The following is a 72,089-nucleotide window of genomic DNA, read 5'->3' as shown; positions in this document are numbered from 1 at the left end:
GCACAGGATCCTTAGGCTTAAGGCAAGTGCAGAGCATACTCAATTTAGAAAATTTAGAGGTGAGCGTATCATTATTAACCTAAATAATTGCTTTGATTCCTAGAAGAGAGAGAGAGAGTTTTAGGGAAACATAATGTTTAGAATTGGATTTTTTATTTCTTGATGAGCTCCCTCAACTGAAGCTGAAGGTGCTATTTATAGAAAATCATTGAGAACAAGACCTCTCGAATGATTCTAAAGCAAAGCACACCAACAAAGACATTTACAAAAGTAAAGCACGCCGACAAGGACTTTAACAAAAGTAAAGCATACTGATAAGGACTTGAACAAAAGGAAAGCATACCGACAAGGACTTTAACAAAAGTAAAGCACATTGACAAGGACTTTAACAAAAGTAAAGCACACTGACAAGGACTTTAACAAAAGACAAACGGGAGTCACATGGATAGGTGTATCAAAAGCTTGTTCATAAGTCGTTATCATGGAGTGGATGGATAACGAGATGGTGACACGTCTCCTGTGTCTTTTTCATATTGTCGTTTGTGCCGACGGATTTGTCATTGGTCGAGGTATACTTCAGTTTGCTGGTATTTGGCTTCATCAGCTTCAGTCATGTGCTGAGATGTAGATGCAGCAGAAGAGTCTGGAGTGGTGACAGTATAACGGGGATTTTCAGTATGGAGAAGGGACTGAAAGTCTTCCCATGGGTCCTGAGCATCTTGAAATAAGACATTGGTGTAGTCAGGACGTTGTTCCATGACAAGGATACCTTGAGGGCTTGAACTTGAACCTGGAGTACAGCCTTGTATTTTGGGAATAATTTCAAGAGTGTGTGATGGTCCAATAGAGGTGTGGTGAATGTCTGTGGCCGGGGAAGGAACATTGTTTAGTTCCATAAGGTAGGCTTTGAGAACAAAAGTAACAGATGTGTCATGAATGAGGGTATATGGATGAGGATAAGTTCTCCATTCGTATGCCATGTCTTGTGTCCAGTAGTCCCACGTTTCTGGGTGCTGGAAGTAAGGCTTGTGGACAATGAAGACTGTAGTCCACATGTTAGCTTCTTGTTCTGGCATTTTGTCTAATCCATGAAAAGTAATCAATTGCTGGAGTTGTTTACGCCACCAAGTGAGTGGGGAATACCATTCAATGAGAGTCCATAGGAGGTCTGGTGAGAACTCAGGAGTGGTAAGGTGAGTTAGGATTGGTTTGATGGGAAGAACCAACTTTGTAGCATACAAGGCGGTGAGACACCACATGTGCCAAAGTTCATCTTCACAGATGGATAGAGAAGAGAGAGTGAGTCTTGTGAGAAACATGTGTTCCATGCAAAGATTAGGAAAACGGTTGGGTTTTTTGGTTTGAACATTAAGAAGAAATTGTAAAGGAATTTCTTTGCAAAATCCTGCAGCTGGTAAGCCAATTGGAAAGAAATGTTCATGGGAAAGTTTCTCTGATTGAGAGCTTTGAAAGGAAGTTGGCGATTCATAGTTTATGACTAGAATGGTTTGGATTGAGGAAATTAGTGAGGGTTTATTTATAGCTGGACGTGTGAGGAAGTCTGGAATGAGGTTTTGGTTGCCTTTTATGTGTTGAACAGTGAAGTCATACTTAGCAAACCAGGTTTTGAGATTGAGCAGTTGCTTGTCAGGGAGCAACTTGTTTTTGAAGTTAAAGATTATGGGAAAAAAAGAATTATCCATGTTGATAAGAAATGTGGGGCTGATTAGGTGAAATTTGAATTTTTTAATTCCATACTTGACTGCCAAGATTTCTTTGTAGATCACATGGTAGTTCTTTTCAGAGTCTTTGAATTGTCCGCTTGCATGTGCACATAAATGACGCACGCTATTGATTTCTTCGAGAAGAATAGCACTCCAGTAATCATCACTGGCATCAGTCTGGAGGATGCAGTGTCTATTTGTGGGAATCCTGAGTGGAGGAGGGGATTGTGCGATCACCTTTAGCTGCTTGACAGCTTCTGTCTGAGCAGGGCCCCATGGAGGGCACTGTTTTTTGAGCATCTGTGACAGCTGGCTTGTGTGAATTGTAACTTTTGGGATAAAATCACGAACATAATTAACAATCCCGAGGAATTGTTGGATCTGCTTTTTGTTGAGATGTGTGTCCGGAAACTTTAATAATTCAACTGCAATGTGTGGACTAGGCTGATATTGGCTGTCTTTAATCACCATGCCAAGAAAGTCAATTGATTCCTTGCCTATGCTGCTTTTCTTTTTGGAAAGCATGATGCCATGTACATGCACAATGTGAAAGAAATCCAAAAAGAGCTTCTGGTGGCTCTCATGGTCAGAGGAAAACAACAAAATATCATCAATGTAGACTAATGCATGATGAAGAATAGGACTAAAGATTTTTGTCAGGGCTTTTTGAAATAAGGAGGGAGTGACTTTAAGTCCAAAATGCATAACAGTCCATTGATAATGGGCATCAGGGATGCAGAAGGCAGTTTTGTGACGGTCAATTGGTGAAATACCAAGTTGCCAAAAACCAGCTTTCAAATCGAACTTAAAGAAGATACGAGCCCGTTGAAGATGGACAAACAAGGTCTGGATTTTTGGAAGGGGAAACTTGTCATCTTTAAGAAAAGAATTAAGTGGCTGCTAATCAATAACTAATCTCTTTTTTCCACGAACTAATTCAAATCGTTTTTCAACATAAAAGGCTTGACAAGCCCAATCTGAATCAGTAGACTCAATAAGGCCTTATTGGAGTAACTAAAAGCATTCTTGCTTGGCAAGCAGGAGGTCTGAAGGAGACATACCCGGGTGTGATGCTTTTGTGGGGTTTATGTCTTCATTGAGTTTGAAGGGAAGGTGAATGCAAAATTGTGTATTTTTCCAAAGAGGTGAAGGATGGTGGAACTGTGAATGGTTTTCTAGACAGAACTCTAAGAACTTTTGTGAGATATGACTGTATGGAGATGGTCTTTCTGAAAGGGCATACAAACGAAGAATATCTGTATAGAGTAAGAACATTTGTTTGTAGCGAACTCCAGAACTGGTGAGGAATAAATTTTTAACCAAATGGAGAATGTCAAAACCTATGAGTAAATCTTTATCTGGAAGTTTGGAGGCTATAATCTTTTTCCAAATTATACAATTCGAAAAGAATTGAATACCAATGGGTTTTTTGGTAATCAAAGTTGTTTCAAAAGTTTCAACATTAACTGCTCTGAAAAGTTTGGAATGGTGTTCCCAACAGTCTGATGGAAGAATAGAAGGATCAATCATACTGGTGCTTGCACCAGTGTCAATAAACCCGATAACAGGAACAAGTTTATGGAATTTAGAAGGAATGATGGACATCTTGAGAGAAGGTCTAGGAATGGTGGAAACATGGTTGACAGTTTGAACTGTAGAGATGACGGAAATATCTTCAGTCTGGTCATCTTGAGCTGACTGTTCTGAAAAATTTGATTCGACATCCTCATTCTCAGATAACAGAGAAGAATGTTGAAGATGTTGGATAAGACGAACAACTTTGACAGATTTATGGGGACAATTTCGGGCAAAGTGATCGCGTTTCTTGCAGACTAAACAACGATTGGATTTTTTCTTTCGGTACTGAGAAACATCTTTCTTTTTGAAATACCGAAAAGGTTTTTTAGAGGATGATTTCTTGGGGAAGTGTTTTTGGAAATGTCGTTTCTTTTTGGTTGGACAAACACATTTCTTTTCATCCTTACACTCGATTTTGAGATAAGGTTTGTGACAAGCCTGAGAAAAGGATTTTTTGTCTTCCATGAGATCTTTGAAGAATTCTTTTTGCTCACAGATTTTATCAAGAGATAGCATGACCATTTGAAAAATCTTTCCCAAAGAGATATCAGTTATGCTCAGATTAGTGGCTGTAAGTTTTCTTTGAAGATCTTGTTGTAATTTAGAAGGAAGAGAGGCTATAAAGACATGTTTAAGAGATGGCTCATTGAATCTATTCAGCTTGTAAAATAGAATACTCATGCTTTTGTAATGAGCATCTAGAAGGTGCCTTTTGAGAGAACAACACTTCATCTGGTGATAGTCTTTCCTATCTGCATTAGTGGAAGCAGTTTTTTCACCGATGAATTGTTCATGAATAATATTGAGGGCAGTTCCAATTGGGGATTCCATGAATTGGATCTGTCGGTATTCTCCTAAGCTTTCTAGCCAGTCTCGTAGAGAACCCGTGGATCGGGCCATGAATTCACGAAGAACAGCTTGGGGTTGAGCATTAGGTTTGGTACCTTGGAGATCAATCCATGCGGCAAATTCTTGAAGTCTGGCAGACCATTTGTGACGAGGAATGTCATCAAATATAAACCAAGATGCTGAAGATGGTTTTGTTGGGTATTCATGAACTGGTGGTGGCATTCGGTCTGTTTGAGAAGCTTGATCAAAAGGATGATCTTCAACAATAGGTGTTGAAGTAGAGGCACCTGGATCTGCAGTTTCAGTGGCCATTAATATGCCTGTAATGTCAGCATATTCGGACTCAGAGTCAGTTGAGGTTCCGTCTGAGGTTGTAGAGGAGTTTGAAGAAGATGGGTTGGACTCAGATGGGTTTGATTCAACAACTGTTTCTGGCTCAGAGGAGTCAGAAGATTGGTTCTGGACAGGATGATTCTGGATAGTATGATAATAATACTGATCCATTGGGTTTTTATCTTTCTTAAGAGGCTCTGGAATGTCCTGTGGTAAATCTTCTGGTGGTATGGTGGAAGTAGAGGAAGATGAAGGGACCTTTGGCTGTAGTTATGAAATTTTGACTTTGGATTTTGATTTTTTGGGTGAAGATGGTTGAGGAGTCGGTTGAAGGTGCGAGAACCCAAAAAACTGATTATAAACAGGTTGTTGAGGTCTAGATGGTGTGTAGAAAGGTGTATAGGTTTCAAAGAATAGAGGAAATACTGGTGTTGGTTGTGGTTGAGTAAAAAGGGAAGGTCGAGTCTTTTCAGCATCAATTCTTGTCAATTCGGCTTTGAGTTTTCTAATCTCAGCTTCTTTTTTATTGAACTCTGGACCCCAAATGTGGTTGTTGATCATTCGTCGGAGATCGGTGTCGAGTTCGGAGATCCGATCTTGGAGATGGATAAACATCTGATCAAGACGACTGCTTATGGAATCAACTTTAGTTTCAGTCTGAGAGACATGACTGGCAACACGATCAATTTTCTTACCGAGTTGCTGAAGAGTTTGATTCTGAGCACTGGCATTTTTGGTTTGCCAGTTTAAAACGGCTTCATACTGTTTTGGCTCTTCAGGTTGCCTAGAGGCTGTAATTGGAGTTGACAAAGGGTTTGGAGGTAACTCGGGTTTGTGTGTCTGTCTATTTTTCAAGTGAAGGAAAAGATTCCTCATAGGAGTGGCTTGAAAACATAAGGCAAGATCTGATTGGATGGACATGAGGTTTAGGATCTGGTGGAGGTTGTAGAGGAAAAGATTTGCAAGATGATGGTGGATAAGAAGATTTTTTCTTTTTCTTTTTCTTTCTCCTCTTAACTTCCAAGTCTTCATCAATATCCATATCATCCAAGCAAGGACAATCCGAATTGCACAAATGGGCTTCAGGAACATCCCATATGAAATGACCATTGATTTTATCGAGATATACTGGATACCCTTTGGAGGAAAAACCATGAATAGGAAGTTTCTTTTCTTGACCAGTTTGAACTGCTGTGATCATAGCAGTATAGGAAAGCTGTGGACTGTCTGAAATAGGCTTGGTGTCAGGAGTTTGAAAAGACAGTTTGACTTGACCATTTGGTCATCTGTCAAATGTGGTTTGTATTGGTTCAGAATTTTGGTGAAAGTGCTCATAGTTGGTTAGCCATTCAAGAGGCATGAGTTTGAGCAATTCTTGTTTCTGGATTTGTTTGGAGATTTGAATGATGGTTGGAATTGTGTCTATGTCAGCTAATATCATCAAGGCATCAGAAGTAATGTATGGTGTGGGAAGATCTAGTGCATGATTTTGTAATCAATACACTATTTGGTGCTGGAGGGTTACAATCTTTGATGTGGGCGTTTGTTCTGCTCCTTGGAGCTGGATTTGGACCTTAAGAGTTGTTGGAAGGCTAGGGTCTTTAAGAGAGAGGTTGCAATTTGGGTAAAAGGTTAATAAGACACTGCCAGCATGGAAGGTTGTCAGAACGGTTCCTACAACAGCGTGTTGGTACTGTTTGAACCTAGTGTCTAGGAGAGAAATTCTAGCTGTGACAGGTAAGCCTTTTCTGCCATGAAGAGTGAGAATTAAGCGTACACCTCCAAGATGGAGGTGTGTATACCCTTCTTGTTTCCAGTTGGCGACGAGATCCGAGGGTATTTCCATAGTGACATATTGTTCACTCTGAGAGTCTTGTAAAGCACATTGATTTAGTCTAGATGACTGGATGTATTCTTTTGGGATTGGTCTTTTAGTGGAAATCAGAGTTCGGATACTTCTAGTGAAAGAAGTTTTCTATCTGTAGAGATTGTAAGGACTCATGATGGGAAACTGGGACTCATTGATTTGAGCAGATTCTAGAATATAGGAATATTCAACAAGATTCTCAATTTTGGAGGCTATGTGCTTAGAACATGATTTGGGAAGAGATAGAGTAGAAAAAATAGAGATATGAGATGAAGATGATGAAGGAAATGAAGTTGATGTTGTATTTGTTTCCATGGTTGAGGAGGTCTTCTTCTAGGAGATCAAATAAGATTATTCAAATTACTAATGATCCCTATGGTAATGACTAGGAATAAACCGCTTCCTCTTAAGTGCTCTCAACTCTCCCTATGTAGCTATAGGCCTCTCATGATTCCTCCTCATATTATTCACCAACTGATCCCACCAAATAATAACATAGTCAGTGAATTCCATAACTGCTAGCATTACCTTTTTCTCCTCTGAATAATTGTGATAATCAAAGATCAACTCAACATTCTTTTCTCACAATAGGTAAGCCTCGGGGTCACTCTTTCCTTGAAACAAAAGAATGGTCACTTTGATTTTACCTAAAACCGTATCTTCATCATCTCTCTTATACCCCCTCTTGCCTACCTCTTTTACACCTCACTCTATCCCTATCTACCTCGGATGTTCGATCATCACCATCATCTTCCCAGAATTTATTCTTTGCCATAGACTCATATATACACCTATTGTTTTCCTCGTTATATCTTTCTTCATCATATTTAGCACCATTACGCTCTTTAATAGTTTGCTCCTTTATAATACTCTCAATAGTAGTCCCATGTTGCCTCAACTGGCTTTCTATCTCTTCAAACCTCATATTCATCTTCTCAAATGCCTAGCTCATTGCTTTTAAACTAAAAGTAAGGTCTACCATGGAAGGTTGTGCCTCGTTTTTATCATCCATATTAGTTATTTAAAGTAAACTACAAAGAGATGTTAGCAAAAAAAAATAGAGAAAAAAAATCATAAACCTCACAAACCTCACGGGTTTACACTCGGGAAGTCACTCCATTTATGTTTACACTCAAATAGGCTTTTACACGAAACTATGCTCACACACTCCTGCCTTATATTTTCTCAATCAATTTCTCTAGGAACTATTAACTTAATCAAGGGAAAGCACCAACGTATAATCCCATTAACAATCACAGTCTAAGAATAACAAATCAAAGAAACAAAGGAGATCACCAAATATGATTATTATTATTATTTTTGTAAACCCTAAATAACTAAAATTTGAATGAATTTAGGGAAAAGAATTGTGAGGTACAATTTTCTTAAATATAGTAGAATTTATTTTTAAGCTAACAAGCCCCTTGAGTTTATAATATTTAATTTTAAGGAATGATGACATTAACAATGACATAATAAATGATGATGTAAGCAATGACATAAGCGATGATGTAAGAAGAAGTGTAGAGAAAGTTAAAGAATTCTAGAATTTAGTAAGTTATTTATGAAGGTTAATCTCAACCATTGATCATGAGTTATGGTGGCAAAATCCTAGCCATCCATTAGCCATAAGAAATCCTATAATACCCCCCACCGCCTCTCATTTTCAATGCAACCTAGAAATTTCATTCCCTTTTATTCTAAGTCATAATAACAAGAGTAGAGGAATCCTTAACTTAGAAAGGTTTAGAGAAGTCAAGATCAAGAGGTAAGTAACACTTCAACTGCAATGTAAGGATAAAATTATTCAGTTTTAACAATCCATTTATATTATGATGGTTATTATAGTGTGATTAATTATATTCTAAATCTTTATATGGTCGGCCCTGCTGCCTAATATGTGGTGCTATGGTCAGCTTTGCCGCTTAATATATGATGTTATGGTCGGCTCTGCCGCCTAATATGTGATGTCATGGTCGGCTTTGCCGCCTAATATGTGATGCTATGGTCGGCTCTGCCGCCTAATATGTGATGCTATGGTAAGCTCTGCCGCCTAATATGTGATGTCATTGTCGGCTCTGCCGCTTAATATGTGATACTTATACTTAATTATGCTATGGTCGGCTATGCCGCCTATACTAAAGACTTTTATTTTTAAATAATGTTGTGTGTTGATTTCGTTATGCATCGAGGAATTTCAAATGTTATAAGTTGCATTGGATGCATGCATATCATGGACTACATTATGAAGAAGACGTTTCAGAAAATGAATTTATGAAAAATAGGTGGTTGTACTACTAGGTGGCAAAGTTCTAAGGAGGGCAAGCCCTCAAAGCTAAGTTAAAAGAAATCTTTCGGGGACGGCGATACGTAACGTCCAAAAGATCAACTAATGAGGCCCAAGGGCATATTGTTTAAAGAGTAAAAGTGCCAGCCTTGTAGTGCAATATACCTAGGGCCCAAATAAAGTTGTTTTGTATTTTCAAAGTTTATTTTAAGAGCTTAATATAGTAATCCATATGCATCATAATTTATACATGCATCAAAGGTTATCTTAGTGGGCATTAGCTCACTAAGTCCTTACATTGCAGGTAGCGATGAGTAGGGCAAGCTGGCGCCAAGTCCTAACCAAGACGAAGTGCATATGGGCATAATCGACCTTGGGATTTTATGATGGGCTCAGCTTTGTGTTAAAAAAAAAAGTATCTTGGCTTTATGTAATAACTAAGTTTTTAAATAAACTAAGAAATCTCTATATGACTCTTACTTTTCTGTAATAAAGTTTTGTGGATTGTGCTAAACTTTTAGAATTCGTATTTATATTAAAAGTAATTGTGTTTTTAAGTATTTTTTAAAAAAGTAAATAATATAGTGGAGTGTAACAAATTAGTATCAGAGCCCAAGGTTTAAAGCAATTCTGTAGACCGTCTATATGCGCACAAGTCAAGGGGAAGGACAAGGATCAGCTTTTTAGTTATAACTTGAAATTAATTTAATTAGGAAAATCTTACATTTGATTTGTCTGACATGTAAAAACTAGATTAAAAACTCATTGAGATGTCAAGCGCTAGGGGTAACAGAGGCAAAAGGGCGAAAGGAACTGCAGGGGAGCAATTTGTAATTGATCGACTTACAAGCATTGTGGCAAGACTCTTAGAAAGAGAGGTTAGAAGGGATGAACATGGTCAGGCAATGAACAACACCAGAAGCGAATTTAGAAGATTAAATCCGCCCACATTCAAAGGTAGTGTAGATCTTATCGTAGCAGACCAATGGTTGCGAACCATGGAAAGAATGATAGAAGTAGCCAAAGTGCCAGAAGAAGAAAAGGTCACCTATGTCTCTTTTATGCTACGAGGAGCGGCATAATACTGGTGGGACTCAATTAAACGAATTCATGATGAAGCAACAATGCAATGGGTGGAATTTAAAGAACACTTCTATAACAAATATTTTTCAGAGACTGTTCGCTCAACCAAAAGAAGAGAGTTTGTTTATTTACATCAAGGAAGAATTTCTGTGCTAGAGTACATCCGAAAATTTGATGAGCTCTCTCGATATGCTCCACATATGGTTGCAACAGAAGACTTGAAAAATGACCACTTTATGCAAGGATTGCGTAAAGATCTCGCAAAAGACTTAAAGGGGGTTGGAGTTCGTGATGTTTCCTTTAATGATCTCATCGATCGAGCCTTGGTAATTGAGAAAGCAGATGAAGAAAAGAAAGAAGAAAAATGAAGAAACAAATTAAGTGTGGACCAGGGGAACTTTGTAAGACAATGACCAGGGGAACTTTATAAGACAACACTCAAATAATAATAAGAGAAAGGGAATGCCAGTGGTCCAAGATTAGAGTAAAAGTAAATGCCCAAAGAATCATCAGAATGAAGTCCCACAAAAGCCAAAGTGTAATCAATACGACAGAACTCACCCTAGGGAATATCGAGAAAATACCAAAACATGTTTCAAATGTGGAAATGAAGGACATTTCATTAGGGACTGCTCAGAAAATGGTACGAACAAGAAAAGGCTAATGCTCGAGTATTCACACTCATCAAGACGGATGCGGAAGGAAACCCCTCAGTAATATCAGGTGAACTATCTATCTCCAAAACTCTTGCATATGTGCTAATAGACTCAGGAGCTACACATTCATTTGCCTCACCAGCATTCATTAAGAAAATAAAAAAATGTCCCTGGCATAATAAATAGGCCTTTTAGTGTCATGGTACCATCAGGTGAAATATTAAACTCGGGACAATTAGTTAAGGCATGTGAGGTTAGCATTAATGTAATACACTATATGTTGACCTAATAATCATCGAGATGCATGACTATTATGTAATTCTTGGCATGGATTGGCTATCGAAGCACTATACCAAGATAGATTGCAAGAAAAATGAGGTAACTTTTCGACCACCACAAAAGAAATCATTTGCATTTAAAGGAGAATGCAAAGAGAAAAAAATGTCTATCATTTCTGCATTAAAAGCAGCTAGACTATTAAATGGAGGATGTGAGGGGTACTTAGCAAGTGTGGTCATCGAAATAGAAGAGCAAAGACCAAAGTTGGAAGATATTCCAGTGGTGAACGAATTTCATGAGGTCTTTCCTGAAGTACTCACAAGATTGCTACCAGATCGAGAAATTGAATTCAAAATCGACACTTGGAGCAACCTCTACCACCCAGAGGGGAGCCACTCCTTGGCTACTGAATAGGATGAACTGAGGTTGGAACGTTGGAATTCACAGCCTAAAACTTTCTAATGCACAAGATCCTATAAAGAGGCGAGTGCAGAGCATACTCGTTACAGGATCGAAATGAACTATTATGAGAGTTTGTTGTTTTTTAGGGAGAATAGAGGAAAAGGAAGAAGTTTAGAATACCATGTTATCAAAATGATAAATCTTCATTGAGTTCTTTCAACGAGTTCTGATTACAAACTGGAATGAGTTCTCCTTATATAGAAGAGCTCCTAGAGAAAGGATAAGCAAGACCCTTATCCTTTTATAAAAGTAAAAACATAATTATAAAAGGGATAGGACAAGACCCTTTTCTTCCTTTTCGTAAAGAAAAAGCAAACACTACTACAGACAATACGATTACAAAAGCAAAAGTAAAAGTAAGCTTTTAGAAAAGTAGATGCTTTGCTTTTGTCATAAGCAAAAGCAATTATTACAAGTAAACAAAAACTACTTAAAGAGGCTGAGAACACGAGATTCCAGATAAGATTATTAGTGGCTATGAGAGGGTGACATGCTGTCAACATCACTATCGACATCTGCGAAAGGTTCTTTCCACCAAGGCAAATTGGCATAGTATTGACGAGTTGGTGAATCTATCAGTGGAACTGAACTGGTTGAAGGTGCACCAATTGTTTCTGCAGGATGTAAGATTAAGGTGAATTCTTCCCAAGGATCCTAGGAGTCTTGGAAAATCATGTTGGTATAGTCTGGTCTTTGTTCCTTAATCAATATTCCAGTGGATGGAGAATTACTGGGTGAGGGTATTTTAGCAGTGGGAATGACTATAAGTTCATGATGTGGACCGAGGGAGGTATGTTGAATGTCGGTTGGTGTAGGCTGAATATGGTTTTGTTCAAGAAGGTAGTTCTTCAAAGTAGAGACAAGGTTAAGGGCGTGTGTTAGCGGAAAACTATGAGGGACAGTTTTCCACTCATAAGCTTGGTCTTGTGTCCAGAAGAGTTTGGTGACAGGATGTTGGAAGTAGGGACAATGGATAATGAAAACTGAGGTGAATTGTTCACCTTCTTGATGAGGGAGAAGATTGAGGTGATGGTGGTTTATGATAAGGCTGAGTTGTTTTCTCCACCAGGAAAGAGGAGAGAACCATTCGAAGAGAGTCCATAGCAAGGAATGAGCTTAAGTTGGATCAGTGAGATGTCTGAACATTGTTTGTACAGGAAAAACAAGTTTAGTGGCATATAACATAGTGAGGCACCCACAGTTCATCTTCTGTGACGTCTCTGGAGGGATCAATGGTGAGTCATGTGAGAAAAAGGTAATCAGGGTGAAAACTAGGAAAACCATATGACTGAGTATGATATATGTTCATGAAGTAGCGAAAAACAAACTTCTTAGCAAAGTCCTGGATTTGATAGGGACTAGAAAAACTGAGATTACATGGAAAAGACTTTTTTATAATGGCTGAGTTTGGTAGAGAAGAAGTCATGAAGATTACTGGTACTGTAACGGAGGAGGAAATGAATGTAAAAGAAGCTGACAAAGGAGGTCTAGATAATAGGTCAGGAATGAGATTTTGGTCTCCCTTGATATGCTGTACTGAAAAATCATATTTGAAAAACCATGTATTAAGACAGAGAAGGTGTTTGTCTGGTAGTGTCTTATTTTTGAAATTAAGAATTTTCGGAAAAGATGAGTTGTCTAATCTAACAAGAAAATTATGACCAATGAGATGAAATTCAAACTTTTAAATTCCATCTTTTACGGCTAAGATCTTCTTGTAGATTACGTGATAATGTTTTTCCGATTCTTTGAATTGACCACTCGCATGAGCACATTAAGATTCTTTTCCATCAAGCTTTTCCAAAAGTACTGCTCCCCAGTATTTGTCACTTGCATCTGTTTGGAGAGTGCGTTGTTCTTCAGTGGGAATCTTCAATGGAAGTGGATGTTGAGTAATCTTCTTCAGGTGTTGAATTGCAGCAGTCTAAGAAGGACCCCATGGTGGGACAGATTTCTTTCTTAACAACTAGCTGGTGTGAACAGTCACATGAGGGAAAAAATCCCGAAGATAATTTACAATGCCTAGAAATTGCTAAATTTATTTTCTGGACAAGTGTTCATCAGGAAAATGGACCAATTTTTGAGCTATGTGTGGACTAGGACGGTAATGACCATTTTTAATGACCATTCCAAGAAATTCTACAGAAACCTGGCCTATGATGCTCTTCTTTTCAGAAAGTATAATGCCATGTGACTCTACTATCTTGAGAAAGTGGGAAAGTAGATCTTGGTGGGAGTCATGGTCTTTAGAAAATAAGAGCACATCATCTATATAGATAACTGCATGGTGGAGTATAGGTTCAAAGATTTTGATCATGGCTTTTTTAAAAAGTGAAGGTACTACTTTGAGACCGAATGGTATTACTTTTCACTGGTAGTGGGTATTTGGAATGCAAAAGGCAGTTTTATGACGGTCAACAGGATGAATTCCTAATTGCAAGAAGCTAGCTTTATGGTCAAATTTGGAAAAGACCTTGGCATCACGAATATGAACAAACAAAGACTGAATTTTTGGCAAAGGGAATTTATCATCACGGAGGAAACAGTTGAGAGGCTGGTAATCTATGACAAGACTTTTTGACCTCGGACTATTACAGACCGTTTTTCCGCATAGAAGGCTTGACAAGACCAATATGAATTTGTAGGATCAATAAGCCCTTGTTGAAGTAACTGAGAGCTTTCTTGTTGTGCTTGTTTAAGGTCAGATGGTGTCATACCAGGATGGGTAGCTTTGGTAGGATTGATGTCTTCGTTAAGCTTGAAGAGAAGCTTAATGAAGAAGCTTTCATTTTTCCACAATGGAGATGGATGTGAAAATTGACTATGACTTTTAGGACAGAAAAGAAGAAATCGATCTTTGTATGAGCCATATGAAGGAGGAGATTTTGATATGGAGAATAATCTTAGGACATCAGTGTATGGTTGAAACATTTGTTTGTACTGAATCCCAGAGGCTAAAATATGAAGGTTTTTAATTAGGTGAAGCATGTCAAACCCGATTAAGAGATCCTTATCAAGTAAATTGGATCCAACAATTTTGATCCAAAGGACACAATTAGGAAATAACTGAATACCAACTGGTTTTTTGGTAATTAGGTTGGTCTGGAATAATTCTCTATTGGCTACTCTGAAATATTCTTTGTGTTTTTCCCAAAAATGAGATAGGAGGATGGATCGGTTAAGCATACTTTTTTGTGCTCCAGTGTTAATAAATCCAATGAGAGAAATTGGTTTGTCAAAATTTTTGGGCGAGAGATGGATTTTGATTGAAGGAATTGGTATGACTGGCTGGGTTGTTTGGATCTGTTGCATTGTTTGGATTATTGAAACACTTTCTGGGTCGGAGTGGTCTTCTGTAAGAACAAAAGCAGTTTGTTTGTCATGATTTTCTTGTTTTGAATAAAAAGATTCAACATCATCATTGTCTGAGAGCATCGAAGAACTTTGAAGATGTTCAATGAGACGAACTGATTTAGAAGGGCAGTTTGGACAATTTCTTGCGAAATGCCCTTTCTTTTTACAGATAAAACAACGACTACTTTTGGATTTTGAGGACTGGGTAGAATCGTTTTTCCTAAAAAAGCGATAGGGTTTTTTGGGTCTGGATGAAGTTTGGTTTTTCTTGCGTGTGTGTCGGTATTTCTAAAAATGAGATTTTTTCTTGGTCAAACAAGTGCAATCTTTATCACTTTTACACTTGATCGAGAGATGAGGTTTTTTGCAGGCACTTTTTGAATGGCTGGTTGTTTTCCATTAGATCTTTGAAAAACTCTTTTTGTTCACAGAGCATTTCCAAACAATTTACAGCCAGCTGATAGATTTTTCCCAAAGAAATGTTGGCAATATCCAATTGATGAATAGTAAATTGTCTCTGTAATTATGGTTGGATCTCTTTGGGAAGAGATGCTACGAAGATGTGCTTTAACGAAGGATCATTAAAGCCATTAAGCTTGTAGTACATCGTAGACATCCTTTTGTAATGGAAGTCAAGATCTTTTATTTGCAGAGAACAACACTTTATTTGATGGAATTCTCATCGTGTCTGTTCATTTACAGCAGTTGCCTCTCCAAGGAATTGTTCATAATGATACCAAGAACTTAAGGAATTTCAGCTTGGACCAACTGAAGTTGTCTGTATTGGCCAAGACTTTCAAACCAATCTCTTAGGGATCCAGTAAATCGAGAACTGAATTATTCAAGGACTATTTGAGATGTTGCTCCAGTTCTGGGCATCTGGACATCTATCCATGCTGAAAATTCTTGGAATCGAATAGGCCATTTGGCTTTTGGGATATCATCAAAAGTAAACCATGGGCCATTGGAAGGTTTGAGAGGATTGTCATAGGAAGATACAGCGGGGTTAGTATCTGAATCTGCTTCTTTAACAATCATTGTTGTTGGAGGTGGAGATGAAAGAGATGGATCGTTAGACCCCGTAGAGGGTTGGACCATTAGCAATTTAGAGATATCAGCCAAATCCGCTTTAGAGTCTGACGAAAAAAGGGATTCTTTTGAGGATTTTTTAGAGGACTCTTGATCAGAAGAAGTATCTTCTTATTCAAATGAAAGAGAACAAGCTTGGGTCGAATACTAATGTAAGGGTGTTTTTTCTTTTGGTTTAGGTTCAGAAGTTGATTTTGACGAAAATTGTGGATCTGGTACAGTTAGTGGCTGGTGGTAGACTGGTGGTGATTCTACTGTCTCTAGTTTGGTGGGTTTGGGTTTTTACTTAGGTGGAGCTGGAGTTGGGGTTTGTTTGGACAAAGTATGGGACAGTCCAAAAAATTTAGCATAATCTACTGGCTACTGGGAGGAAGATGATGTATAAAACGTTTGATAGGTATTGAAGGTTGGTGTATGGAGAGGGAGAGTAGGAGATTTTGCAAATAAGAAAAGTTGTTGTTTATCTGCATCTATTCTGGATAGTTCAGCTTTTAGCCTTTTGATCTCTGCTTCTTTTTGGTTGATTTCTGGACTCTAGTATCTATTTTGATCATCATCCGAAGTTCTGAATCAAGTTGAGAAACTTGATTTTGCAGATTGAGATATATCTGTTCAAGTTTAGTCGTGATTTTATCAACTTTGTTGTCTGTCTGTTTGACTTGAGAGCCTAACTAGACTATTCCAAAAGGCTAGAATGTAATTGTATATCCGCAGGAAACTAGCGACATATATTTTGATGGTCATTGTTGTGCAAATTTTATTGAACTCGCAAGTGCACGAATCTATTGTAGAATAGATCAATGGTGACGAGTGACGATCCCACGAGGAGGTGGATTTTAATTGTGTGTAGAATTAATTTTCTAAATGGGTGGATGGATTTGTGGTAAAAGTGATTTAGAATATCTTAAAATTAAAATTGGAATGGCGGAATTAAATTAAAGTGGAAACTATTATAATTAAAGCGCTTGGGTATCTGGATCCGCATCAACATGCACCATGGGCTAAATATTCTTTATTAGTGCCAATTAAATCATGAGGGGGGAATCCACACCTCATGAACCACACTCTAATCAATATAGTGCTAAGGGCTTATTGTGCCAAATAATAATAACCTTATACTAGGAAGCCGGTGAAACCAGGACGGTATCTAGACAAGATTATTACTATTTGTCAACGAAAAGTCAAAACATCCACAATAATTAAAGGGGAAGAGAAAATAATTTACCAAATAAAGCCTATGGCACATGTTGAGACTTCACCTTCAACCCAAGCTTGAAAGAAAACTAGCTAGTCATAATTGAACTAGGGGAAAACTGAAAATTTATTAAAATACGTAGAAAATACAAGATGGAGAAGGAATTACAAAAAATGGAGCCAAAAATAGATTCAGAGATGCCAAATTAGGGGGGGAGAGCCCCCTTTTTATAGATACATAGAGTAAATCATGGCCATCAGATTAAAAATATTTCGGACGCTTAGGATTGTGGCACATCATCAGTCAACAGTACGCGGTTTGACCACACGCTTTGAATAGTAACACGGTTTAACCACGCGGTTTGAGTAGTGACACGGTTTGAACAGTAACGCGGTTTGGTTAAAAATAATCCTGTGTATATGCATGTACCGTACGTGTGATTTTTGGTCCACTAACATGCTGCCACGTCACCGATCAATAGTACATAAGAATTTTAGTCCAACGGGATCGTGACACCTCATCAGTCAATGCCACGTCATCGGTCAATGCCACATCATCGATCCGTCTATGTGAACAGTGTCGTGAACAGTAACGTAGACAGTACCGTACATGTGAACAATGTCATTTTTCCTTTTATGCTCCTCCTATGGTTTTCAACTGTTCTGAGTTCAAAAGTGATGTCCGTTTTGCTGTCTGAACTCTCGTTCATTGTGAAATGACCATGATGCCTCTAAAATACATAAAATACTTAATTAAAATAAAATACACATAATTAAATCACAAGAAGCTTAAATACATAAAAGTAAGGATGTTAGTAAGACTTGAAATGTAAAATGACGATTTTCTCCTTTATAAATATACACTTTCTAACACTCAACACACCCCTCAACCAGCTTATTGCCAGTCCCTAGCAAATAAAGCGAAAACAAAATTCAATTCCAAAATATGTTTTTTTAAAAATACTCGTATTTATTCAATCAGACTAATGATAACAATCAAATAAAAGTATAAGCATTATCTCCAGTCTAAAAAAATATCACACCCACATCAACCATCCACATGAATCAGCCTAGTAGACTTTGTCACAGCTACTTTCAAGAATGACATGTCAAGCCCCAAAATCTCACTGGAAGTAGTGACACTCTCACAAGGAAATTAAACCCAATAAATAGTCACTCCAATGAATGCTAAATTTGAGAGAAAATAATACAGAAGTGATATCACACGCTATCACCAAGATGAAAGAAATTTGCCTACAACTTAAAAATAACATGATCTGAAGTCAAAATGCTAGTCAACCCAATGTATTCATTTTTTTTTACTTTTTATTTATTTTTTTTTATGCATCACTACATCTTTGTAGCCCATATAACTAGCTTCTACTTCATATTATAGATCCTTAAAATTAAGAACTTTTATTAGGACGTAACGTAGGTTAGGGTTATGGCTAACAAATGAAGGAAAATTGGAAAAATAAAATATATGTTTGAGAAAAAAATAGAAATATTTTGGAAATTGCAAGATGCATTTTGCTTATTTATTATTTTTTCTCTTTTTTTCTATTTTTTTCAAATAATTTTTTTTTTTGGTTTTTTTGTTTTTTTTTTGGCACAATTTCACTAAACAAAATAATTATTTACTTTTTTCTCAAACATAAATAGGTGATGGAACTTGTAAGATATCGGGTAATACTCCAAATCGGAGTGGGTCAAGATGATAAGTCGACAAAGAAAAGTTTTTTTTTTCTTTAAAGCTCAAAAGGGTTAACTATGGATATTTCACAAAAAGGATGGCTGGAAAGGCTCAAACGGGTCAAAGATGGCATTTCCATAATCTTTTAGAGCTCTAAATAATCTTTCATATCTATTAATTAGATGGACCTTCAAGATGTAGCAACACACATTTTTTTCTTTTTTTATCTTACATATTTTTTTTAGAGAGTTGACTCAAAAGAAATCTAGAGATGGTATATAAAATAATAAATTGATAAGTTGTATGAAGAATGGGCAAAAATAGTTACTCTCCAAGAAAAATGATAGGCTCAAAAACTCACTTGGTACTTATTATCACATGTGCATTCCTTCAAGCAATTCATATTTGTTTCTGACATCAACATGTAGAGTAGCAAACATAACGTAACATCACTTAAGATCAAAGATAATACAAATACTAAAATTTGAAATTCATCATGTCATCCAATGTTAAAACAAATCACACAATTTTTTTTTAAACGATAATCTACCCCCCAACCTATTCTAAATATGAAAAGAAAATATGCATGCAGAAAGGTGAAAAATGATGCAGAAAATCTAATTAGAAAAGTTACATTTAAAATGATAGAAAAAGAAAATGGGGTTTTTTTTTTTTAACTAAGAAGATGCGTTTTTAGAGTCACTACACTCCATATTCAGTCATTTTTGACTCAAAAATTTGAAAGTGTATATTTATAGAGGAGAAATTATAAGGAAATATTTTTTTTAATTAAGAAGATGTATTTCTAGAGTCATTACACTCCATATTCAGCCATCTTCAACGCAAAAAGTTAGCCACGGTTAGTCTCTACAACAAAAAATTAGTAAAAACTTAACCAATATTCCACAATTGTCGATTATTCCCTCCCCCCAACCAGAACGAAACATTGTCCTCAATGTTTTAAAGGAAATAAGTAGAGTTTAGAAGACATCACTTGGGTGGTGCAATACAGAAAAAAAATATTTACAAGCAGAAAGTTAAATCTAATTTGTACTTCTTACTGTGGCTACTGTTACCATCATTATTTGGACTCTCCAACACAAAGGTCCAGGGGTCTGGCTCCGGTCTATAAGCTTGTAACAGATCAAGTAGCTCATTAGCAGTGTGAGCATAAATAAAAAGGTTTTTCGCTGTGGAAGGAATGAAATAGTTTTTTATTGCATGGTTAAGAAATACAATGAAACCATCATAAAAATTATTGACATTTAACAAACCGATGGGTTTCTGGTGAATGTGCAGATGGGCCCAAGCTGCTAATGTGATAAGTGCCTCTAGCATTGCAAGATCTCCTGGTAGGAAAATAAAAACATCAGCATGATTAAGCATTTCAGTTATTATTTCTTGCATACTTGAGACGACTAACGCTTCTCCAGTCGGTGAGTCAGACAAACTGCCCAAAGTTTTTAGGGCCCTTGGAATGATGCCTAAGACTTGGCTTCCTCTGACAAAAGCAGCTTCTGAGACCAATTTTGATAACCCACGGTTAACTCCTCCATACACCAAGTGTAATTTTCTCTCTGTTATGCTTCGACCAAGATCTATGGTTGCCTCAACAAACTCTTTATGTTTGCCATAGTTAAATCCAAAAAGCACACAAATGTTCTTGAATTTTCTATTGGGAGTAGTTGTCATTGGGATACTTCTCAAAAATAATTTGTGAGTGCTTGACAAAAAAAATCATATTTAAGAATCTTGGTGACAGTGGGTCACAGCTGTGTATGAGGTAGCATGTCAGTGTCAAATAACATGTAAAGCACATGGCTCGCGAGTCAAAAAGGAAACAGTAAAAAGAAAAAGAAACAATGATAAAATAAAATTATTAAAGACAATAATGCAAATGATAAAACAACAGTGAAATAAAATAACAGTGAAGTAAAAGGATATTTACAGGTAGTTATGACTGTGGCTCACATCTTCCTCTGGTTTTACATCCAGAAACGGGTTGAACACCCTCTATGGTCGAGGATGGGCTTCCCATCTAGTTTTCTTATAAACTGGCAAACAAGGTGGTTTGTAGTCAGATTCCCGAGACTATATCGTGCATGCTCTTTCTGGAATAATGACCGTAATTGGAGAATCACTCCTTGCACATATCCACTGGGATGCGTTTCAAGAGACAAAAGGATATCATCCAATGACTTCTTATTCAAGCTATCCCTAATAAATTGAATCTTATCTTCTATGTTATCAGACACTATTCCTAAAGAACATGATTTTTTATCGCAACTCATTCTGGCACACTTATGACAAGCAACAGAAATTCTTCGAGCTCTTCGTTTTCTTGCATAATATCCTTTACCACAACCAGACATGTATGCAATTAATTTTGGAGGCAACTCACTTGCCAAACATACTTTGGCCTCGATTAACCAGCGGAAGTCAACAGGTATGATATTCCTTATGAGCAATTGCATGCATTCAGACCGAGCTTTATAGATTGTAAGGAGGGAATTCTGGGGAAGTGAAAGGAATTGATTGTAAAGCTTTGCTAAAATCTCATTTTTGTCCATACCTTCGCCTCAGAATATAAGTTATTATGGGAAACTGAAGTAACCGACTTGATTGTGACGGAGTACCGTTATCCGCCACTTCACCGGGTAACAAACTAAAGCACACAAACAGAAAAACAAACTAAAACACACAAAGAAAATTACAATCGTCCTCTTATTGAATTTACCTCAAGCTCCAACTAGATGTTGTAGACACCTCTCTCAATATCTCTGAGTTGGCTTTTTAAATCCTCAACATGGGATACCAACTCTGTTGGTTAAAAAGCCTAAATACGATGTGTTTTACAAAATCGAATCTGCCTTTTAAAATGAGATTTTACACGTTGAAGTGGTCTAAGAATCGATGTATTGGGCTATATCACAATTTCAAAAATTATTGGGAATAATTAGTATTGTTTCAAAATTCTAAAATTGGATCTGTTTGTAAAGTTCTACGATATTTTGGGCCATAGTATAATTATAAAAAGTTTTGGGAAACAATGTAATTTTATGAACAGTATAATTATAAAAACTTTTAACTTAACGTAGAAATTAAATTAGCCACTCATATTTTAACTAGGGGGTAAAATGATAATTTTATTAGCATACATAGAAAATAAAGATGGAGAGACAATTATAGAAAATGGAGATCAAATTTGGATTCAGAACTATCAAATTAGAGGGGAGCGCTTTGTTTATAGATGCAATAATTAAATCGTAGTCGTCGGATGAAAATAATTCAGACGCTTAGCATTACACTACGAGGCAAGATTTGATTAGTTATAACATATCATCAGGTCTAGTTATATGCTGCCACATCATCGATCGGTGCCACATCAACATTTATTCGGTTAGTAGGATACTACCACATCATCAACTAATGTCACATTAGTATTTTTCAAGCCAATAAGATATTGCGACATCATCTGGTCAATGCCATGTCAACTGAGCCCCACTAAAATCTCAAAATTATGATTTTGCCCTTTATACCTTTGTTGAGTGTTAGAAAATGTATATTTATAAAGGAGAAAATCGTCATTTTACACTTCAAGTTTTACTAACACCCTTACTTTTATGTATTTAAACTTCTTGTCATTTAATTATGTGTGTTGTATTATAATTAAGTATTTTATGTATTTTAGGGGCATCATAGTCATTTCACAATAAACGAGAGATCAGACGGTAAAACGGACATCACTTTTGAACTCAAGACGGTCGAAAGCCTTAGGAGGAGCATAAAAGGAAAAATGGCACTGTTCACATGTACGGTACTGTCTACGTTACTGTTCGTGACACTGTTCACATAGACGGATCGATGATGTGGCATTGACTGATGAGGTGTCACGATCCTGTTGGACTAAAATTCTTATGCACTGTTGATCGATGACGTGGCAGCATACCAGTGGACCAAAAATCTCGCGTACCGTACATGCATTACACAGGACTATTTTCAACCAAACCGCGTCACTGTTCAAACCGTGATACTGTTCAAACCACGTGGTCAAACCGTGTACTGTTGACTGATGACGTGGCACAATCCTGAGCGTCCCAAATGTTTTTGATCCGATGGCCATGATTTACTCAATGTATCTATAAAAAGGGGGCTCTCCCCCCCTAATTTGATATCTCTGAATCCATTTTTGGGATCCATTTTCTGTAATTCCTTCTCCATCTTGTATTTTCTACTTATTTTAATAAATTCTCATTTTGCCCCTAGTTCAATTATGAGTAGCTAATTTTCTTTCAAGCTTAAGTTGAAGGTGAAGTCTCAACATGTGTCATGGGCTTTATTTGGTAAATTTATTTTCTTTTCCCCTCTAATTTTTGTTGATGTTTTGACTTCTCGTCGACAAATAATAATAATCTTGTCTAGATACCGCCTTGGTTTCACCGGCTCTCTAGTACAAGATTATTAGGAAAAATTCCTCTAAAATGCAAAGACCCAGGCTCCCCCACTATCTCATGTAGCATAAGGAACCACACAATTGAAAATGCTTTGTTGGATTTAGGAGATAGTGTAAATCTGTTGCCTTACTCAGTATTTTTGAAACTTGGACTTGAAGAATTACACCCAACTCCAGTAGTGTTACAGCTTGCAGATCGGTCCACGAAAATATCTCGTGGTATTGTGGAGGACGTGCTTATCCAGGTAGACAAGTTTTATTTTCCTGTTGATTTCATTGTAATTGACACTCAACCAATACAGGATTCAAGGAAGCACATTCCCATTATTCTAGGCCGACCTTTCTTGGCAACTGCAGATGCTCACATTTAATGCAGGACTGAAAATATGCAGTTGTCCTTCAGCAACATGACTATGGAGCTGAACATCTTCAACATTGTCAAACAACCTCACAATGCAGATGATGAAATTGTTGATATGGATTTAATAGAAACAATAGTTGATAATACTTTTCTTTCAAACTTTAGTGATGATCCTTTACAGGATTCAAGGAAGCACATTCCCATTATTCTAGGCCGACCTTTCTTGGCAACTGCAGATGCTCACATTTAATGTAGGACTGGAAATATGCAGTTGTCCTTCGGCAACATGACTATGGAGCTGAACATCTTCAACATTGTCAAACAACCTCACAATGCAGATGATGGAATTGTTGATGTGGATTTAATAGAAACAATAGTTGATAATACTTTTCTTTCAAACCTTAGTGATGATCCTTTACAGGATTCAAGGAAGCACATTCCCATTATTCTAGGCCGACCTTTCTTGGCAACTGCAGATGCTCACATTTAATGTAGGACTGGAAATATGCAGTTGTCCTTTGGCAACATGACTATGGAGCTGAACATTTTCAACATTGTCAAACAACCTCACAATACAGATTATGGAATTGTTGATGTGGATTTAATAGAAACAATAGTTGATAATACTTTTCTTTCAAATCTTAGTGATGATCCTTTACAAACATGTTTAACTCACTTTGGTTTGGATTTTGATATTGACAGATCGATCGACGAGGTCAACGCCCTACTTGACTCAGCACTATCTATGGACACTAATAAATAGAAGTCAAGAGTTAAACAACTAGCACCAACAGAGAAGAAACTCATCCCATCATCAAAATCACCACCGAAACTCGAGCTCAAACCATTACCCAACACATTGGAATATGTGTTTTTGGGAGAAGAAAGCACCCTGCCGGTAATCATCTCATCATCCCTAAATGACGAACAAAAAGGTAAGTTGTTGGATGTTTTAAAAGAGCACAAAGGAGCATTAGGATGGACTATAGCGGACATAAAAGGTATAAATCCAGTAGACTGCATGCATTATATTCACCTTGATGAAAATGCTAAACCTACTAGGGAAATGCAACGTCGGTTAAATCCTAAAATGAAAGAAGTTGTTAGAACTAAAGTTCTTAAGCTATTAGATGCAGGTATCATTTACCTAATTTTTGATAGTTCATGGGTCAGTCCTGTACAAGTTGTCCCCAAAAAGTCAGAAGTCACAGTAGTTACTAATGCTGATAATGAATTGATACCAACTAGAGTAACTACAGAATTACGTGTATGTATTGATTATAGAAAGTTGAATTCTGTCACACGTAAAGACCATTTTCCTTTACCATTTATCGATCAAATGCTTGATAGATTAGCAGGCCATGAATTGTATTGCTTTCTAGATGGCTACTCAAGATATAATCAGATTCCCATAGCACCAAAAGATCAAGAGAAAACCACTTTTACTTGCCCTTTTGGCACTTTTGCATATAGGAAGATGCCATTTGGATTATGTAATGCACCTGCTACATTTCAACGATGCATATTGAGTATTTTTTCTGATATGGTTGAACGATTCCTTGAAGTCTTTATGGATGACTTTTCTATCTTTGGTGATTCATTTGATCAATGTTTACATTATCTAACACTAGGTCTACAGAGATGTATCGAGAAAAACTTAGTCTTAAATTGGGAGAAGTGCCATTTTATGGTAAAACAAGGTATTGTTCTCGGTCACATCATTTCGAGCAAAGGTATTGAGGTTGACAAAGCTAAGGTGGATCTCATTTCTAATCTTCCTCCACCTAAAACAGTACGAGAAGTAAGATCTTTCCTTAGGCATGCTGGTTTTTATAGACGTTTCATTAAAGATTTTAGCAAAGTTTCTAGACCCTAATGCAATCTACTTGCTAAGGATGTACCTTTTATCTTTAATGATTCATGTCTTATGGCTTTTGAAAAATTAAAGCAATTGTTGACATCATCACCCATCATTCAGCCCCCAAACTGGAACTTACCATTTGAACTTATGTGTGATGCATCTGATTATGTAGTAGGAGCAGTATTAGGACAAAGAGTTGATCGAATTCCCCATGTTATTTACTATGCTAGTATGACATTGAATGATGCACAGTTGAACTATTCAACTATTGAAAAAGAAATGCTAGCAGTAGTGTTTGCATTAGAGAAATTTTGATCTTATCTCATTGGTTGTAAAATAATTATATTCACGGATCATGCTGCTCTTAAATATCTTCTCACAAAGAAAGATGCAAGAGCTAGATTAATTCGTTGGGTGTTACTTTTGCAGGAATTCGACTTGGAATTTAAAGATAAGAAAGGCGCAGAGAATGTTGTGGCTGACCATCTCTCTCGTCTCCATTTTGACATAACTACAGATCCATTAACATTGAATGAGTCATTTCCAGATGAACAATTGATGAGTGTGGAAGTATTACCATGGTATGCTGACATAGTGAATTATCTTGTTACAGGTCAACTTCCAGAGCATTGGACCAAGCAAGACAGGGCCAAATTTTTTGCAGAAATAAAGAATTTCTTTTGGGATGACCCTTATTTGTTCAAGTATTGTGCAGATCAAATTGTTAGGCGATGTGTCCCAGAAAGTAAAATTCAGAATATCCTTTCATTTTGCCATGAACAAGCTTGTGGAGGCCATTTCAGTGCTAAGAAAACAACTACTAAAGTTTTACAATGTGGTTTTTATTGGCCAACTATATTTTGAGACGCTTACACTTTCTGTTCTTCATGTGATAGGTGTCAACGAATGGGGAGCATTACACGAAGGAACATGATGCCACTAAATCCAATTTTAGTGGTTGAGATTTTTTACATATGGGGTATCGACTTCATGGGACCCTTTCCCCCTTCTTTTGGCCTTCAATACATATTGGTTGCTATTGACTATGTATCGAAATGGGCAGAAGCAATTCCATGTAGAACCAATGATCACAAGGAAGTGATAGAATTTTTTAAAAGCAACATTGTTTCACACTTTGGATTCCCTCGAGCGATAATCAGTGATGGTGGTGCCTACTTTTGTAACAAAGTATTCAATCACTCACAAAGTGGCGACCCCATATCATCCGCAAACCAGTGGCCAAGTTGAGATCTCCAATTGAGAAATAAAGCACATATTAGAAAAGACGGTGAGGCTAGACAGAAAAGATTGGTCATTAAGACTTGATGATGCATTATGGGCATATAGAACGACTTTCAAGACCCCGATTGGGATGTCACCCTACAGGCTAGTGTATGGAAAAGCTTGCCACCTACCTGTAGAACTCGAGCATCGTGTATATTGGGCCATCAAGAAATTCAACTTTGACATGCAGCAAGCTAACTCAGAAAGAAGATTGCAACTGGCAGAACTTGAAGAAATTCACAATGACGCATACAAAAATGCCAAGATTTACAAGCAACAAATGAAAGTCTTCCATGACAAGCAAATTATAAGAAAATCATTCACTCCAGGTCAGAAAGTGCTTTTATTCAATTCTCGCTTGCACTTATTCCCAGGTAAGTTACGCTCTCGATGGTCTGGCCCCTTTATTGTTCATACTGTTTTTCCACATGGGGCAATTGAAATTAAGGACCCAAAGAATGGTGTCACGTTTAAAGTTAATGGTCAAAGATTAAAGCCATATCTAGAGTACCAACCACATGGAGAGGACATCGAAATAAATTTGAGAGATCACCAGATTTGAATTAAGTTTTTCTTTCTTTCTTTTTGGTGATTTGATTTTTTTTTCTTTTTATTATTCTTTTGCTAATTGAAATTATTTTTGCATAAGTGTGTTTGTTTAACCATTAAGTTTTCTCTTATCATTGTTAATCATGAGTACCATAGCTAAACAGTTCCTCCTTAACATTCTTAAACCACTTCAACGTATAAAATCTCATCTCAAAAGACAAATTCGATTTTGTAAAACACATCGTATTTGGGCTCTGCAACCACCAGATTTAGTATCCTATGTTGAGGATTTAGAAAGCCAACTCAGAGACATTGAGAGAAGTGTCTACAACATCCAGTTAGAGCTTGAGGTAAATTCAATAAGAGGATGATTTTAATTTTCGTTGTGTGTTTTAATTTGTTTTTCTGTTTGTGTGCTTTAGTTTAATACCCCAGTGAAGTGGCGGATAACGGTACTCCGTGACAATCAAGTCGGTTACTTCAGTTTCCCATAATAACTAATATTCTGAGGTGAAGGTATGGACATAAACGAGATTCTAGCAAAGCTTCACTATCGATTCCTTTCACTTCCTCAGAATACCCTCCTTACAATCTATAAAGCTCAGTCCGAACGCATGCGATTGCTCATGAGGAATAACATACCTGCTGACATCCGTTGGTTAATCGAGGCTAAAGTACGATTGGCAGGTGAGTTACCTCCAAAATTTATTGCATACATGCCTGGTTGTGGTAAAGGAAATTATGCAAGAAAACGAAGAGCTCGAAGAATTTCTGTTGCTTGTCATAAGTGTGCCAGAATAAGTTGCGATAAAAAACCATGTTCTTTAGGAACGGTGTCTGATAACAGGGAAGATAAGATTCAATTCATTAGGGATGGCTTGAATAAGGAGTCATTGGATGATATCCTTCTGTCTCTTGAAACGCATCCCAGTGGATATTTGCAAGGAGCGATTCTCCAGTTATGGTCATTATTCCAGAAAGAGCAGGCACGATATAGTCTCGGGAATCTGACAATAAACGACCTTGTTTGCCAGTTTATAAGAAAACTGAATGGGAAGCCTATCCTCGACCCATAGAGGGCGTTCAATCCGTTTCTGGACGTAAAACCAGAGGAAGATGTGAGCCACAGTCGCAACTACCTGTAAATATCCTTTTACTTCACTGTTATTTTATTTCACTGTTATTTTATCTTTTCCATTATTGTCTTTAATAATTTTATTTTATCATTGTTTCTTTTTCTTTTTACTATTTCCTTTTTGACTCGCGATCCATGTGCTTTACGCATTATTTGACATTGACATGCCACCTCATACACAGTTGTGACCCACTGTCACCAAGATTCTTAAATATGACTTTTTGTTAAGCATTCACAAATTACTTTTTGAGAAATATTCCAATGGCAGCTACTCTTAATAGACAATTCAAGAACATTTGTGTGCTTTCTGGATTTAACTATGGCAAACATAAAGAGTTCGTTGAGGCAGCCATAGATCTTGGTCGAAGCATGGCAGAGAGAAAATTACACTTGGTGTATGGAGGAGGTAACCGAAGGTTATCAAAATTGGTCTTAGAAACTGCTTTTGTCAGAGGAAGCCAAGTGTTAGGCATCATCCCAAGAGCCCTAAAACCTTTGGGTAGTTTGTCTGACCCACTGACTGGAGAAGAGTTAGTCGTCCCAGGTATGCAAGAAAGAATAACTGAAATGCTTAATCATGCTGATGCTTTTATTTTCCTTCTAGGAGATCTTGCAACACTAGAGGCATTTATCACACTAGCATCTTGGGCCCATCTGCACATTCACCAGAAACCCATCAGTTTATTAAATGTCAATAATTTTTATGATGGCTTTATCACATTTCTTAACCATGCAATAAAAAACTATTTCATTCCTTCCACAGCGAAAAAGCTTTTTATTTGTGCTCACACTGCTAATGAGCTACTTGATATGTTACAAGCTTATAGACTGGAGCCAAACCCATGGACCTTTGTATTGGAGCATCTAAATGATGACGGTAACAGTAGCCGCAGTAAGAAGTACAAATTAGATTTAACTCTTCGCCTGTAAATATTTTCTTCTGTGTTGCACCACCCAGGTGATGTCTTCTAAACTCTACTTCTTTCCTTTAAATCATTGAGGACAATGTTTCGTTCTGGTTGGGGGGAGGAAATAGTCGACAATTGTGGAATCTTGGTTAAGTTTTTACTAATTTTTTGTTGTAGAAACTAATTGTTGCTAACTTTTTGTGTTGAAGATGGCTGAATACGGAGTGTAGTTACTCTAGAAACGCATCTTCATCGTTTGAAAAAAAAATTAAAAAAAATTCAGACATTTTCTTTTTCGTTATTTAGCTTTGATATTCATTTTTCTTCCTCTTTTTAATTTCTCCTTTATAAATATATATTTTTAAATTTTTGAATTGAAGATGGCTGAATATGGAGTGTAATGCCTCTAGAAACGCATCTTCTTAGTTAAAAAAAAAAAAGAAAAACCGTTTTCTTTTTCTGTCATTTTAATTGTAACTTTTCTAATTAGTTTTTCTGCATCATTTTCACATTTCTGTATGCATATTTTCCTTTCATGTTTAGAATAGGTTGGGGGGTAGGATGTTGTTTAAAAAAAAAAATTTGTGTGATTCGATTTAACATTGGATGACATAAGTAATTTCAAATTTTAGTATTTGTATTATCTTTGGTCTTAAGTGATGTTACACTATGTTTGCTACTCTACATGATGATGTCGGAGACAAATATGAGTTGCTTGAAGGAATGAACATGTCATAATAAGTACCAAGTGAGTTTTTGAGCCTATCATTTTTCTTGGAGAGTAACCCCCTTGCCCACTCTTTATACAACTTAGCGGTTTATTATTTTATATACGATCTCTAGATTTCTTTTGAGTTAACCCTAAAAAAAATTGTAAAATAAAAAAAATGTGTATTGTTACATTTGGAGGCCCATCTAACTAGTAGATATGGAAGATTATTTAGAGCCCTAAAAGACGATGGAAAGACTATCTTTGATCCGTTTGAGCCTTTCTAGCCATCCCTTTTGTGAAATATCTACAGTTAACCCTTTTGAGCCTTAAAACAAAAAAAAAAAAAAAACCTCTTCTTTGTCAACTTACCATTTTGACCCACTCTGATTTGGAGTATTACCCGATGTCTTATAAGTTCCATCACCTATTTATGTTTGAGAAAAATATAAATAATTATTTTGTTTAGTGACGTTGTGCCAAACAAAAGCAAAAAAAAAATTGTTGTTTTTAAAAAAATAACAATAATAGGTGAAATCCACCATGCAACTTCCAAAAAAAAAAACAAAACAAAAATCTCCGCATTTTTCTCAAACATACACTTTGTTTTCCTTATTTCTCCTCCTTTGTTAGCCATGTCCCTAGCTTACGTTACGTCCTAATAAAAGTCCTTTTTAATTTTAGGAAACTATAGTCTGAAGTAGAAGTTAGTTATATGGGTTAAAAAGATGTAGTAGTGTATAAAAAAAATAAAAATAAATAAATTGGGTTGACTAACATTTTTATTTGACTTAAGATCATATTATTTCTAAGCTGAGGGCATATTTCCTTCATCTTGGTGAGAGCATGTAATATCACTTCTTTATTATTTTCTCTTAATTACCATTCATTGGAGTGACTATTTTTATTGGGTTTAATTTCTTTATGAGAGTATCACTACTTCCAGTGAGATTTTGGGGTTTGACATGTCATTCTTGAAAGTAGCTATGACAAAGTCTACTGGGCTGATTCATGTGGATGGTTGATGTAGGTGTGATGTTTTTTTAGACTGGAGATAATGCTTGTACTTTTATTTGATTACTATCATTAGTCTGATTGAATAAACATGATTGTTTAAAAAAAAATTATTTTGGATTTGAATTTTGTTTTCGCTTTATTTGCTAGGGACTAGCAATAAGCTGGTTGGGGGGTGTGTTGAGTGTTACAAAATGTATATTTATATAGGAGAAAATTGTCATTTTACACTTCAAGTTTTACTAACACCCTTACTTTTATGTACTTAAACTTCTTGTCATTTAATTATGTGTGTTGTATTATAATTAAGTATTTTATGTATTTTAGGGGCATCATAGTTATTTCACAATGAACGAGAGATCAGATGGAAAAACGGACATCACTTTTGAACTCAGGACGGTCGAAAACCTTAGGAGGAGCATAAAAGGAAAAATGGGCACTGTTCACATGTACGGTACTATTCACATGTACGGTACTGTCTACGTTACTGTTCACGATACTGTTCACATAGACGGATCGATAACGTGACATTGACCGATGATGTGGCATTGACTGATGAGGTGTCACGATCCTGTTAGACTAAAATTCTTATGCACTGTTAATCGATGACGTGGCAGCATAACAATGGACCAAAAATCTCGCGTACCGTACATGCATTACACAGAATTATTTTCAACCAAACCGCGTCACTGTTCAACCCGGGTCAAATCTTGTTACTGTTCAAACCGCGTGGTCAAACCGCGTACTGTTGACTGATGACGTGGCGCAATCCTGAGCGTCCCAAATGTTTTTGATCCGATGGTCATGATTTACTCAATGTATCTATAAAAAGGGGGCTCTCCCTCCCTAATTTAATATCTTTGAATCCATTTTTGGGATCTATTTTTTGTAATTCCTTCTCCATCTTGTATTTTCTATGTATTTTAATAAATTCCCATTTTGCCCCTAGTTCAATTCTGAGTAGCTAATTTTCTTTCAAGTTTGGGTTGAAGGTGAAGTCTCAACATGTGTCATGGGCTTTATTTGGTAAATTTATTTTCTTTTCCCCTCTAATTTTTGTGGATGTTTTGACTTTTCGTCGACAAATAATAATAATCTTGTCTAGATACCGCCTTGGTTTCACCGGCTCTCTAGTCATGAAATGACCAAAATATCCCTTAAATACATAAAATACTCGAATTATAAAAAAAAAACATACAATCAAAGTTTAAAGGACTTAAACACATAAAAGTAGAAATGTTAGTAAGACTTGATGCACAAAATGAAAATTATGCATTCTCTAGTACTTTATAGATTCTTACAAGATCTTTTATTACACCCTAAGATGTCGTAGTTAGTGTACCTATCAGTTGCCTCTTTCTTTCTTTTCCCAAGCAGCTCATTAGGATATTTCTTTCTTGCCATTTTTTTGGGTCTACCAACTTGAGTTAGCATTTCTAGTGGCTTAATCTCTGAATCTTCAATAACAGGCCATATTTTTTTATCAAGCAAAAGCTTTATTGATTCAAAGTAAGTGCCAATATATAATTCAACTGTGAGACATAGATTCACATAATCAATAGACAGTTCACATCTCATTGCCACATGCGACATGACATGTTTGCAAGAGATTACACTAATTTTGTATGCCCGACAATTACAAATTTCTCTATCTAGATCAACTACAAACCTTTCTTGTGTTTCATCATCTAATCATCACCTTGCATGCTCTTCGTTATTACTTATTCACATTCAATTTCTTCTAGATGTTTAGAGGAAGCTTTCCCTTCCATTTCTTGCTCTCCTTCAATCTCTTTTTCAATCTCCTCATCACTTTTATTCTAATATATTCCATCAAAATAAGCACCAGACTGCCTCTAAATTCTTCGAACCAACAATTCCATAAGTCTATCATGTCATTAATCGTAATATCAGACTAAACAAGGCTATTAAAAGCATGGTTAGCCCACTATGTCTTATCAATATTTCTAAATATGTGTATGCTTCCTTTTTTTCCTCTTTAATTTTTTTTCATGTAGTTACTAAAATCATCTTCATATGTTGTTCTTGCTGCTAACTAAAACAATGCTATAAACATTTGTTCTGGCCATTTGCCTCTGAAATTGGCAAATATATGCCTAGCTTAGTACCTCACAGTTGAGCTAGACCAAAATTATTCTAAATCAGCCAATATGCCTTTTTATTTGTCGTCATGAATGTAACAAGGCTATCATATTCAATATCAAGCCATTCCCTCAAAATGCTCAAGGACCACCTCTAACTCTCTCCACATTCTCTCTCACATATGCAAACAGTGATAGGGAAAACACCACTATTTCCATTTAAGGTAATTACTGACAACAATACTCTACTATAAGGGCTTTTCAAGTGACACCCATCAACACCAACAAACCAACCACAACGCTTGATGACATGCTTCAAAGCTAGAAAACAAAATGTAAATAATCACTTTATGAAATGAGAGTTATCATGACACTTTTAGAATTAAATCAATATTACTTGAGATAAAATCATGTGTTTTTTATTGCATTTTGGCTACATTTTGAATGAGCAACCATTTTAGTTTATTTTTAATAAATTGAGTTTGTTTTAGATCATTTTGTGCTTAGTTTATATGTATGATTGTAGCTGACTGAAAAGTTCAAGTTGATGGATGGAATGATATTACAATAAACTTGCAGAGATAATGAAAGAACTTGGCTACAAAGGAGTGAAAATAAGTTTGAATTAGTGAAGATGTTGTAGTCATTGCTGCAGTAATCTTAGAGCAATGTCAGACTGGATTTCGTGCGCAATAACTAAAAAATTACAATATGAAGTTTTCAAAAGTAGAGGATAAACGCCACACACTTTGGGTTGCCCTAATTCCAATTTATAAAAGAAGTACGCATGAAAAGAAAAAGGGAGAGTCATCACTTAGGGAAAAATTACAGAGACAAACAAAAGAAAAAAACTAGAAAATATGAGAGATTTGAGGGCTGCAACAGAAAATTCACAAAAGAATAAGAAAGAGAGATCGCAAGAATAGGCGGACTTTAACTTTTTATCTTGTTTTTCTTATTTTCTATTTATTTATGAGAATGTATTTGATAGCTAAAGTAGTTTTTATGGTTGTTTTATTGCAAATCATGAACTGAATTCTATTGTGGTTGAGTGATAAACAATTTTAATGGGTGTTTGACTGATATACGTGCATTGCTCTGTATTTGTTATAGCATTTTGTTTTAATTTTACTTATTGCAATTACCTATTTTAGTTGACCAACCATTTAGATGATACTAACTAAGAAGGAGCCTAAAAAAAGTCTGATTAGAACAAATTAAGACAATATTTGGTTTTAGATTGGGTTTCTCAAGTTAGGTTAATCTCAATTTAAATAGGGTCATGCTTAATTTAAAATTAGTGAAAAATTAGCCATAGGGATTCACCTTGTACGGTAATTGGAACCTAGAACGTTTAATGTCATTGTTAGGTTGCATTAGGTATCAGATATTCAACAAGTGACAACTGAGGATACATGAGAGATTCTGTAATTGACAAAATAGTCAATGCACTTAACTACTCATTTCCCATTAATTACATCATTGTGTTTGACGTGAGAATTTTCCTTATTGCATTTTATTTATTGAGTTTTTATTTTAATTAGTTCATTAGTTTTATTAATTGTGTTATTTTCATTTAGAACAAATTTGCACTGCTAAGATTGTTGTAGCAAATATGATAACATTAATCCCTATAGAGATGATCTAAATACTCATCAGTATATTGCTCATTGTGTACACTTGCACATTAACACCTATAACAATTGAAATCACCCAACAAGTTTTTGACGCCATTGTCTAAGATTGATTGTTCATTGTGACTTGTGAAATTAATCTTAATCAGTACTAACTTTTAATTTAATTTTAATTTGTTTTTGTTGTTGACAGAAGAGCTCTAGCAACCCTTGCATGGGCAAATATAAACCTGTTGAATTCAAGTTTGATCCATAAATTGAAAGAACTTCAAGGATATTGATAAAGGAGCAAATAAATTCAAAAGTTGATGTAACAATGCATGAATTGCAAGATATGGGGAATTTGAACCCCAGAGGAGAAATACAACCAATAAATGCACAAAGAGGTCAAGAAGGTTGGAATAGGCAAATTATTTATAGGCAACCAAGGAATAACAATATTATCCATATGGTAGATGGTAGAGACAGAGCCATTAGAGATTATACAGTGTTGACCTCTCAAGCCATAAACCCTTGAATAGTTAGACCTGAAGTTCAAGCTGATAATTTTAAGCTCAAACTAGTGATGTTTCAGATGCTTCAAATAGTAGGGCAATTTATTAGGCTACCATTAGAAGATCATCATCTATATCTTAAGCTAGTTTTGGAAATAAGTAATGCTTTCAAGATAACTGAAGCATCATAGGAAGCATTGAGACTCAAAATTTTTCCATTCTCTTTACGGGATAGAGCAAGAGCATAGTTGAACTCCCTAACACTTGACTCCATCACCATATGGAATGACTTGGGGGATAAATTTTTGATAAAATACTTTCCACCAACCAAGAATGAAAAATTGAGAAAAGAGATCACATCATCCCATCAACTTGAAGATGAAAGCTTGTATGATGCATAAGAAAGAATCAAGGAGTTACTCAATAGATGTCCTCATCATGGTATTCCTTGCTGTATACAGTTAGAAACCTTTTACAATGGTCTTAACCGAAGCACTAGATTATTGGTGGACGCTTTAGCAAATGGGGCCTTGCTATCTAAGTCCTACAATGAAGCTTATGAAAATTTAGAGATAATAGCCAACAACAACTATCAGTGGCCATCTACCATACAAGCTACAGTAAGAGGAACAACATGAGTCTATATTGTTGATGTCTTGACAGCATTATCAGCCCAAGTAACCTCATTAACAAATATGATGAAGGCTACAACTACTGCTCTAGCAACTATTAACCAGATTGCTGAGGTCTCTTATGTTTATTGTGGAAAAAGGCACTTATTTGACAATTGTCTTGGGAATCCAGCCTCGATTAACTTTAACAGACAGAATCAGAACAATCCATACTCAAACACTTACAACCCAATATGGAGATAGCCCCAAAGCTTCTCACGAAGCAATTAGAATCATAATGATGCAACAATCAATGGACAAAACATACCTGCTCAACACCCGGATTTCACCAGCAAAATCAAGGGCAAAAAAACACCAGCAATAGTTAACTCAATTCTCTTGAAGCTTTGATTAAGAAGTACATTGTGATGAATGAAGTGTTGTGCAAATTTTAATGTACTCGCAAGCGCACGAATCTATTGTAGTGAAGATCAATGGTGACGAGTGTCGATCCCACGAGGAGGTGGATTTTAATTATATATAGAATTAATTTTGTAAATGGGTGGTTGGAATTATGGTGGAAATGATTTGAAATATGCTACAACTTAAATTAAAATGGCGAGAATAAATTCTAAAATTGGAATTGCAATGGCGAGAATAAATTGAAGATAATTCTATTGAAATGACGCACTTGGGTATCCGGATCCGTATCAACATGCATCATGGGCTAAATAATCCGTATTAATGCCAATTAAATCATGAGGGGGGAATCCACACCTCATGAACCACGCTCTAATCAATATGGTGCTAAGGGCTTATCGTGCCAAATAATAATAACCTTGTACTAGAGGGCCGGTGAAACCAAGGCGGTACTAGACAAGAATATTATTATTTGTCGACGAGAAGTCAAAACATCCACAAAAACTAGAGGGGAAGAGAAAATAAATTTACCAAATTAAGCCCATGACACATGTTGAGACTTCACCTTCAACCCAAGCTTGAAAGAAAATTAGCCACTCATAATTGAACTAGGGGCAAAATGGGAATTTATTAAAATATGAAGAAAATACAAGATGGAGAGGGAATTACAGAAAATGGATCCCAAAAATGGATTCAGAGATATCAAATTAGGGGGGGGAGGCCCCCTTTTTATAGATACATGGAGTAAATCATGGCCATCGGATTAAAAATAGTTTGGACGCTCAGGATTGCGCCACGTCATCAGTCAACAGTCCACGGTTTGACCACGCGGATGAACAGTAACACGGTTTGACCCGACTTTGAACAGTAACGCGGTTTGACCCGGATGAACAGTAACGCGGTTTGGTTGAAAATAATCCTGTGTGATGCATGCACCGTACGCGAGATTTTTCGTCCACTGATATGCTGCCACGTCACCATCAACAGTACATAAGAATTTTAGTCCAACAGGATCGTGACACCTCATCAGTCAATGCCACATCATCGGTCAATGCCACGTCATCATCCGTCTATGTGAACAGTGTCGTGAACAGTAACGTATACAGTATCGTACACGTGAATAGTACCGTACATGTGAATAGTGCCATTTTTCCTTTTATGCTCCTCCTAAGGTTTTCGACCGTCCTGAGTTCAAAAGTGATGTCCGTTTTGCCGTCTGATCTCTCCTTTATTGTGAAATGACTATAATGCCCCTAAAATACATAAATTACTTAATTAAAATAAAACACACGTAATTAAATCATAAGAATGTTAAATACATAAAAGTAAGGGTTGTTAGTAAGACTTGAAATGTAAAATGACGGTTTTCTCCTTTATAAATATGCATTTTCTAACACTCAACACACCCCCCAACCAGTTTATTGCTAGTCCCTAGCAAATAAAGCGAAAACAAAATTCAAATTCAAAATAATTTTTTTTTTGTTTTAATAGAAACACTCGTATTTATTCCATCAGATTAATGATAGCAATCAAATAAAAGTATAAGCATTATCTCCAGTCTAAAGCAACATCACACCCACATCAACCATCCACATGAATTAGCCCAGTAGACTTTGTTTTAGCTACTCTCAAGAATGACATGTCAAACCCCAAAATCTCACTGGAAGTAGTGACACTCTCACAAATAAATTAATCCCAATAAAAATAGTCACTCCAATGAATGGTAATTGAGAGAGAAAATAATAAAGAAGTGATATCACATGCTCTCACCAAGATGAAATAAATATGCCCTCAGCTTAGAAATAATACGATCTCAAGTCAAATAAAATGTTAGTCAACCCACTTTATTTATCTTTTTTTTTTTTAATTATGCATCACTACATCTTTTTAGCCCATATAACTAGCTTCTACTTCAGATTATAGTTCCCTAAAATCAGGAAGGACTTTTATTAGGATGTAACGTAGGCTAGGGACATGGTTAACAAAGAAAGGAATTAAGGAAAACAAAGTGTATGTTTGAGAAAAATGCAGAGAATTTTTTTTTTTTTTTTTTTTGGAAGTTGCAAGGTGGATTTCACCTATTTTTATTCTTTTGAAACAACAACTTTTGTTTTTGTTTTTGTTTTTTTTTTTATTTTTTTTTTTGCTTTTATTTGGCATAACTTCACTGAACAAAATAATTATTTACATTTTCTCAAACATACATAGGTGATGGAACTTATAAGATATCAGGTAATACTCCAAATCGGAGTGGGTCAAGATGATAAGTTGACAAAGAAAAGGTTTTTTTTTTTTTTTTAAAGGCTCAAAAGGGTTAACTATGGATATTAAATAAAAGGGATGGCTTGAAAGGCTCAAACGGATCAAAGATGGCCTCTCCATCGTCTTTTAGGGCTCTAAATAATCTTCCATATCTACTAATTAGATGGGCCTCCAAATGTAGCAACACACTCTTTTTTCTTTTTCTTTTTTCTTTTTTTTTGTATTTTACAATTTTTTTTAAAGGGTTAACTCAAAAGAAATGTAGAGATCGTGTATAAAATAATAAACTGCTAAGCTGTATAGAGAATGGGCAAAAGGGTTACTCTCCAAGAAAATGATAGGCTCAACAACTCACTTGGCACTTATTTATGACATGTTCATTCCTTCAAGCAACTCATATTTGTCTCCGACATCAACATGTAAAGTAGCAAACATAGCGTAACATCACTTAAGACCAAAGATAATACAAATAATAAAATTTGAAATTAATCATGTCATCCAATGTTAAAACAAATAACACAAATTTTTTTTTTTTAACAACATTCTACCCCCCAACCTATTCTAAACATGAAAGAAAAATATGCATGCAGGAATGTGAAAATGATGTAGAAAAATTTATTAGAAAAATTTTTTTTTTTTTTTTAACTAAGAAGATGCGTTTCTAGAGGCACTACACTCCATATTCAGCCATCTTTGACTCAAAAGTTGGAAAATGTATATTTATAGAGGAGAAATTAAAGAAGAAAAATAAACATAAACACATAATAAAGAAAAAGAAAATGTCTGAAATTAATTTTTTTTTTTGAATTTTTTTTTTTGAATTTGTTTTTAAACAATGAAGATGCGTTTCTAGAGTAACTACACTCCATATTCAGCCATCTTCAACACAAAAAGTTAGCAACAGTTAGTTTCTACAACAAAAAATTAGTAAAAACTTAACCAAAATTCCACAATTGTCGACTATTCCCTCCCCCCAACCAGAACGAAACATTGTCCTCAATGTTTGAAATGAAAGAAGTAGAGTTTAGAAGACATCACCTGGGTGGTGCAACACAGAAGAAAATATTTACAGGCGGAGAGTTAAATCTAATTTGTACTTCTTACTGCGGCTACTGTTACCATCATTATTTGGACGCTCCAACACAAAGGTCCAGGGGTCTGGCTCCGGTCGATAAGCTTGTAACATATCAAGTAGCTCATTAGTAGTGTGAGCACAAATAAAGAGTTTTTTCGCATTAGAGGGAATGAAATAGTTTTTTATTGCATGGTTAAGAAATGCGATAAAGCCATCATAAAAGTTATTGACATTTAACAAACCGATGGGTTTCTGGTGGATGTGCAGATGGGCCCAAGATGCTAGTGTCATAAGTGCCTCTAGTGTTGCAAGATCTCCTGGAAGGAAAACAAAAGCATCAGCATGATTAAGCATTTCAGTTATTCTTTCTTGCATACCTGAGACGACTAACTCTTCTCCAGTTGATGAGTCAGACGAACTGCCCAATGGTTTTAGGACTCTTGGGATGATGCCTAACACTTGACTTCCTCTGATAAAAGCTGCTTCGGAGACCATTTTTGATAACCCTCGGTTACCTCCTCCATACACCAAATGTAAATTTCTCGCTGCTATGCTTCGACCAAGATCTATGGCTGCCTCAACGAACTCTTTATGTTTGCCATAGGTAAATCCAGAAAGCACACAAATGTTCTTGAATTGTCTATTGGGAGTAGCTGCCATTGGAATATTTCTCAAAAACAATTTGTGAGTGTTTGACAAAAGAAATCACATTTAAGAGTCTTGGTGATAGTGGGTCACAGCTGTGAATGAGGTAACATGTTAGTGTCAAATAACGCATGAAGCACATGGCTCGCGAGTCAAAAAGAAAACAGTAAAAAGAAAAAAGCAAACAGTAATAAAATTATTAAAGACAATAATGCAAACAATAAAACAACAGTGAAATGAAATAAAATAACAGTAAAGTAAAAGGATATTTACACGTAGTTGCGACTGTGGCTCACATCTTCCTCTGGTTTTACGTCCAGAAACGGCTTGAACGCCCTCTATGGGTCGAGGATAGGCTTCCCATCCAGTTTTCTTATAAACTGGCAAACAGGGTCGTTTATAGTCAGATTCCCGAGACTATATCGTGCATGCTCTTTCTGGAATAATGGCCATAACTGGAGAATCGCTCCTTGCACATATCCACTGGGATGCGTTTCAAGAGACAAAAGGATATCATCCAATGGCTCCTTATTCAAGCCATCCCTAATGAATTGAATCTTATCTTCCCTGTTATCAGACATCATTCCTAAAGAACATGGGTTTTTATTGCAACTCATTCTGGCACACTTATGACAAGCAACAGAAATTCTTCGAGCTCGTCGTTTTCTTGCATAATTTCCTTTACCACAACCAGGCATGTATGCAATAAATTTTGGAGGTAACTCACCTGCCGATCGTACTTTAGCCTCGATTAACCAACGGATGTCAGCAGGTATGTTATTCCTCATGAGTAATCGCATGCGTTCGGACCGAGCTTTATAGATCGTAAGGAGGGCATTCTGAGGAAGTGAAGGGAATCGCTTGTGAAGCTTCGCTAGAATCTCGTTTCTGTCCATACCTTCGCCTCAGAATGTCAGTTATTATGGGAAACTGAAGTAACCGACTTGATTGTCACGGAGTACCGTTATCCGCCACTTCACCGGGGTAACAAACTAAAGCACACAAATAGAAAAACAAATTAAAACACACAAAGAAAATTAAAATCGTCCTCTTATTGAATTTACCTCAAGCTCCAACTGGATGTCGTAAACACTTCTCTTAATGTCTCTGAGTTGGTGTTCTAAACCCTCAACATAGGCTACTAACTCTGGTGGTTGTAGAGACCAAATGCGATGTGTTTTACAAAATTGAATCTGTCTTTTGAGATGAGTTTTGACACGTTGAAGTGGTTTAAGAATGTTCAGGAGGAACGGTCTAAGTATGAGACTCATGATTAAAAATGATAAGAGAAAACTTAATGGTAAAATAAACACACTTATGCAAAAACAATTTCAATTAGCAAAAGAATAATAATAAAAAGAAAGAAAGAAAAATCAAATCAACGAAAAGTAAAAAAAATCAATTCAAATTTGGTGGGTCACTCAAATTTATTTCGGTGTCTTCTTCATGTGGTTGGTACTCTAGATATGGCTTTAATCTTTGACCATTAACTTTAAACGTGACACCATTCTTTGGGTCTTTAATTTCAATTGCCCCATGTGGAAAAACAGTATGAACAATAAATGGGCCAGACCAACGAGAGCGTAACTTACCTGGGAATAGGTGCAAGCGAGAATTGAATAAAAGCACTTTCTGACCTGGAGTGAACGATTTTCTCATAATTTGCTTATCATGGAAGACTTTCATTCGTTGCTTGTAAATCTTGGCATTTTCGTACGCGTCATTGCGAATTTCTTCAAGTTCTGCCAGCTGTAATCTTCTTTCTGAGCTGGCTTGCTGCATGTCAAAATTGAATTTCTTGATGGCCCAATATGCACGATGCTCGAGTTCCACAGGTAGGTGGCAAGCTTTTCCATACACTAGCCTGTAGGGTGACATCCCAATCGGGGTCTTGAAAGCCGTTCTATATGCCCATAAGGCATCATCAAGTCTTAATGACCAATCTTTTCTGTCCGGCCTCACCGTTTTTTCTAATATGTGCTTTATTTCTCGATTGGAGATCTCAACTTGGCCACTGGTTTGCGGATGATACGGGGTCGCCACTTTGTGTGTGATTGAATACTTTGTCAAAAGAGCTTTGAATGCTTTGTTACAAAAGTGGGCACCACCATCACTGATTATCGCTCGTGGGAATCCAAAGCGTGAAACAATGTTGCTTTTTAAAAATGCTATTACCACCTTGTGATCATTGGTCCTACATGGAATTGCTTCTACCCATTTTGATACGTAGTCAACAGCAACCAATATGTATTGATGGCCAAAAGAAGGGGGAAAGGGTCCCATGAAGTCGATACACCATACGTCAAAAATCTCAACCACTAAAATTGGATTTAGTGGCATCATGTTCCTTCGTGTAATGCTTCCCATTCGTTGACACCTATCACATGAAGAACAGAAAGTGTAAGCGTCTTGAAATATAGATGGCCAATAGAAACCACATTGTAAAACTTTAGTCGCTGTCTTCTTAGCACTGAAATGGCCTCCACAAGCTTGTTCATGGCAGAATGAAAGGATATTCTGAATTTCACTTTCTGGGACACATCGTCTAACAATTTGATCCGCACAATACTTGAACAAATACGGGTCATCCCAAAAGAAATTCTTTATCTCTGCAAAGAATTTAGCCTTGTCTTGCTTGGTCCAATGCTCTGGAAGTTTACCTGTAACAAGATAATTAACTATATCAGCATACCAAGGTAATACTTCCACACTCATTAATTGTTCATCTGGAAATGACTCATTTAATATTAATGGCTCTGTAATTGTGTCAAAGTGAAGACGAGAGAGATGGTCCGCCACAACATTTTCTGACCCTTTCTTATCTTTGAATTCCAAGTCAAATTCCTGCAAAAGTAACACCCAACGAATTAGTCTGGCTTTTGCATCTTTCTTTGTGAGAAGATATTTAAGAGCAGCATGATCTGTGAATATAATTATTTTACAACCAATGAGATATGATCGAAATTTTTCCAATGCAAACACTACTGCTAGCATTTCTTTTTCAGTAGTTGAATAGTTCAACTGTGCATCATTCAATGTCATACTAGCATAGTAAATAACATGGGGAATTCGATCAACTCTTTGTCCTAATACTGCTCCTACTGCATAATCAGATGCATCACACATAAGCTCAAATGGTAAGCTCCAGTTTGGGGCCTGAATGATGGGTGATGATGTCAACAACTGTTTTAATTTTTCAAACGCCATAAGACATGAATCATTAAAGATAAAAGGTACATCCTTAGCAAGTAAATTGCATAAGGGTCTAGAAACTTTGCTAAAATCTTTAATGAAACGTCTATAGAAACCAGCATGCCCAAGGAAAGATCTTACTTCTCTGACTGTTTTGGGTGGAGGAAGATTAGAAATGAGATCCACCTTGGCTTTGTCAACCTCAATACCTTTGCTCGAAATGATGTGACCGAGGACAATACCTTGTTTTACCATAAAATGGCATTTCTCCCAATTTAAGACCAAGTTCTTCTCGATACATCTCTGCAGAACTAGTGTTAGATGATGTAAACATTGATCAAACGAGTCACCAAAGACAGAAAAATCATCCATAAAGACTTCAAGGAATCGTTCAACCATATCAGAAAAAATGCTTAACATGCATCGTTGAAATGTAGCAGGTGCATTACATAATCCAAATGGCATTCTCCTATATGCAAATGTGCCAAAAGGGCAAGTGAAAGTAGTTTTCTCTTGATCTTTTGGTGCTATGGGAATTTGATTATATCCTGAGTAGCCATCTAGAAAGCAATAAAATTCATGGCCTGCTAATCTATCAAGCATTTGATCAATAAATGGTAAAGGAAAATGGTCTTTACGTGTGACAGAATTCAACTTTCTATAATCAATGCATACACGCCATCCTGTAGTTACTCTAGTGGGTATCAATTCATTATCAGCATTCGTAACTACTGTGACTCCTGACTTTTTGGGGACAACTTGTACAGGACTGACCCATGAACTATCAGAAATGGGGTAAATGATACCTGCGTCTAATAGCTTAAGGACTTCTGTTCTAACAACTTCTTTCATGTTAGGATTTAACCGACGTTGCATCTCCCTAGTAGTTTTAGCATTTTCATCAAGGTGAATGTAATGCATGCAGTCTACTGGGTTTATACCTTTTATGTCTGCTATGGTCCATCCTAATGCTCCTTTGTGGTCTTTTAAAACATTCAACAACTTACCTTTTTGTTCGTCATTGAGGGATGATGAGATGATTACCGGTAGAGTACTTTCCTCTCCCAAAAATGCATATTCCAATGTGTTGGGTAATGGTTTGAGCTCGAGTTTCGGTGGTGATTCTGATGATGGGATGAGTTTCTTCTCTGATGGTGCTAGTTGTTCAACTCTTGACTTCCATTTATTAGTGTCCATAGATGGTGCTGAGTCAAGCAGGGCATTGACCTCTTCGACCGATCTGTCAATATCAAAATCAAAACCAAAGTGAGTTAAACATGTTTGTAAAGGATCATCACTAAGGTTTGAAACAAAAGTATCATCAACTAATGCTTCAATTAAATCCACATCAACAATTCCATCATCTACACTGTGAGGTTGTTTGGCAATGTTGAAGATGTTCAGCTCCATAGTCATGTTGCCGAAAGACAACTGCATATTTCCAGTCCTGCATTGAATGTGAGCATCTGCAGTTGCCAAGAAAGGTCGGCCTAGAATAATGGGGATGTGCTTCCTTGAATCCTGTATTGGTTGAGTGTCAATTACAATGAAATCAACAGGAAAATAAAACTTGTCTACCTGGATAAGCACGTCCTCCACAATACCACGAGGTATTTTCGTGGACCGATCTGCAAGTTGTAACACCACTGGAGTTGGGTGTAATTCTCCCAGTCCAAGTTTCACAAACACAGAGTAAGGCAATAAATTTACACTAGCTCCTAAATCCAACAAAGCATTCTCAATTGTGTGGTTCCCTATACTACATGAGATAGTGGGGGAGCCTGGGTCTTTGCATTTTAAAGGAATTTTATGTTGGAGTATAGAACTAACGTTTTCTGTTAAAAATGCCTTCTTTTGGACATGCATATTTCTCTTTTTAGTACAAAGATCTTTAAGAAACTTGGCATAAGATGGAACTTGCTTTATAGCATCAAGTAAAGGAATGTTAACACTTACCTGTTTGAAGATTTCGAGAATCTCACCTGTAGATTTTCCCTTTTTTCCTTTCGCTAACCTCTGAGGAAATGGAGCTTTCGGAACGTATTCTCGTGGGTTGGTTTCTTCTTTCTCCTCCGGTGATGATTCCTCAACATTCACAGGTACAATTTGATTTTCTTTTGTCACTGGCATCTCCACTTTGTTGTCGACTTCCTTTCCTTTTCGCAAGGTCATTACTGCTTTGACTTCTCCATGCTACTGTGGTGAACTGGTACTTGCTTCATGCACTCCTTTAGGGTTAGGCACTGGTTGACTTGGAAACTTACCTTTCTCAACGGTCATTGCCAAGGTCTGAACTGAAGAAGCAAGTTGTCCCACCATCTTCTCGAGGCTTGAAACTGATTGAGCTTGTGAGTTGAAGCCTGCTCTCAACTCATTTCGTAGTCCATCAATGGTGCGGTTCTATTGCTCAATCGTGGAGTGAGTAAGATTCCTGAAATTCTGAAATGCATCCTCCCATGGTCTAGGTTGAGAGTGGTTCTGGTTCTGATTGTATGGTCTAAATGGTGGCTGAGAGGCTTGAGGAATTTGTTGCATTGGTGGAGCTGGAGCTGCTGGTCCATTCTGTTGGAATCCTTGAGACCATGAAAAATTGGGGTGGTCTCTCCATCCAGGGTTATATGTATTGGAGTATGGGTTGTAATTCGATGGTTTTCTCATTACACATATGGCATTGGCTTGATCTGAGTATGAGTCCTGGTCATGTGGTTCTGTTGATTTAGCAGTCGATAACGATGCTATTTGTCGAGCAAGACCTTCAACCATCTCCTTGACTTCTTTGATTCCTGAAGTTGATTCGCCAATTTGAACCTCATTCACTCCTTTAATTCTTCTAGTAGTCCTAAGTGATCGACTCCGTTGTTGGGAATTATCTGCTTGTCGCTGGAAGAATTCCCAAATTTCTGATGCACTTTTTGACATTAGCTCTCCTCCACTTGTTGCCATTAGCCATTCTTGCACATTCGGCAATAATCCCTCCAAAAAGTATTGGCATTGGTGCCATTTCTCGTACCCATGATGTGGACACTTCAAGAGTAGCCCATTGAATCGCTCCCATGTTTCGAAAAATTGCTCGTCCTCTCTCTGGGTAAACTCTGAGATTTCCCTGCGAATAGCATTGGTTTTATGCACTGGGAAATATTTATTTAAAAATTTTGTAACCATTTGTTCCCATGATATAATGCTATTAGCAGGCAATGTATTAAGCCATGAACGAGCTCTATCCTTTAAAGAAAATGGGAATAGTCTAAGTTTAACATCATCGCCTGAAAAATTTTCATATTTGAATGTTTGACAAATGGCATGAAAATCATTCAAATGATTATATGGATCCTCATTTTCTAGGCCATAAAATGTAGGGAGACAATTTAACACACTAGGTTTTAATTCAAAACTCCTAGCAGCTACATTTGGGTATCTTATGCATGACGTGCTCAAATTAGCTAAGGGACTAAAATAGTCCTTAAATGGCCTCTCCTGTGGTGCTTGTAAATCCATTTTATTTTTAACGTGTTTGTGTGTGCGAAGTGTTTTTTCTAGTTCAAGGTCTATAGGTTCAAGATTAGGTAATAATGACCTACGACCATGCATGCAAAATAAATAAAATAAAAATAAAGATGCAAACAAAACAAAAAATAAAGATGGGAACAAAACAAATAAAAATAAAGAAGAGGGAGAAATTACGATACTAACCTTATTGCGCTATTACAACCTTTCTATAAAAATACACAAAAATAAATACGTGAAAGAAATTAACTAAAAATTAAATTAATAAAATAAACAAAAAAAAATTACAAAGAAAAATAAATTGAAAATTAAATTACAGAATTTTAAAGAAGAGAAAAAATAAAAGAAATACTAACCTTTAAATGTAGATTCACTTTTTTTTTCTTTTTTTTTAATAATAAAAAAAAATACAAGAAAACAAATAAAAGAAATTATTCACAAAAATTAATTCTATGAATTAAAATTACTTACCTCCCCGGCAACGGCGCCAAAAACTTGTTGTGCAAATTTTAATGTACTCGCAAGCGCACGAATCTATTGTAGTGTAGATCAATGGTGACGAGTGTCGATCCCACGAGGAGGTGGATTTTAATTATATATAGAATTAATTTTGTAAATGGGTGGTTGGAATTATGGTGGAAATGATTTGAAATATGCTACAACTTAAATTAAAATGGCGAGAATAAATTCTAAAATTGGAATTGCAATGGCGAGAATAAATTGAAGATAATTCTATTGAAATGACGCACTTGGGTATCCGGATCCGTATCAACATGCATCATGGGCTAAATAATCCGTATTAATGCCAATTAAATCATGAGGGGGGAATCCACACCTCATGAACCACGCTCTAATCAATATGGTGCTAAGGGCTTATCGTGCCAAATAATAATAACCTTGTACTAGAGGGCCGGTGAAACCAAGGCGGTACTAGACAAGAATATTATTATTTGTCGACGAGAAGTCAAAACATCCACAAAAACTAGAGGGGAAGAGAAAATAAATTTACCAAATTAAGCCCATGACACATGTTGAGACTTCACCTTCAACCCAAGCTTGAAAGAAAATTAGCCACTCATAATTGAACTAGGGGCAAAATGGGAATTTATTAAAATATGAAGAAAATACAAGATGGAGAGGGAATTACAGAAAATGGATCCCAAAAATGGATTCAGAGATATCAAATTAGGGAGGGGAGGCCCCCTTTTTATAGATACATGGAGTAAATCATGGCCATCAGATTAAAAATAATTTGGACGCTCAGGATTGCGCCACGTCATCAGTCAACAGTCCACGGTTTGACCACGCGGATGAACAGTAACACAGTTTGACCCGACTTTGAACAGTAACGCGGTTTGACCCGGATGAACAGTAACGCGGTTTGGTTGAAAATAATCCTGTGTGATGCATGCACCGTACGCGAGATTTTTCGTCCACTGATATGCTGCCACGTCACCATCAACAGTACATAAGAATTTTAGTCCAACAGGATCGTGACACCTCATCAGTCAATGCCACATCATCGGTCAATGCCACGTCATCATCCGTCTATGTGAACAGTGTCGTGAACAGTAACGTATACAGTATCGTACACGTGAATAGTACCGTACATGTGAATAGTGCCATTTTTCCTTTTATGCTCCTCCTAAGGTTTTCGACCGTCCTGAGTTCAAAAGTGATGTTCGTTTTGCCGTCTGATCTCTCCTTTATTGTGAAATGACTATAATGCCCCTAAAATACATAAATTACTTAATTAAAATAAAACACACGTAATTAAATCATAAGAATGTTAAATACATAAAAGTAAGGGTTGTTAGTAAGACTTGAAATGTAAAATGACGGTTTTCTCCTTTATAAATATGCATTTTCTAACACTCAACATGAAGCAGTTGTCCAAAGCCAAGAAATATCCTTAAGAAACCTAGAGAATTGGAATAGATAACTTACTACAACATTAAGCAATAAACCTCAGAGCAGTCTGCCAAACAACACAGAAGATGTTAAAAGAGAAAAGCTGGAAAGGATGTTTATATTCATTAGTAATGTCAGATAATATTATTTGATTTCCTATAAGAAGATTACACAAATATGGAAACATCTTCATCTTCAATTTCAATTCCTTCATCTTCTTCATCTCATATCTCACTTTCCTCTACCCTATCTCTTCCAAAATCATGTTAAAAACATATAGCCTCTAAAATTGAAAATCTTTTTGAATATTCCTATATCCCTGAGTCTGCCCAAATCAAGGAATCTCAGTTTCCCATCATGAGTCTTTACAATCTATACAAACAAAAAACTTCTTTCACTAGAAGTATCCGTACCTTGATCTCCACTAAAAGACCACTCCCAAAGGAATATATTCAGTCTTCTAGACTGGATCAGTGTGCTTTACAAGCCTCTCAGAGTGAGCAACATGTCACTCTAGAAATACCTCCAGATCTTGTAGCAAACTGGAAATGAGAGGGGTATACGCATCTTCATCTTGGTGGTGTTAGATTGATTCTGACCCTCCATAGTAGAAAAAGCTTATCTGTTATAGCCCGAATTGCTCTCTTAGACACCAGGTTCAAACAATACCAACATGCGGTAATCGGAACCGTCCTAACTACACTCCATGCTGGCAGTGTCTTGTTAACCTTTTACCCAAATTTCAACCTCTCTTTTGAGGATCCCAACCTTCCCACGACCCTTAAGGTCCAAATCCAGCTCGAAGCCAAAAGGCACTAAACAAAAGGTTGCATAATTAAATATGAGATTATGACATTAAAATTAAGCCCTAATGGCATTGTTGAGGGAATATGAATAAACCTTCCTTCCTATATTAATTAATTGATATATTTAAGCCACTAAAGTTTAATTGTTGGCATAATAAAATAAATGAATGTTTCAAACTTATAATTAATTATTATTAATGGTTACATATTATTGAATTTAAATAGAAAGAGGAAGAGACATGTAATCTAATAATTATTTTTTATTTTTAATATTTTGTAATGTAATTATTTTTTTAATTTCAACCAATTATTAGATAATAGAGAATACAAGAAGATGAGAAATGGTGATGCCACATCACCTCCTCTAGTCCCAACTTTATATATATACTAGAAAATATAACCGAGTTTCATGCGGCTTTAAAAAAAGAATTTAGTATTATCATTTTTTCTTACTTTACACTTGATGAAACTGATAAAAAATATGAATTGATTTTTTTTAAAGATGAGGCAACCTTATAAAAAAATAAAAAAAGCTATTAGCCAGTAATACAAATAAAGAAGTAACGCAAGATAAAGAATAAAATGAGAGAATATATTATTAGAGTGATTTTATTCATTCCAATTGTGTGTGTACAAAACAAAAAGATGAGCTCTCCTTTTATAGTTACATAATCACTCCATAAAATTAATAAAAAATTATGGATCATAATTCCTTGTGCGATAGTGGGAGTTATATGCAAGCTAAAGGTTGCTAATGGGAGATAGTGGGGAGACTAAGAGATATATGTTATGAACATCCACATTTATTTTAATAAATTCATAACACTCCCCCTTGGATGTTCATTACAAAGAATGTGCCTCATTAAAACCTTTACATAATTATTATTGTGTAATAACAATCAAATTAATTGTAAGAAGATGAAAAGCCAAATCTAAAAGAAAATTTCTCTTTTTATTAGATAATAGAGAATATACAAAGATGAGAAATGGTGATGCCACATCACCTCCTCAAGTCCCAGCTTTATATATATATATATATATATAGATATATAGATTTCATGTTGTCTTTTTCTAAGTATTTTAAGGCTAAATATATTTTTTTTGTGAGCTGGTGATTTACTTAATCAATTCGTATATTGATTATATGTCTGCTAGCTAAATTAGTTAGTAAAATTTAATATGTCAGAGTAAGAGATAAAAGATTTAAACTCTATTAACATAGGCGGTGATGCAGAGCAAGAAATTGAAGAAATCCTAATTAGATTGAAATTTTTAATATTAAGGAATATTTTAATTAATTTGTATTCTAGTTTAATTTGGTTTCCTATTTAGAGTCTTATTGTTTAGGCATTAATTATTTAGTTAATATTTCTAATTTAGGTATAAGTCTTATTAAAAATAGGTTTTCTAGTCAAATTATGATAAGTCTTAGTTAGTATAAATAAGTGTCTTTTGTAACTTTTACAAGCAGAGATTCGATTTCAATAATATTTTCAATTTTCAAATCTCTTTGTGAGTATTTGAACAGTTGATTCTCGGTATTCTTCGGAATCAATAAGTCTTAACCCCTAAATTCGCGGTATTCTTTTTGAATCAACATGAATTTAACTGTTCTTTTATTCTAATGTTCTCTAGAATCAACAGAATATTTCGAACATTAAACTTCCGCTGCATCAGGCAAGGAAAGCTATCAATATGCTATGCTTAAAGAGTATAAAAGTTAGCACAAAAATTATAACAAATAAAATAAATTTGTCTTCTAGTGAATTTTTTTCCTCTTATTGTAAAACTTTTTTCTCCTGTAATATTGGTGTTATTTTTTTATGCTCAGTTTTGTGCATCTATTACTACTAATTAGTAAATATCGAGTATAAGAGTCAATGTCATTTAGTTAAAATGGTAAAATCTCTTTTATTAAAATTAAAAGGTTTGAGGCTCAAACCTTACTCAGAAAGGAGATTAATATTCCATTAGGCTAAAGAAAAAAATATCATACATGAGAACTAAGTTTCACATCATATCTTTTAATAAACAGATGTCACATTATATTGTGTCAATAGTTGAAAAACAAATTTTAATTCTCAATGCGAGGTACAATTTTCTTAAATATATTAGAATTTAGTTTTAAGCTAATAAGCCCCTTGAGTTTATAATATTTAATTTTAAGAAATGATGACGTAAGCGATGACATAAGCGATGATGTAAGAAGAAATGTAGAGAAAGTTAAAGAATTCTAGAATTTAGTAAGTTATTTATGAAGGTTAATCTTAGCCATTGATCAAGAGTTATGGTGGCAAAATCCTAGTCATCCATTAGCATTAAGAAATCCTATAAATACCCCCCACCACCTCTCATTTTCAATGCAAACCTAGAAATTTCATTCCCTTCTATTCTAAGTCATAATAACAAGAGTAGAGGAATCCTTAACTTAGAAATGTTTAGAGAAGTCAAGATCAAGAGATAAGTAACACTTCAATTGCAATGTAAGGACAAAATTATTTTTATACTTAAACTCAGTTTTAACAATCCCTTTATATTATGATGACTATTATAGTGTGATTAGTTCTATTCTAAATCTTTATATGGTCGGTCCTGCCGCATAATATGTGATGTTATGGTCGGCTCTGCCGCCTAATATGTGATGTCATGGTTGGCTCTACCACATAATATGTGATACTTATACTTATGTTATGGTCGGCTATGCCGCCTATATTGAAGACTCTTTTTTTAAAAAATGTTGTGTGTTGATTTTGTTATGCATCGAGGAATTTCAAATGTTATAAGTTGCATTGAATGCATGCATATCATGGACTACATTATGAAGAAGACGTTTAGAAAATTAATTTATGAAAAATAGGTGGTTGTACTACCAGGTGGCAAAGTTCTAAGGAGGGCAAGCCCTCAAAGCTAAGTTGAAAGAAATCTTTTGGGGACGGCAATACGGAACGCCCAAAAGATCAACTAATGAGACCCAAGGGCATATTGTTTAAACAGTAAAAGTGCCAGCCTTGTAGTGCAACATACTTAGGGCCCAAATAAAGTTGTTTTGTATTTTCTAAGTTTCTTTTAAGAGCTTAATATGGTCATCCATATGAATCATAATTTATACATACATTAAAGTGTTATCTTACTGGGCATTAGCTCACCAAGTCCTTACATTGCAAGTAACGATGAGTAGGGCAAGCTGGCACCAAGTCCTAACCAAGACGAAGTGCATATGGGCATAGCCGACCTTGGGATTTTATGATGGGCTCAACTTTGTGTTTATAAAAATAAGTATCTTGGTTTTATGTAATAATTAAGTTTTTAAATAAACTAAAAAATCTCTATATGACTCTTACTTTTCTGTAATAAAGTTTTGTTGGATTGTGCTAAACTTTTAGAATTCGTATTTATATTAAAATTAACTGTGTTTTTATGCATTTTTTTAAGTAAATAATATAGTGGAGTGTTACACTCAACTTTACCATCGTAATCTTATAAGTCAATTGTCCTTTGCCACATTAGTTTAGAAAATAACCATTACTCTCATTTGATCCATAAAGGTCAATGAAATATATACCAAATGAAATAAGCAACTATCAACATCAAGTCATAATTCAGCATGCCAATGGACTTGTAGAGCATTGGCACAACCCATGCACTCAAGGTTTGAGTGCACCTTAAACACATGGGTTCAAGTTCTAGTACTAACTGGGTAAGTGTAAGATTTTAGGGGTAAGACTTTATCCCCATAGTTCGAGGTAGAGTATTATGTAAGGATAGAAATTCGGGTTGTGTCATAGTCGAATTATTAATGATAGAAATTCTAGCAGTGTCATAATAGAACTATTTAGAATAGTCCATAATCTATCAATGTATAAAATAAAATAAAAAATTCATAACTCAGTATATATTCCTCATGGCTGGGTAGGGGTAAAACTTTATCTCTATAATTCAAGGCAGAATATTATGTGAGGATAAAAATTAATGTTGCCCCATAATAGAATTATTAAGAATAGAAATCTAGGTCGTGTTATAATAGAATTTTTAAGGATACTTCTCCTTATGCGACATTAGTTTGTATACATTTTTTTTAGTATAAGGTGGTTGCGTTTAAATCTATCAATTTTGTCTTTAACTTCATTGAAAAAAAAAAGCAATGTTATAACAATTATGACATTATTGACAATAAAAAATTGTTAAAAATTAAAAATTCACTAAAAGGACATCATCATTTCAAGTAAAAAAACTCATAGTCGGTCCAAACAACCGAAGCTCATTTTAAAAAAAGAGCAGATGGGATTGTAAAATTGACTTTTCAATCACCATCCACTTCGTAGACTCCTATTGTTTCTCTTCCACCCTCTGAACAATCAACACCCAGAAACTCCTTTTCATACTTTTCTATGATCATAACTGTATCTACGGCACAAGAAAATCTTCCCATCCATGGATTTGCCTCAAATGGCTATCCGATCTACCCGGACAAAATCAATGGTCATTTTTTATGGGATGTTCCAGGTTCCTATATGTGTGATCTAGGTTGTCCTTACCTCAAAGACGAAGATGACGATGATGATTTCAATAGGCGTCCCAGGCGGCGTAAAAAGAAAAGTCACAAACTGGATCCATGTCACAAAAAACCTCATCTGCCTCCAGACGATCCAGATAGTCTAATGCTTTTACCCATTTATAGGAAAAGCTTAAGGCTTATACAAAAAGAGTATAAACAAAGATCATGCAGATAAGAGACAACATTGCTCTCATCTCATGTTATACCTGTCCAACCTTGCATGATGTTCTTATCAAGCTCTTACCAAGTACAGTTCCCTCCTTTAGAAAAACAAATTGATCCATAGACAAAGGTCACCACCAAGCCTTTTGTCCACTCTTTTGTTACACCAAATGGCCAGCTTGAAGAACCAAAGCCTTTCAAAGCTGTTCTAAACTAGCAAACTCAAAATGCCAGGGCCTAGAACTCAGTTTTCAGATCTCTTGACGAGAAAATTGAAAAAGTGGCATTTCAAGTCAAGCAGACAGACACAAAGGTAGACAAGATCACATCTCAGCTTGAACAGATGTATCTTAACATGCAAAATCGAGTTACCCAACTTGATGGAATTTTTTATAATTGGAAAGCCATTCCAGAGGCATGAGCTTAAGCAGCTCTTGCTTTTGTATTTGTCTTGGGATTTGAACTATGGAAGGGATGCTTTCTGAGGGATCTGCAAGGATCATTAGTTCATTTGATGTGGTTTGAGGCATGGGGAGATCAAGGGCATGGTTTTGTAGTCGGTATGTTGAGTGTTATAAAATGTATATTTATAAAGGAGAAAATCGTCATTTTACATTTCAAGTCTTACTAACACCCTTACTTTTATGTATTTAAGCTTCTTGTGATTTAATTACGTGTGTTTTATTTTAATTAAGTATTTTATATTTTTTAGGGGCATTATGCTCATTTCACAATGAACGAGAGATTAGACAGCAAAACAGACATCACTTTTGAACTCAGAACGGTCGAAAACCTTAGGAGGAGCATAAAAAGAAAAATGGCATTGTTCACATGTATAGTACTATTCCCATGTATGGTACTGTCTACGTTACTATTCACGACACTGTTCACATAGACGGATCGATGACGTGGCATTGATCGATGATGTGGCATTGACTGATGAGGTGTCACGATTCTGTTGGACTAAAATTCTTATGCACTGCGGATTGGTGACGTGGCAGCATGTTAGTGGACCAAAAATTACGCGTACGGTATATGCATATATGTTGAGTGTTAGAAAATGCATATTTATAAAGGAGAAAACCGTCATTTTACATTTCAAGTCTTACTAACAACCCTTACTTTTATGTATTTAACCTTCTTGTGATTTAATTACATGTGTTTTATTTTAATTAAGTATTTTATGTATTTTAGGGGCATCATAGTCATTTCACAATAAACGAGAAATCAGATGGCAAAACAGACATCACTTTTGAACTCAGGACGGTCGAAAACCTTAGGAGGAGCATAAAAGGAAAAATGGCACAGTTCACATGTACGGTACTATTCACGTGTACGGTACTGTATACATTACTGTTCACGACACTGTTCACATAGATGGACCGATGACGTGGCATTGACTGATGAGGTGTCACGATCCTGTTGGACTAAAATTCTTATATACTGTTGATGGTGACGTGGCAGCATATCAGTGGACGAAAAATCTCGTATACGGTGCATGCATCACACAGGATTATTTTCAACCAAACCGCGTTACTGTTCATCCGGGTCAAACCGCGTTACTATTCAAAGTCGGGTCAAACCATGTTACTGTTCATCCGCGTGGTCAAACTGTGGACTGTTGACTGATGACGTGGCGCAATCCTGAGCGTCCAAACTGTTTTTAATCCGATGGCCATGATTTACTCCATGTATCTATAAAAAGGGGGCCTCTCCCCCCTAATCTGATATCGCTGAATCCATTTTTGGACTTCATTTTCTGTAATTCCTTCTCCATCTTGTATTTTCTTCATATTTTAATAAATTCTCATTTTACTCCTAGTTCAATTATGAGTGGCTAATTTTCTTTCAAGCTTGGGTTGAAGGTGAAGTCTCAACATGTGTCATGGGCTTAATTTGATAAATTTATTTTCTCTTCCCCTCTAGTTTTTGTGGATGTTTTGACTTCTCGTCGACAAATAATACTAATCTTGTCTAGTACCGCCTTGGTTTCACCAGCCCTCTAGTACAAGGTTATTATTATTTGGCACGATAAGCCCTTAGCACCATATTGATTAGAGCGTGGTTCATGAGGTGTGGATTCCCCCCTCATGATTTAATTGGCATTAATACGGATTATTTAGCCCATGATGCATGTTGATACGGATCCAGATACCTAAGTACGTTATTTCAATAGAATTCTCTTCAATTTATTCTCGCATTGCAAGTCCAATTTTAGAATTTATTATCGCCATTTCAATTCTAATTTTAGAATAATTTAAATCACTTCCACCACAATTCCAACCACCCATTTATAAAATTAATTCTATATATAATTAAAATCCACCTCCTCGTGGGATCGACACTCGTCACCATTAGTGTATACTACAATAGATTTGTGCGCTTGCGAGTACATTAAAATTTGCACAACAAGTTTTTGGCGCCGTTGCCGGGGAGGTAAGTAATTTTAATTCATAGAATTAATTTTTTTTTGAATAATTTCTTTTATTTGTTTTCTTGTATTTTTTTAATTAAAAAAAAGAAAAAAAAGTGAATCTACATTTAAAGGTTACTATTTCTTTTCTTTTTCTCTTCTTTAAAATTCTGTGATTTAATTTTCAATTTATTTTTCATTATAATTTTTTTTATTTTATTAATTTAATTTTTAGTTAATTTATTTCACGTATTTATTTTTGTGTATTTTTATAGAAAGGTTGTAATAGCGCAATAAGGTTAGTATCGTAATTTCTCTCTCTTCTTTATTTTTATTTGTTTTGTTCCCATCTTTATTTTCATTTTATTTTTTTTGCATGCATGGTCGTAGGTCATTATTACCTAATCTTGAACCTATAAACCTTGAACTAGAAAAAACACTTCGCACACACAAACAAATTAAAAATAAAATGGATTTGCAACCACAGGAGAGGCCATTTAAGGACTACTTCAGTCCTTTAGCTAATTTGAGCACATCATGCATAAGATACCCAAATGTAGCTGCTAGGAGCTTTGAACTAAAACCTAGTGTGCTAAATTGTCTCCCCACATTCTATGGCTTAGAAAATGAGGACCCATATAATCATCTAAATGATTTTCATGCTATTTGTCAAACTTTTAAATACGAGAATTTTTCAGATGATGATGTTAAACTCATATTATTCCCATTTTCTTTAAAGGATAGAGCTCGTTCATGGCTTAATACATTGCCTGCCAATAGCATTGCATGATGGGAACAAATGGTAACTAAATTTTTGAATAAATATTTCCCAGTGCATAAAACCAATGCTATTCGCAGGGAAATTTTAGAGTTTACACAGAGAGAGGACGAGCAATTTTTCGAAACATGGGAGCGATTCAATGGGCTACTCTTGAAGTGTCAACATCATGGGTACGAGAAATGGCACCAATGCCAATACTTTTTAGAGGGATTATTGTCGAATGTGCAAGAATGGCTAATGGCAACAAGTGGAGGAGAGCTAATGTCAAAAAGTGCATCAGAGATTTGGGAATTCTTCCAGCGACAAGCAGATAATTTCCAACAACGGATTCGATCACTCAGTACTACTAGAAGAATTAAATGAGTGAATGAGATTCAAATTGGCGAATCAACTTCAGGAATCAAAGAAGTCAAGGAGATGGTTGAAGGTCTTGCTCGACAAATAGCATCGTTATCGGCTGCTAAATCAACAGAATCACATGACCATGACTCATATCCAGACCAAGCCAATGCCATAGGTATAATGAGAAAGCCATCAAACTACAACCCATACTCCAACACATATAACCCTGGATGGAGAGACCACCCCAATTTTTCATGGTCTCAAGGATTCCAATAGAACGGACCAGTAGCTCCAGCTCCACCAATTCCACAAAATCCTCAAGCCTCTCAGCCACCATTTAGACCATACAATCAGAACCAGAACCACTTTCAACCTAGACCATGGGAGGATGTATTCCAGAATTTCAGGAATGTTACTCACTCCACGATTGAGCAACAGAACCACACCATTGATGGACTACGAAATGAGTTGAGGGCAGGCTTCAACTCACAAGCCCAATCAGTTTCAAGCCTCGAGAAGATGGTGGGACAACTTGCTTCTTCAGTTCAGACCTTGGCAATGACCGTTGAGAAAGGTAAGTTTCCAAGTCAACCAGTGCCTAACCCTAAAGGAGTGCATGAAGCAAGTACCAGTTCACCACAGCAGCATGGAGAAGTCAAAGCAGTAATGACCTTGCGAAAAGGAAAAGAAGTCGACAACAAAGTGGAGATGCCGGTGACAAAAGAAAATCAAATTGTACCTGTGAATGTTGAGGAATCATCACCGGAGGAGAAAGAAGAAACCAACCCACGAGAATACGTTCCGAAAGCTCCATTTCCTCAAAGGTTAGCGAAAGGAAAAAAAAGGAAAATCCACAGGTGAGATTCTTGAAATCTTCAAACAGGTAAGTGTTAACATCCCTTTGCTTGATGCTATTAAACAAGTTCCATCTTATGCCAAGTTTTTTAAAGACCTTTGTACTAAAAAGAGAAATATGCATGTTCAAAAGAAGGCATTTTTAACAGAAAACGTTAGTTCTATACTCCAACATAAAATTCCTTTAAAATGCAAAGACCCAGGCTCCCCCACTATCTGATGGAGTATAGGGAACCACACAATTGAGAATGCTTTGTTGGATTTAGGAGCTAGTGTAAATCTTTTGCCTTACTCTGTATTCGTGAAACTTGGACTGGGAGAATTACACCCAACTCCAATGGTGTTACAGCTTGCAAATCGGTCCACGAAAATACCTCGTGGTATTGTGGAGGACGTGCTTATCCAGGTAGACAAATTTTATTTTCCTGTTGATTTCATTGTAATTGACACTCAACCAATACATGATTCAAGGAAGCACATCCCCATTATTCTAGGCCGACCTTTCTTGGCAACTGCGGATGCTCACATTCAATGCAGGACCGGAAATATGCAGTTGTCCTTCGGCAACATGACTATGGAGCTGAACATCTTCAACATTGCCAAACAACCTCACAGTGCAGATGATGGAATTGTTGATGTGGATTTAATTGAAGCATTAGTTGATGATACTTTTGTTTCAAACCTTAGTGATGATCCTTTACAAACATGTTTAACTCACTTTGGTTTGGATTTTGATATTGACAGATCGGTCGATGAGGTCAACGCCCTGCTTGACTCAGCACCATCCATGGACACTAATAAATGGAAGTCAAGAGTTGAACAACTAGCACCATTAGAGAAGAAACTCATCCCATCATCAGAATCACCACCGAAACTCGAGCTCAAACCATTACCCAACACTCTGGAATATGCATTTTTGGGAGAAGAAAGTACTCTGTCGGTAATCATCTCATCATCCCTCAATGACAAACAAAAAGGTAAGTTGTTGGATGTTTTAAAAGAGCACAAAGGAGCATTAGGATGGACCATAGCAGACATAAAAGGTATAAACCTAGTAGACTGCATGCATTACATTCACCTTGATGAAAATGCTAAATCTACTAGGGAAATGCAATGTCGGTTAAATCCTAATATGAAAGAAGTTGTTAGAACAGAAGTCCTTAAGCTATTAGATGCAGGTATCATTTACCCAATTTCTGATAGTTCATGGGTCAGTCCTGTACAAGTTGTCCCCAAAAAGTCAGGAGTTACAGTAGTTACGAATGCCGATAATGAATTGGTACCCACTAGAGTAACTACAGGATGGCGTGTATGCATTGATTATAGAAAGTTGAATTCTGTCACACGTAAAGACCATTTTCCTTTACCATTTATCGATCAAATGCTTGATAGATTAGTAGGCCATGAATTTTATTGCTGTCTAGATGGCTACTCAAGATATAATCAGATTCCCATAGCACCAAAAGATCAAGAGAAAACTACTTTCACTTGCCCTTTTGGCACATTTGCATATAGGAGAATGCCATTTGGATTATGTAATGCACCTGCTACATTTCAACGATGCATGTTAAGCATTTTTTCTGATATGGTTGAATGATTCCTTGAAGTCTTTATGGATGACTTTTCTGTCTTTGGTGATTCGTTTGATCAATGTTTACATCATCTAACACTAGTTCTGCAGAGATGTATCGAGAAGAACTTGGTCTTAAATTGGGAGAAATGCCATTTTATGGTAAAACAAGGTATTGTTCTCGGTCACATCATTTCGAGCAAAGGTATTGAGGTTGACAAAGCCAAGGTGGATCTCATTTCTAATCTTCCTCCACCTAAAACAATTAGAGAAGTAAGATCTTTCCTTGGGCATGCTGGTTTTTATAGACGTTTCATTAAAGATTTTAGCAAAGTTTCTAGACCCTTATGCAATCTACTTGCTAAGGATGTACCTTTTGTCTTTAATGATTCATGTCTTGTTGCGTTTGAAAAATTAAAGCATTTGTTGACATCATCACCCATCATTCAGCCCCCAAACTGGAGCTTACCATTTGAGCTCATGTGTGATGCATCTGACTATGCAGTAGGAGCAGTATTAGGACAAAGAGTTGATCGAATTCCGCATGTTATTTACTATGCTAGTATGACATTGAATGATGCACAGTTGAACTATTCAACTACTGAAAAAGAAATGCTAGCAGTAGTGTTTGCATTGGAGAAATTTTGATCTTATCTCATTGGTTGTAAAATAATTATATTCACAGATCATGTTGCTCTTAAATATCTTCTCACAAAGAAAGATGCAAAAGCTAGACTAATTCGTTGGGTGTTACTTTTGCAGGAATTTGACTTGGAATTCAAAGATAAGAAAGGGACAGAAAATATTGTGGCGGACCATCTCTCTCGTCTCCATTTTGACACAATTATAGAACCATTACCATTAAATGAGTCATTTCCAGATGAACAATTAATGAGTGTGGAAGTATTACCTTGGTATGCTGATATAGTTAATTATCTTGTTACAGGTAAACTTCCAGAGCATTGGACCAAGCAAGATAAGGCTAAATTCTTTGCATAAATAAAGAATTTCTTTTGGGATTACCCGTATTTGTTCAAGTATTGTGCAGATCAAATTGTTAGACGATGTGTCCCAGAAAGTGAAATTCAGAATATTCTTTCATTCTGCCATGAACAAGCTTGTGGAGGCCATTTCAGTGCTAAGAAAATAACAACTAAAGTTTTACAATGTGGTTTATACTGGTCAACTATATTTCGAGACGCTTACACTTTCTGTTCTTCATGTGATAGGTGTCAACGAATGGGGAGCATTACGCGAAGGAATATGATGCCACTAAATTCAATTTTAGTGGTTGAGATTTTTTATGTATGGGGTATCAACTTCATGGGACCCTTTCCCCCGTCTTTTGGCCATCAATACATATTGGTTGCTGTTGACTACGTATAATGGGTAGAAGCAATTCCATGTAGGACCAATGATCACAAGGTGGTGATAGCATTTTTGAAAAGCAACATTGTTTCACGCTTTGGATTCTCTCGAGCAATAATTAGTGATGGTGCTGCCCACTTTTGTAACAAAGCATTCAAAGCTCTTTTGACAAAGTATTCAATCACACACAAAGTGGCGACCCCGTATCATCCGCAAACCAGTGGCCAAGTTGAGATCTCTAATCGAGAAATAAAGCACATATTAGAAACGACGGTGAGGCCGGACAGAAAAGATTGGTCATTAAGACTTGATGATGCCTTATGGGCATATAGAACGACTTTCAAGACCCCGATTGGGATGTCACCCTACAGGCTAGTGTATGGAAAAGCTTGCCACCTACCTGTGGAACTCGAGCATCGTGCATATTGGGCCATCAAGAAATTCAATTTTGACATGCAGCAAGCCAGCTCAGAAAGAAGATTACAGCTGGCAGAACTTGAAGAAATTCGCAATGATGCATACGAAAATTGCAAGATTTACAAGCAACGAATGAAAGTCTTCCATGATAAGCAAATTATGAGAAAATCGTTCACTCCAGGTCAGAAAGTGCTTTTATTCAATTCTCGCTTGCACCTATTCCCGGGTAAGTTACGCTCTCGTTGGTCTGGTCCCTTTATTGTTCATACTATTTTTCCACATGGGGCAATTGAAATTAAGGACCCAAAGAATGGTGTCACGTTTAAAGTTAATGGTCAAAGATTAAAGCCATATCTAGAGTACCAACCACATGAAGAAGACACTGAAATAAATTTGAGTGACCCACCAAATTTGAATTGATTTTTTTTTTTCGTTGATTTGATTTTTCTTTCTTTCTTTTTATTATTATTCTTGCTAATTGAAATTGTTTTTGCATAAGTGTGTTTATTTTACCATTAAGTTTTCTCTTATCATTTTTAATCATGAGTCTCATACTTAGACCGTTCCTCCTGAACATTCTTAAACCACTTCAACGTGTCAAAACTCATCTCAAAAGGCAGATTCAATTTTGTAAAACACAACGCATTTGGGCTCTACAACCACCAGAGTTAGTAGCCTATGTTGAGGGTTTAGAACGCCAACTCCGAGACATTGAGAGAAGTGTTTACGACATCCAGTTGGAGCTTGAGGTAAATTCAATAAGAGGACGATTTTAATTTTCTTTGTGTGTTTTAATTTGTTTTTCTGTTTGTATGCTTTAGTTTGTTACCCCGGTGAAGTGGCGGATAACGGTACTCCGTGACAATCAAGTCGGTTACTTCATTTCCCATAATAACTGATATTCTGAGGCAAAGGTATGGATAGAAACGAGATTCTAGCGAAGCTTCACAAGCGATTCCCTTCAATTCCTCAGAATGCCCTCCTTACGATTTATAAAGCTCGGTCCGAACGCATGCGATTACTCATGAGGAATAACATACCTGCTGACATCCGTTGGTTAATCGAAGCGAAAGTACGATCGGCAGGTGAGTTACCTCCAAAATTTATTGCATACATGCCTGGTTGTGGTAAAGGAAATTATGCAAGAAAACGACGAGCTCGAAGAATTTCTGTTGCTTGTCATAAGTGTGCCAGAATGAGTTGCAATAAAAACCCATATTCTTTAGGAATGATGTCTGATAACAGGGAAGATAAGATTCAATTTATTAGGGATAGCTTGAATAAGGAGTCATTGGATGATATCCTTTTGTCTCTTGAAACGCATCCTAGTGGATATGTGCAAGGAGCGATTCTTCAGTTATGGCCATTATTGCAGAAAGAGCATGCACGATATAGTCTCGGGAATCTAACTATAAACGACCCTGTTTGCCAGTTTATAAGAAAACTGGATAGGAAGCCTATCCTCGACCCATAGAGGGCGTTCAAGCCGTTTCTGGACGTAAAACCAGAGGAAGATGTGAGCCACAGTCGCAACTACCTGTAAATATCCTTTTACTTTATTATTATTTTATTTCACTATTGTCTTATTGTTTGCATTATTGTCTTTAATAATTTTATTACTGTTTGCTTTTTCCTTTTTACTGTTTTCTTTTTGACTTGCGAGCCACGTGCTTTATGCGTTATTTGACACTGACATATTACCTCATACACAACCATGACCCACTATCACCGAGACTCTTAAATGTGATTTCTTTTTTGTCAAGCACTCACAAATTGTTTTTGAGAAGTATCACAATGTCAGCTACTCCCAATAGACAATTCAAGAACATTTGTGTGCTTTTTGGATTTACATGTGGCAAACATAAAGAGTTCGTTGAGGCAGCCATAGATCTTGGTCGAAGCATAGCAGCGAGAAAATTACACTTGGTGTATGGAGGAGGTAATCGAGGGTTATCAAAAATGGTCTCAGAAGCAGCTTTTATCAGAGGAAGTCAAGTGTTAGGCATCATCCCAAGAGTCTTAAAACCATTGGGCAGTTTGTCTGACTCATCAACTGGAGAAAAGTTAGTCGTCTCAGGTATGCAAGAAAGAATAACTTAAATGCTTAATCATGCTGATGCTTTTATTTTCCTTCCAGGAGATCTTGCAACACTAGAGGCACTTATCACGCTAGTATCTTGGGCCCATCTGCACATCCACCAAAAACTCATCGGTTTGTTAAATGTCAATAACTTTTATGATGGCTTTATCGCATTTCTTAACCATGCAATAAAAAACTATTTCATTCCTTCTAATGTGAAAAAACTTTTTATTTATGGTCACACTGCTAATGAGCTACTTGATCTATTACAAGCTTATAAACCGGAGCCAGACCCCTGGACCTTTGTGTTGGAGCATCCACATAATGATGGTAACAGTAGCCATAGTAAGAAGTACAAATTAGATTTAACTCTCCGCTTGTAAATATTATTTTCTGTGTTGCACCACCCAGGTGATGTCTTCTAAACTCTACTTCTTTCATTTCAAACATTGAGGACAATGTTTCGTTCTGGTTGGGGGGAGGGAATAATCGACAATTGTGGAATTTTGGTTAAGTTTTTACTAATTTTTTGTTGTAGAAACTAACTATTGCTAACTTTTTGTGTTGAAGATGGCTGAATATGGAGTGTAGTGACTCTAGAAACGCATCTTCATCGTTTTAAAAAAAAAATTATTAAAAAAAACTTTAAAAAAAAATTCAGACATTTTCTTTTTCTTTATTATGTGTTTATGTTTATTTTTCTTCTTTTTAATTTCTCCTCTATAAATATACATTTTCCAACTTTTGAGTCGAAGATGGCTGAATATGGAGTGTAGTTCCTCTAGAAACGCATCTTCTTAAAAAAAAATCATTTTCGTTTTCTATCATTTTACGTGTAACTTTTCTAATTAGTTTTTATGCATCATTTTCACATTTCTGCATGCATATTTTCCTTTCATGTTTAGAATAGGTTGGGGGGTAGAATGTTGTTTAAAAAAAAAATTGTGTGATTTGTTTTAACATTGGATGACATGATTAATTTCAAATTTTAGTATTTGTATTATCTTTGGTCTTAAGTGATGTTACGCTATGTTTGCTACTCTACATGTTGATGTCGGAGACAAATATGAGTTGCTTGAAGGAATGACCATGTCATAATAAGTACCAAGTGAGTTTTTGAGCTTATTATTTTTCTTGGAGAGTAACCATTTTGCCCATTCTTTATACAGCTTAACAGTTTATTATTGTATACACGATCTCTAGATTTCTTTTGAGTTAACCCTACAAAAAAAAAGAAAAAAAAGGTGTGTTGCTACATTAGGAGGCCCATCTAACTAGTAGATATGGATGATTATTTAGAGCCCTAAAAGACGATGGAAAGGTCATCTTTGATCCGTTTGAGCCTTTCTAGCCATCCCTTTTATTAAATATCCATAGTTAACCCTTTTGAGCCTTTAAAAAAATATATATATTTTCTTTGTCAACTTATCATCTTGACCCACTCTGATTTGGAGTATTATCCGATGCCTTATAAGTTCCATCACCTATTTATGTTTGAGAAAATATAAATAATTATTTTGTTCAGTGAAGTTATGCCAAAAAGCAAAAAAAAAAACAACAAAACAAAAGTTGTTGTTTCAAAAGAATAAAAATAACAATAATAGGTGAAATCCACCTTGCAACTTCCAAAAAAAAAAAATTCTCTGAATTTTTCTCAAACATACACTTTGTTTTCCTTATTTCCTTTCTTTGTTAACCATGTCCCTAGCCTATGTTACATCCTAATAAAAGTCCTTCCTGATTTTAGGGAACTATAATCTGAAGTAGAAGCTAGTTATATGGGCTAAAAAGATGTAATTGTGCATATAAAAAAAATAAATAAATAAATTGGGTTGACTAACAGTTTTTATTTGACTTGAGATCGTATTATTTTTAAGATGAGGGCATATTTATTTCATCTTGATGAGAGCATGTGATATCACTTCTTCATTATTTTCTCTCAATTATCATTCATTGGAGTGACTATTTTTATTGAGTTTAATTTCTTTGTGAGAGTGTCACTACTTCCAGTGAGATTTTGGGGTTTGACATGTCATTCTTGAAAGTAGCTATAACAAAGTCTACTGGGTTGATTCATGTGGATGGTTGATGTTACTTTAAACTGGAGATAATGCTTATACTTTTATTTGATTGCTATCATTAATCTAATTGAATAAACACGAGTGTTTCTAAATTTAAAAAAAAAAATCATTTTGAATTTGAATTTTATTTTCGCTTCATTTGCTAGTCCCTAGCAATAAGCTGGTTGGGGGGTGTGTTGAGTGTTAGAAAATGCATATTTATAAAGGAGAAAACCGTCATTTTACATTTCAAGTCTTACTAACAACCCTTACTTTTATGTATTTAACCTTCTTGTGATTTAATTACATATGTTTTATTTTAATTAAGTATTTTATGTATTTTAGGGGCATCATAGTCATTTTACAATAAACGAGAAATCAGATGGCAAAACGGACATCACTTTTGAACTCAGGACGGTCGAAAACCTTAGGAGGAGCATAAAAGGAAAAATGGCACTGTTCACATGTACGGTACTATTCATGTGTACGGTACTGTATACGTTACTGTTCACGACACTATTCACATAGACGGACCGATGATGTGACATTGACTGATGAGGTGTCACGATCCTGTTGGACTAAAATTCTTATATACTGTTGATGGTGACGTGGCAGCATATCAGTGGACGAAAAATCTCGTATACGGTGCATGCATCACACAGGATTATTTTCAACCAAACTGCGTTACTATTCATCCGGGTCAAACCGCGTTACTGTTCAAAGTCGGGTCAAACCGTGTTACTGTTCATCCGCGTGGTCAAACCGTGGACTGTTGACTGATGACGTGGCGTAATCCTGAGCGTCCAAACTGTTTTTAATCCGATGGCCATGATTTACTTCATGTATCTATAAAAAGGGGGCCTCTCCCCCCTAATTTGATATTGCTGAATCCATTTTTGGACTCCATTTTTTGTAATTCCTTCTCCATCTTGTATTTTCTTCATATTTTAATAAATTTCCATTTTGCCCCTAGTTCAATTATGAGTGGCTAATTTTCTTTCAAGCTTGGGTTGAAGGTGAAATCTCAACATGTGTCATGGGCTTAATTTGGTAAATTTATTTTCTCTTCCCCTCTAGTTTTTGTGGATGTTTTGACTTCTCGTCGACAAATAATACTAATCTTGTCTAGTACCGCCTTGGTTTCACCGGCCCTCTAGTACAAGGTTATTATTATTTGGCACGATAAGCCCTTAGCACCATATTGATTAGAGCGTGGTTCATGAGGTGTGGATTCCCCCCTCATGATTTAATTGGCATTAATACGGATTATTTAGCCCATGATGCATGTTGATACGGATCCAGATACCCAAGTACGTTATTTCAATAGAATTCTCTTCAATTTATTCTCGCCATTGCAAGTCCAATTTTAGAATTTATTATCGCCATTTCAATTCTAATTTTAGGATAATTTAAATCACTTCCACCACAATTCCAACCACCCATTTACAAAATTAATTCTATATATAATTAAAATCCACCTCCTCGTGGGATCGACACTCGTCACCATTTGTCTATACTATAATAGATTCGTGCGCTTGCGAGTACATTAAAATTTGCACAACAATATACACAGAATTATTTTCAACCAAACCGCATTACTGTTCAAGCCGGGTCAAACTGTGTCACTGTTCAAACCGTGTGGTCAAACCGCGTACTGTTGACTGATGACGTGGCGCAATCCTGAGCATCCAAACTGTTTTTAATCCAATGGCCATGATTTACTCAATGTATCTATAAAAAAGGGGCCTCCCCCCTAATTTGGCATCTCTAAATCCATTTTTGGGCTCCATTTTCTGTAATTCCTTCTCCATCTTGTATTTTGCTATGTATTTTAAGAAATTTTCATTTTGCCCCTGGTTCAATTATGAGTAGCTAATTTTCTTTCAGGCTTGGTTTAAAAGTGAAGTCTCAACATGTGTCATGGGCTTTATTTGGTAAATTTATTTTCTCTTCCCCTCTAATTTTTGTGGATGTTTTGACTTCTCGTCTACAAATAATAATAATCTTGTCTAGATACCGCCCTGCTTTCACCGACTCCCTAGTACAAGGTTATTATTATTTGGCACGATAAGCCCTTAGTACCATATTGATTAGAGTGTGGTTCATGAGGTGTGGATTCCCCCCTCATGATTTAATTAGCATTAATAAGGAATATTTAGCCCATGGTGCATGTTAATACGGATCCAGATGCCCAAGTACGTCATTTCAATAGATTTCTCTTCAATTTATTCTCGTCATTTCAATTCCAATTTTAGAATAATCTAAATCACTTTCACCACAAATCCAACCACCCTCATACAAAATTAATTCTACATATAATTAAAATCCACCTCCTTGTGGGATCGACACTCGTCACCATTAATCTATTCTACAATAGATTCGTGCACTTGCGAGTTTAATAAAATTTGCACAACACGGTATACCAACTAATGATGCAAGGTTGCCATCTTTGAAGAGATTGTTTATTCAGCTCCTTGAATCTGGATCTGAACCTTCTGAGTAGTTGATAGGTTTGGATCATCAAGTGAGAGGTTGAAATTTGTGTAGAATGTCAAAAGAACACTTCTTGTATGTAGAGTGGTCATGACTATTCCTATAACTGCATGCTGGTGTTCCTTGAATCGGGTATCTAGCAAAGCTAGTCTGGCCGTGACAGGTAAGCCTTTCCTCCCGTGAAGAGTAAGAATCAAACGAACTCCTCCAAGATGGAGGTGTGTGTATCATTTTCTTTTCCAGTGGGTAACCAGTTCTGGTGGAATTTTAAGGGTGACATATTGCTCTGCTTGTGATGCTTGAAGAGCACACTGATCCAATCGTGATGACTGGATATATTCTTTTGGAGCAGGCCTTCTGGTTGAAATTAGGGTTCTAATACTTATGGTTAAGGAATTTCATCGTTGATACAACTTATATGGGCTGATGAAAGGCATGAAAGATTCACTAATTGGGGCTGACTCTGAGACATACGAATATTCAACAAGGTTTTCTATTTTTGAAGCCAGGTGTTTATAACAAGATTTTGGAAGTGAGAGAGTTGAAGAAAGAGTAACAGGAGCAAGATTATCTGAACTGTTTGATGAAGATGTCATATTGTTTGAGATTTCCCTTTATTTACCTATTCAAGACGAACATATTCCATATTTACCACTTCATTTTGATGAAAAGCATTATGCTCAAAGATAGGAAATAATTGTACGTGGCTTGTTATACCAGTAATGCAAACTGATCTAGTCCCCAATTGGGATGACCATCAGAATATATGTCACTGGTTTCCCACCGATATACAATAATATTCTAGCTTGTGGGCAAAAAGTTTTGTTTGGCTCTGACTGACACACAATTGAGTCAAAATTGTTTCCGTTATTACTAGTTTGTCCCAACTTTGACATGTCTCTATTAAAACTGTTCTGGTTACTAAAATCATTCTTAGACGAACTTTGATTTTTCTGAGCAAAATTGACAGCTAGATTATGCACAACATTAGAATTAAACTTATATTTTTTTTATTCAATCCTCATCTTATGACTCAATAATAAAGCATACAAGTCGTCTAAATCCATACTTTCACCTCTAGCTAACGAACTTATAATAAGTGACTCATATTCTTGAGATTCTAATCCTATCAATATATTTGTATCAAGATCAACACGCTCAATAGGTTTTCCAGTAATAACAAGTGTATCTGCCACTTTTTCACCTTAGCAAAGTAGGCACTCATAGTCACTGAACTTTTTTTAGCAATCTATATTTACATTTCGATAGGCATAATACGAGCTTGAGTTTGAGAAACAAACATACTTGTTAATGAATCCCACATAAACACAATGAATGACTAAAAAAAGAAGACACGCCTGAATTGAGGACTTCATCCAGTTGGGTAGTAGGTGATATATTCTTATCCATACTGAGAATGAAAGATTATCAATTCTTGATTCAAATCCATTATTTGAAGAGCCAACAACATCTGCATTCTGATAGAGATATTGATCTAGACACTTATTTTCTCCATTAATAAAGCCTTCTAATCTATTGCTTTTGATCAATGTGAGAACTTTAGTTCTCTAGAAAATGAAGTTATTTTGATCAAGTTTTATTGGTGTTACAAAGTTGTAGAAGTTGGTATTTTAATTTTGATTAGTAGTTAGCTGCGACACCATGTTGAAAATGTACTGAAGGTCTTTTTGGTGAAGGAGAAAGTGAAGGAAAATGAGGAAGAATGAGAGAAAGCTAAAGCTGAATATTATTTGTTAACTAAAAAACTTTACAAAATAGTTCTTTCTAATGATATATTTATATAGACAATTGCATGCTCGAATCTGCTATATAATCCATCTCAAAACTTCACATATTCACACAGCTAACAATGATGAGATTGAGGACAAAACTATCACAAGCATGTGGGATGAGGTATATTTAGATCCTATTCAAGTTCCTATTGGACCCATCACAAGAGCTCGAGCAAAGAAATTCAAAGAAGCGTTTAATAGGTTGATTCAAGCAACTTAGACTCAATCAAATTCGTGGAGGCCTATTGAAGGAATCGCACGTGATAAATGCATGATTCAAGCTCTTAAAGTTTCCAAATAATCACTTCTATGAAATATAAAGTTGGTTTGCATATTATGGCGGGAAAATATATGATTTTCCTTTTTCAAATATTTTCCTGTTCGGACAATATACTACTTTCCTCTTTTTGGATACTTTCCCATTTCTTAAGCAAGCTAGTGGAGAAACGAATCATTTCTTTCTTTTTTAATTACTGAGTTTCAATTTTAATTGATGTAAGGTATTTAAGCCGATTAAGATTCCGATTTAATTTATATTTTTTCCTATTCACTTATCTTGGTATTCTGATTTGATTAAGATTGCCTTATTTGTTTTATATTAAGATTCCAATTTGATTTTGGTTTAGGATTTATTTTTGAAAATTCTTGTAACCAACCCTATATAATGTACTTACATCCAATAACAGAGACATATTATTTTTTATGCAATTGGTGAATGACTTAATCCTCTTTGGTTCTTAAACAAACTCTTTGAACTTATTAGATTTTCCTGGCGTTCAAACTCTTGACTTATCAATCAGATCATCCATAACTGATTGTGGCATCCTCACATACCAAGGTCCATGCTTTCAATTTGCATTGGGTCACATTTTCATTAAATTCTAGGTTCAGATTCGATCTTGAAGACTAAATTAATTAGGTTCATGTCAGTTCTTAGCGGGATTCGTATCATTTGTTATCAGAGTTTAGGCACCAAAGTCATATTCATCTATTATTATTATTTTTCATTCTTATTTGAGATTTTTCATTCTTCTTCTAGTATTAAAAAGAAAAAAAAAATCATGAACAGTGTTGCGGAAACAGTATAGTATGAACTGTGTGGTTTAATTCTCCTTAAATTCGCAAATTTTACATATCCTTTCCCTTTAAAAAAAAAGTCATTGGCCTTCCCTTAAAATCTTTCGTTAATTTTTCCATTATTAGTATCTTGAAGAGTCCAAATTTGGTTTTACCCCATAGGTGAAAATTTTAACTCGAAATTTTGGTAATTTGTGCTTTCGAAACTCGATCGTACATATGCATTGTATTCTTGCTTTTGAAATTCGAGTCTCCGTAGTGTAATCTTGTAAATTACTACTGAAATTTTGATATTGGTTTGATTAGTTTGATAAGTACCGGGTGAGAATTACTATGAGTGGAAAAAAACAAAAGAGATGGGCATATTAAAGGGTAAAAGCTAATAAATTTGAGTGAAACACGAGTAGAATTGAGTGAATCATTTTCTTGAGTGAAACACATAAGGGAGTGAGGTGAGGTCCTTTCGATACTATTTCTAACTTTCTTTTACAGATGTTAGCCATGTCTCAACCCAGAACGAAACACAGATGGAGGATCAATGCGCAACTACTTAGAATTTGCAAATTCAAGCATTGATGGGGGAGATGAGAAGGATGATGAGGGCTGAATTAGAGCACATACACGAGCATTTGGATCAAGTAGAGAACACACATGCAGGGCTACCACAACCCATTCCCCAAGCATAAATGAGGGAGAGAGCTCCAGCCGAAGGAGAGATTGATGACTATTATAGAGATGAGTATGA

At 36.0% G+C, this 72,089-nt stretch overlaps 2 non-coding genes across 2 annotated transcripts; one reads left to right on the top strand and one right to left on the bottom strand.

The window, feature by feature from the left end:
• Nucleotides 1-35,290: 35,290 nt before the first annotated feature.
• LOC112499129 (small nucleolar RNA R71) lies at nt 35,291-35,397 on the bottom strand. The gene has a single exon (XR_003066652.1). It is a non-coding gene; the product is annotated as a small nucleolar RNA R71 (small nucleolar RNA).
• Nucleotides 35,398-46,164: 10,767 nt separating this feature from the next.
• On the top strand, nt 46,165-46,268 carry LOC127901997 (small nucleolar RNA R71). Its single transcript, XR_008054402.1, has one exon. It is a non-coding gene; the product is annotated as a small nucleolar RNA R71 (small nucleolar RNA).
• The last annotated feature ends 25,821 nt before the right edge of the window (nt 46,269-72,089 follow it).

Source organism: Citrus sinensis, chromosome 4, assembly GCF_022201045.2.
Source record: "Citrus sinensis cultivar Valencia sweet orange chromosome 4, DVS_A1.0, whole genome shotgun sequence".
NCBI lineage: Eukaryota > Viridiplantae > Streptophyta > Magnoliopsida > Sapindales > Rutaceae > Citrus > Citrus sinensis.
This window is presented reverse-complemented; position numbering and strand designations above follow the sequence as displayed.